Genomic DNA, 72,089 nt, shown 5'->3' on the forward strand with positions numbered 1-72,089 from the left:
TCTACTCCCATACCCTCCTCACTCTTCCTCGTCACACTACTGTCTATTTTATAAATAGAGCTACACTGCATGAAGTAACTAACAGCAGAAAGAGGGGACAAAGAGGATGAGGGTGCTTGGGCCCTAACCGTGTTGTGTAGGGGATAATGTAGGGCAATATGGTGGTTGACATACAACGTTCTCTCTTGATAGTCTTCCCTTCTCCCGCGGTGGTGGTCCCCTCCCATGTGATCCTCCCGCTCAGTACTGTGAGGGTTCAGTAGTGCGAAGCAGACAACTGTTTGTAGGTTTCTCAAAATATGCATTCTATTAAAGAAATTATATAAAGAAAATACCTTGCCTGCCCTTCTCTATAGAGGAATTCCCTGCCTAGTCTAGAGGCTAAGGAAACATTCTCTAGCATGGGAAAACTGGCACTCACACTAAACAAATATACAAATATATAGCAACACAATGTAATAAACAATATCAGCACAATGTCTGCATGGCTTTCTCCTGTCCTGAGTAAGGTCCCTTCCCCAGGATTCAAAGTTAACTCCAAAATGTTCAACAAAAGAAAAGAAAGGTTTTGAACCAGCTCTTGAAGGTTTAGTCAAAGATAAAGTTCTTCAAATAAACCTCCACTGGTTACAACTCTTTGTTCCTAGATGAAAAGATCCCCTTCCAACTTCCAGAAAAAGAAATAGCACCAATGAGTATCCTGGTTATGATAGATTGTCTATTACTTCAGATAAATGGTCACAGTTCAAAAGAAGGTGTAATATTTTCCAATGGCAATAATACACAATTCTTTAGGACTTCTTCAGTTACAACTTTACATTTGGTATATTTGTCAGGATGCTTTCTTTGGGCTGTTGCTTCTATTTTTCACAACAACACTTCTACTGTTGGTACTATGAGAACAGTCACCTTTGTCGCACAGTATGTTACTGCTTTAAACCACTTCAATGTAGCATCTGCTAACAACTTAATATACCACCACAGTTTACTGCTCAGTACTTTTGAATTGTTAGTCGGGCTTTGAAAAGACACTTCGACCTCTTTGTGTAGGCAAGGCACTCTTTGTAATGACTTTCTCAAAAGGGTCAGCTTCTTTGCCTCTTCTGTCTGTCTGACTGCCACAAGAACAACATGCTTCTGCACATAAGACTCCCTTCTTTTTAGCTCCAGCAGCCTTTAGCGGGTTGTATTGTACTTCTGAATATCCTTCATAAGCAATTAGCTCCCAATTCCCAGCTCCACTCACACCTTCCTCTCAGTTAGCAGCCCAAGTAATTACACGAAGCCTTGGTGCCACTCTCTCAGCTTCAGGAAACAATGGTATACTTCTTTCTTAGGCCACTTAATGGTTAAAAACTTCACAGTGCCTTTGGATGTCTCTTTAACTCTTGGCAAGGCTGGATTCACTATGCAAAGGGGATGCCTCTTGGCTTGGGTAATACTTGTTCTTCACTTCAACAATTTAGACTCTTTACTTCTTTGAAATGGAAAGAATGTCACTTCTGGATATAGTATAGAGTCCGTCTTTCACTTGAAAACACAATTAAGCATACACAACCTCTCTTTAAAGTGGATTTCAAGGTTTAAGGTTGAATAAAGAATTGTATTCCCGTATGACGGCAAAGGATGAAGTTCTGCCTTCCTTTGGGAATTACAATTAGGCACACACAACCTCCTTTTAGATAAGTTTTCACTCTTTGTAACCTTTAACTTGTATATTGGCTAATGTTAGAAGGAACCTTCCCTCTAGTTAATCAGGGACATGCGACCACTCCGTTAGGAACGAACAGTCTTTAACTAGTTCAACAATGGTTTTGAATAACTTTAGCTTTAAGCTCTCAAGAAAGAAATTGCAGATGTTATGCACGAGTGCTACAATTCCATTGCCAATACAACTTCAGATATATTGACTTACAAGGCCCTTAACACAGACCTTAAAGACTAGTACCATTACCTGAATAGCGAAAAGGTACTCTTTGTCCTTAGGATTGACCACCTTACAAATGGAATCCCATCTTTAACTCCAGTTTGAATAATCCAAGAGCTACTGTGGGTGAGTTTGGCTTCCAAATGATGTTGTCTTCATATTGCTTTTTCATCCTCTACTTGACATCTATGCCGACACATGCAGGGTTTCACATGTGCATCTATCCCGTCCTCTCTACAGATCTTCTAATTATAAAGACTGCACAAATCCCTCCTGATGAGCCACTCATCCAGAGTGGTGAAACATGTGTAGAGGGCAGGAGATTACCACTTTGAAGAAGAACTAAATGGACATAATACCTTCATCCCTTTTAGGAAATTACTTCAAGAAAGACCTAATGGGACACTCATTTTCTATATGCAAGGACAACCTTATTATCAAACCTAATGGGCCACCAACTACCTATCTATAAGAACAACTTTATCATTTAATAGAGGAAGACCCACCCTCAATTGGACAACCCCAAGCAATAATTTTGAACAAAGCAAAACCATACTTAATCATGATTATGGTTTACCAAATTAACCCACATTAAAAATTGCAGTAGGAATTTTGTCAACAAAGCCACACACCTCATGTCAAGACTTATGTGTGCTGGCGCAGGATTTTAGCCCTATTATCTTCAATTTCGAATTCAGATATAACAAACAGATTTCACTCGTGTTAGGCAATATGCAAGTCACTCAGGAGCTGGTTACAGTTACCGGCAAGGCTCACGCAGTGTATTTGTACACTGTGCTTCACTCACCAGCTTCATAGACACTGGTTTTGTGGGCTGCACTGCTTTCCCAACCTCCTCTACCATTTTCTACGGCTTCTGGCTCGCTAGGGACCCACACCCTTCTCCATCACGGGACTCTTTGGTCCAGCCACTTGATTTGGGAGTTCCTTTTCCTCTCAAGACCCTCAGCTTGCCTTCTGCTTCTGGCCTCACTCTGTGCTCTAGCAACTTGAAGCATCTTTTGTGCTAGGTGGAATTAAAAGTAAAGATCTCAGACCAAATAATCTCAAGGAATATGGCAAAGTACTACTTTATTCTCATCTAATAAAGCATCCAGAACTGATAGGCATCGGTCTGATGCATGCACACTCACAACTAACCTTGATTATGCCAAAGGTTTTATAGCCCAATGTCTGTCATCTATTACATCATTCTACATGGCAAAATACAAAACCTATTGAGGGAAGGAATTGATTAAGGGAACATATCTACTTACAGAACACATAAGGATTATTGCATCATTGGCTACCCCTTACCTGTAGGGCACACCTTGAGCTACCTCTGTATACGTACAGTACTGATTTTAGTAGACAAAATAGCAGTTCATTGGTCTATGCAACATTTTATTTTAGGTTGTCCCTTTAAACACACTGATTGGTTGGCATGCTATTCCAACTATGGACTTTCGGCTCTTTAGCAGCACGTCAGGGGAACAAAACTTAGGTGTTTGAATGCCGTCAGACTACTCCCTGTTTTCCCAATTAGTCTATCATCTCTCATCGGTTGGCCATAACCCAAAGTCTTCCTTATGTAGTTGACCATGCCAGCCTGCTCACTGACTGGTACATTCAAGTGAGTGTGAGCACACTACTATTTTCATCTGAGGCTCTTATGAATAGCCCTTGTTTTCGAGAGACCACCAATTTGTCAATTTCAACCTTCTATTTACTGCTATTTGATTCAATTATGCTGGGTGCTGGTACTCCTCTTGGCCTCTAGAGACTTGCTCACTCTGTCTCATTTGACCTTTGTACACTTTTAATTGACAATAGTTGGCTCTTGCATATGTTTTCTTCTTCTTGAATCTAAGAGGAATGTCACACATTCCGAGCTTATCCATGTAACTCCCTTTGTGATCTGTGCTTATTCCTTAAAATAGCATCCTTAATTCTCGGCCTTGACTTATCGTCGTTTCTGCACAAAGAATTGTTCTCTTGCGTCTCCTGATTCTACAGCCTTGGTCTGTCTCTGAGGTAGCTTAGTTGAATTCAACATGAGCCAGTGTCCATTTTACTATTATGATCGTCCTAGCCACGTTATATAGTCCTCTATAGCAAGCCTCTATATGTTTCCTTTCTACCTTGCGTTACTGCGTATTTACAGTTATTGGCCAGTAGGTTACTTCATCTTCTTTGTTTCCATGATTACTTTAGCTTTAGGTACATGGCTTTATTGGTGCTTCAGTTACATTGTTACTACTTAATTATTTTCATATCGTTTCAGCATAGGTTCATATATTTTCTTTATAACATCACTCTGCCCTCGTCAGATTTCACTTAACTTTGCATGACGTCCATATCCTTCCATGTGGCATCCTTCCACTGGCTCAACGTGAGGGTGCATTCTGTATGGCTGTCTGAGTGCATAGTGTCTCTCATACACTTATTGCTGTATAGGAACAATACAGTGCATTTACTACTCTTCTCTGATTATTTCAGTATGCCGGTGGTGGGGGTGTGGGAACTAGTGAGAAAGCATCTACCTGCTCCTCTACATTCCCCTCTCAGGTCGAATGTTCGACCAAATTCTCTTCTTCCATTGTTTTCATCTCCTCTTCATCATTTATCTGCATCTTCATTCCATCCTGCTTTTTCTTCGGAATCCAAATCTTTGCCACCCTTCCTCCCCAGGGGACCGCATTCTTTATATGTTCATCCACACTCTAAGTCATGTGAGAGCTCCCTCCAGATGGTGAACAGAATATCCAACATCCTACATACTGTTTATAATCCTTGGGGTAGTAGAACTTGGTTCCTGAAGGTGCATGGGAACTTTTCTGTATATTCTCACAGGTACTTCGTTATTCACCAAAGAACATGTCATTGGGCTGTGTTCAGGCTGGTAGAGAGATTCCAAGACCCCTCTTTGTTTTGCATAAATTAACTTTGGGTCTCACCCTAAGTTACCAGGGCGATCCAGACGTGGACCCTTTGCTCACTGTTCTTAGAGAGGCACAGCTTCACCTCACTGATGATGCCCAAAAAGGCTGAAACATGTGTATGGGGTTACTGGTGGTACTCTTGTTCAGAGGAGAATTGCCTAGCATTTCGGTGCTGGACTGCCCCAGGGCAGGACAAAGACTGATATGTGGGGAAATGTCTTCTCTGTGAAAGGGACAGTGAGCTAAAGACTTGATAGAGTCTCTCCCAGGGGTTATTCACCCAAGAACAGGTCATTGGGCTGTGTTCGTGGTGTTCGTGCTGGTAGAGAGATTCCCAGACCCCCCTTTGTTTTGCATAAAAGAATAATTATAAGTCATATCTATATGGTGCACTTTGCGGGCTTTGTTCACAATTTGGAATCAATGAAGGAGCCCTCATTCTGGAGATACTACTATTAGTCTACATTTGGCACTCTATAGAGTCTGGTTAACATTAAAGGCAACATTAGAACACAGCAGTGAATCAGGAGAGGGACTGCTGTAACGACAGCCTGATGGGCTACTGCGACTTTATTGTATATTGATTTATTCAGATGAAATGTTATATTTTATATACGCATTTTAGTGACTTATGTATGTTCGAAAAACATTTTATGAATTGATCTTATGAATGTACATTGATGAAATATGTGTAAAGCTTTTAACTAAAACGCATTAAAGATGAAAGAAAGATAGGCAATTATTAGTATTTGTTAAGGTTTGAAATTATATTTTGATAGCAATGTATTTAATAGTACACAAATTACATAAAAAAAGAAACCTGACAATGAATACATTGTTTAAGAAACATGGCAAGCAGAAATAGAGGTATAGCTTCGTTTTACCCATGCTGACTAGAAGGTCACAGTAAAAGCCAACAAAGGTGCGTATGCTTTTTAAACTGCTTTCAGTGAAATATTTGGTTTTTAAATTGTATTCACAGTGAAAGAGATTGCAACGCAATGTAATGTCATCTGCTAGAGTGTTTATTTCACATAGCGTTCAAGGGTATGATTTGCTCCCATTTATGATCCCCCACAGCATATTTACACCGCCACCCTTCTGGGAGGTGGAATCTTGGGCCTCGTCAATTGAATAAACTGCACTAAGTAAAATAAAGGCAGTGATGGCTATTGGACCGGATCATCACAGATGTAGGATCAGGCAAACATGTCTCCATGGATCTTGGAAATACATTTACCTCCTTCATTTATTTTAGTGAATTTGAACCGAGACACGTATCCACTAGACCACTTCAGCAGCAGATCACGAGCTCTGTGTACTCACTTAAGATTGTATGCCACATGAAATATTTAAGCACAGCTTTTTAGTTTTGAAAGGTGTGCACTTTTTGTACTTTGTTTACAATGTTATGTGAAACGCTCCTCCCGTGGGTTATTGTCTAGGTGTTCACGATTAATTGTCTGAAAGGAAAATGTTTATGTGGGGCTGGCATGAGAATGAGAACAATCCCATAATCTCCCCCCTCCCCACCTTGTTGCTAGTGGAATCCCACAATAATAACGTGAAGTTCCAGCAATGAGTAAAAGAAACACCCAGGACTGGAGTACAGCGTCCCCAGTGAACAATGCAGGAAATAGAAAACATGTACTCTGGGATCCTTCTCCTTCTTGGGGTGCCTTCCTCTCAACTCACGCGCTTTTGGAAACTCTCTAATCTGCCAAATTTTCCACACGCCCATAGGAATCAATGGGCTTTCACCCTCCAAATGCAAAATCGTGTGTTTTCACCATCCCAAGGGCTATGAAAGGTTGAGAGCTATGGCGGTGCGTGGTGGGGAGGTGAGCCTGAGCATGGGCCCCAGGCCAAGTCAAGCAACACAGTATCTCTTCATGCAACCCAAGCCTGGTGATTTGCATGAAAGCAAAAAGCATTTTGGGAACAAAAGACTGCCTAAAAACTTTCATTTGAAACACGTCTGTGATAGTGATTCAGCAAGAAACCCTTTTCATGAGTAATGGCATTTGGGCCCTGGTCACAATACTCGCCCTAAGAAAATAATGTCTATAAATGGCAAGACATACATATACCCAATTGGACAGCTTCTGAGCATGATATGAGGAGTTGTCTGTCTCTGCACCGCGTCTCGTGTGGTGTGTCTTCTGAAGCATGGCCTGTCTGTTTCAGACTCAACTCCTGCAGCCAGTGAGCACAACAGACACCAATGATCATAACTAAGAAATACAAAAGTACATATTTTTAGAAATGTGTAATTTTTAGGAGAGCACGTGGCCCTGAGATGAATTGGTAGATGTGTCCTAATTTATGATTAAATTTGTATGGAATTATTCGAGGAATGTAATCTTTTTTAATGTATTTTAAGGTTGCTTGATATAAACCATCCAGACGTAATAATAAAAGCTATCAGTGGCTTGCTTTGGCCGTCTAGCATGTACTTATTTCGATGTTTTCCCTGCCTTTTGGGGTCCATTCCCCCTTCTACCCCCGCTCAGTATGTGCCAGTGACAGACCTTGTCTGCCTGGGCGTCTCGCCACATCCACCCTCTGCAGACACCAAACAGCCCGCCCCCACCCCAGAGCCCGCGCTTCCGCTTCCGAGTCCCCGCGCCTCTACTTCCGGGTCACGGGAGGCAGCGGCAGCACGGGCCGGAAGCCCTCTCACTCGGCTTTCAGACCGCCGAGGAGCAGCTGGTCCCCCTGAGCAGGTAAACCCCACCTCTGCCCCCCACGCCCCATGCCCCCGCAGGGCTCACGGAAGATCACAACCGCGAGGCTCAGGCCAAAGGAGCCCAATTCATAGACGCGCATAGGCATAGCTCTCAACCATTTGGGTCGCGAAGGCGGGTGAAAACACCCGATTTTAGTTTTGGCGGGTGAGACGCCCATTGAAATGAATGGGCGTGCTGGAGGCTTGGCGGGTGAGTCAGCTGTTTACAAGGCGGGTGACACCCGCCAAAAGCGTGAGAGTTGAGAGCTATGGCATAGGAGGCGCGGAGCTGCCGAAGGGGCGCCTGGAAGACTCACTGAGCCAGAAGCAGGGCTGGGGCTTGCATTGCCCCATTCCCATAGTGAGTAGGGCACTACAAGTCCCAGCATGCACAGTGGCGGAAACTTAAAAAATCAGGACTGCCCCCCAATTATAGATGACATGGCACTTATTAAATGTTAAGTTATGTTGATTTATACCACCCACCGCTACCTCCCACGGGCAGTCTCCAAGCGCTTGTGTGGCTCTGCAAGACAGGAGTGGGTTAGGAAGGATAGGGCCAGAGGATAGGTTCAGAACCAGGAAGAACTGGCCTCTGTGAGTGTTGTTTTGCATGTGCGCTCTTGGGAGTATAGATCAGGGGCAACATGCTTGTCTTGGAAGCAAAACTAAATGGAGTAATACAGGTTTGATCCCCAGGTCCGCGCTTAGAAACCTCTGGGTATGAAGTGCGTTATAAATAACCAATTATTATTACAATGTGGGACTTGGTACGGGAGGCCCTGTGCATTGTAACCATATGGACAAGACTCGTGCCTCGGGTGTGTGCTAGTGTTTGTGCGTCGTGTGATGTTGGGGCGTTTGTGCTTGTGTGCACTGGTTAGATTGTTACCATTAAGGATCCAGAGTCACAGGTGGCTGTTGCTGTATGACTATCTGGTGTCTGTGGCTGACTGAAATGTTCACAATCGGAATTACCCTCTCATACAGGGGAGAGATGTACTGTGCCATCACCATCCACCACAGCGAAGTGTTATTACTTGTCTGCACAGGCATGTTTTGATGCAGCCAGTTAAGCTACCATTTCTTACTGTGATATGGCATTTTGTACTTGGCATCTGTGATAATGCATGCATGGTGTTATTGTGTGCCTATACTGGCATATACTTGGTGCAGCTAGTCCATATAGAATTTCTTACTGTGTGTGACATGTCATTTGTGACTAGGCATTAAGGAAAATGCAATCTTGATGAGTGTTATTGCATTTCTAGAGTAGTCTATGTTGGTGCAGCCAGTTTGAAAATGTTTTCATATTGTAGCTTGGAATTTTTAATGGCAAACCCAAGAGGAGTATCTCCTTACGTCGGGATACTGACATGTATTGGCAAAGCCAGCTTGAATAGCCTTTCTTATAATATCATTACTGCCATTACATGAGTATGTTCTTATATGGAAAAACTGGCATACAGGCAGGATTGAAATGCATGGGTACAGTCAGCATGAACATGTTTTTTATACTGTTGTATATTGAGGGAGAAAGGCATAATGAAAATGCACACATATTGGCTTTTTACCCTACAAAACCGATTGTAAACTGAGGATTTTACCCCATTTTCTCAGAAAGTGTGCTGTATAATACACCATATTAACCCATTAGTGCTAAAAATACCAAAACCCCATTGGTTGGTTTGGGCTCCCCAACCAACCTCGGTTGCCTATTGGTTGGTTTGGGCTCGCATATTTGCAGGAAATGGTTGCACCCACCCCAATTTAAAAAAAACTCGCCATCCACTACTGCTTCGATTACTTACAGTAATCTTCATTACTCCCAGTCCCACTCTTCCTCGTCCCCGTACTCATCAATGATGCGACCCACCTCCCACAGGAACCCCTTTTCTATCTTTATGTTACTTTAGAGTCTTCTCATAACCGCCAGCCGCACCCGAGCCACCAAAGTAAGTAGAAACTGCCTGAGAAGGCCCATTAGACTAGAACTAGGAGTAATGAAGATTTCCGGTAAGTAATCCAAGCATTACCTCCATGTCCCTCTTCCTCATCCAGTACTAATCATTGAAGCATGCCAACTGAAGAGAAAATGGGGCGAAAATAAACCACACCAGATCAGATGGGGATATTGAACCCGATCAATTTTATTGAAGTACACAGTCCAAGACAGCAGCAGCAACAAGCATATCACAGAAGAGCCACACCCAAGAACCCAGTCTCGAAGGCCTCCCTACGATGGAGGTTCAGGCGGTAGTGGAGAACAAACGTGTTGGGGTCAACCCAAGTGGCAGCCCGGCAAATGTCTTGCAGAGCAACACCACACGCCTCCGCCCAAGAAGAAGCTATGCCCCCGGGTAGACCTGCCCTACACCCCAGCCGGGAGGAGGAAACCCACAGAGGAATAAACCAAGAAGATGGCGTCCCTCAGCCACCTATTGTTTGTATGCACCTGCCCCCTTCCCAACATTCCCCCCCTTGTGTTACTTCTACACTAACAAACTCTGTAATACGTCTACGCTCTCTCCTCTCTGCTTCCACATATGGCTGAGTTCCCTTTATTGTCACTCGGGCCCTACACACTGACTGCAAACACTCCCCCCTACGCGTGTACTCTTCAGGTGAATAAATTATATAGATGCATCCCCCGCCAGGTTCACCCAAACCTCTGTGTAATGTTCTAGGTCAGGGGGTGGAGAAATTATAGTGTGGTATAGATGGCCAACTTCATCTCCTAACGGGATGGGCAGCATTCTTTTTGGGGTATCAGTTTGTACTTCAATATTTTTTGTCTTGCGAGGTGCTTTTGGAACCCTGATCGATACCCCCATTCTTGCGCTATTAGGTGCCACATTGACACAACACCGAACATCTTCATGATCGCTCCGAGCAACGACTGGGCCCAACTGAATGCCAAAGTAAACCAATCACTGTCCTGTACTCCTCCCTCCTTCTTCATGTGAACACCCAGACCATGGACAGCTGCAATAAGGATAATGATGCGTTCTCCGCATTCTCTGCAGCAGCAATCGCCAATTATTTTGCAAATGCCTTTGACCATTTTCTGACCCCTTCCATTGCTGTTAACCTGTCCAACACATTGGTTTTGCATTGTCATAAGTCTGAATGCACGCAGCCTTGATCACATTGAAACCGTTCTCTGTATTGTTTATGAGCTGGACCGCCCCCCATCACACGATCTGCAACCATTTGGCGTTTCCCGCGGCTTGCACTCCTGACAAAAGTAAAGATGCAAAAAAGGATTCTGCTGAGCTGAAGGGCCTGTATTCATCTGGTATTTCAACAAGCAATGCAGAAGAGTCTTTAGATATGTAATTCGTTCTTTTTGTCCTCTTTAGTTGTAATTGTCCTTTTCCTGGCTGAATGTGGGCTCTTGTGTGAGCAATAGGCCCTTATCTTCATTTTCGAATGTGGGGAGACTAGTTGGCCCCTCGGCGCGCAATGCTCCCCATTCAGGTGTTCTTCTGGGATTACTAATAGTGCTGAGTGTAATGTGGCCAGCGAACAAAAGCCCCTCCATGATGGTGGGAGGGGCAAGTAAGCTTGTTGGTTATAGATCCAGTAGTAATCCATCATTGCTGCTGTTCTCTTCATGTCTGTGATCAGGAGAGTCTTATTGCAACGTTCCATCGAGCCGACAAACACTGTACCCTTGCTGCTGAAACAGTCTATATTCTTTTTTTTCTTGTGTACTCGCACCGGCTTTTCCATTGTTGCAATCCACGTTGGCTGTGTGATCTGCTCTGTCCAGATTTGTGCACAGAAATTGCCCACTCGTGCTATCCTTTCCTTGCTGTATATTACCAGACTGTCTGCCAAGCAAGGTAGTGTGGTGTCCTGCCAGTTGTTATTGACATATTTATGTCCTTTCACCGTCGGCTAGGGACGCTCCACACCCAATGTTATTTGAATTGCTGCTGCACTGTACAAGATCTGGACCCACCATTTCCAGTTGCACACTATGTGCCTGCAATGTTCCTTTTATTCGGCATAGATGAACTAGGCATTGTACCTCTATAATTGGGACTGCTTGTGGTACTAACACAGTTGGAATCCTGACGCGTGCAGAATAACACACATACCCGCTCCCATTCAGTGTTTCTTCCCACACCACTCATGTCAGAATAATGCTTCCCTATGTGCGTCAGAAGCTCTTCTTACAGGGGATATGGGGGTGTGTATAGGCCGACCAGGGACCACTTTGTGAGGCGACAGATGGTGGGCTGTGTAGGGCAAACAGTGCACCCAGTTCTTCAACGTGGTACACAGTTTGGACATTGATCCTCTCCAATACGCCGTTGGCCTGTGGGTGGTAAATTGAACACATCTGCTGCTTAATGCCAAGTAGTGTTGTGACGTGCTGAAATAGTGCATTGAACAAATGTGTGCCGTTGTCTGACCTTAAAACCTTGCACACACCTCACAGAGGGAAAACCTCACGTACCTAAAATCTAGTAGCACATTTGGCATCTGGATGTGTGAATGGCCCTGCCTCTACCCACCATGAGAGGGGACAAACCACTACTATGAGGTACCGGGAGCCATTACAACCCATATCGGCATAGTCTTATGTGTAATGTATGGAACGGGCCAGTAGGGCGGGGCAAGATGCAGCATAACATCCGTAGTATCATCCCTGTATTGAAAGTTTGACATGTGGTGCAATGTACAACCATTTCTGTGATACTCTCCTGAATATTTGGTATAAACCAATCCTCCTGTATATCTGCTGCTTCCAACTGTGAGATGGGTAGTGTAACTGTTCAAATGCTACTGCTAGCAGCTCCTGGGTCATTACTTTCTTCCCAGAGCTCTCTTGTCTCCATAACAAATCTGTTGGTGATTGCTTGCAACCTCTACACAGCCATAATTCTTTCTCCCTCCCTGATGCCCTTCCTTGTAACTAAATAATCTGGGAGATGGGCAATCCTGTACAAGGTTTCAGATGTTTGCTTACTGTTGGGGTGGTCACAATGTATTCAGCGGACATTTCATTTGGCAGATAAGCCGCCATTTTGGTTGCTGCATGGTCCGCTGTGTTCCCCATTGATATTTCGTCTCTCCGTAAGTATGGGCGGCGCACTTGACGACTGCTACAAAATGGGATAATGCTTCTATCAGTATTCCTAGCAATGCCGCATGCTGCACCAGGGATCCATCCGCCCTCCAAACTCACCCCCCCTCCTCTTCCAGCAGGATAGACCGGCATGTACCGTTGTGACGTACGCTGAATCTGAATGTATTGTGACATGGCAACCTTGGGCTGCTCTCAGAGCTTCAATAAGCTCTCTAAATTCTGCCGCCTGTGCAGAATAACGCATGGGCAATCTTTTCATGACCACCGCCTTCTACTCCTCTTCCTTAAGTCGTACCACGGCTACCCCCATATGTCTTTGCCCATTTTCCTGGTGAATTGCGGGCAACCCATCAACAAAAAGTATCTCACCCTCTGATAACGGGCAGTCCCTTGCTTTGGGAATGTCGTCCTCCTCCCACTCATTTGTGGCACAGTCATGCACCTTTAAGTCCTCCGTAGTAGGCATGTCTGTTAGGAAGGTAGCAGGGTTCACTGTTTTGCATAGAACCTCATGAATATGGGGTTTAGAAATGATAATTTCATATGCAGAAAATCTTTGTTTAGTCAGAGTAGATTTTGACCTCTCTGGAATGGCGAAGAGTGTTCCGCATACAACGTAACTGAGCACCCCATTACAATCTTGGAACTTCTCTCTATTGCAAAAGCAGAAGCTGCTAAAGCTTGTCCGCACACAAACTGCCCTTGCATAACTGCATCCAGAGTGCTGCTATAATAGGCCATGACATATGACCAATCGTGCTCTTCTGTGTCAGTACTGCTGTCATGAGCTGGCCACCTGAATGTGAGAATAAGTAACATTCCTGCGTGTAGTCTGGGGGTGGGGGGGTGCCAGTACGGGTGGCGAACAAATGACTTCTTTTAAATCATCAATCTGTTTGATCATGTCTGTCGTCCACTGTACCTGTGGTTATTCTTACCCATCTGGAACCAATGCACATACCGTGTTCTCCCCACCCCTTATGTATCTGGGGCATCTTTACCCCATTGCCCCAATTTCCATACCTTCTTCACACTTTTTCTTACTAACGCCATCCGGCCCGTCCTACTCCTCAACCAGCCCCTCCACCACTTGCCTGCTACTTGAGGGAGGAGGGTACTCTCAGCCGCCTAATCACCCCTTCTGCCTTCTTCACCATGTTCCTCAGCGAACAAGTCACTATCATCCTCCCTCTCAATATTTCCTACTACTGTATCTTGTCCGAAGAGTGTTCACTTACTCCCGCCTCCTTCCTTTTTGACACATACACTTCTTATTCCTCCCATATCCGTTCTGTGCAAAAAATCTCCCGATCTCCATTCTCCTGATCCATCTTCCGATGCCCCTACATCCTCCACCTCTCTTGAGGATACTTATATCCTGTTCAGTTCTGCCACAACTCTGACAACTTGTCATTGAACTCTCTTGACCTGACACCCTCAGATGCCGATACTTCGTGCGGGTTTGCATATGGGGGTGGGGGAGCAGTAGCCTGCAGTGTTGCTGGTGTTAAAGGGATCCCTTTCACCGCTGAGGGGGGTCCCTATCACAGCCGGTACATACATTGGATTTGTGTACCCTTCTGTTGGGACAAGTTGTCTTCCTAAATATCTTCCTTCCCGAGCCCTTCGCTCATCCGTCTCCAACTCCCTTAGGGTCAGCCGCTTCTCGAAGCAACGAGCTGGGGGTAGATCTCTCTCCGCGGCAGGGGCCTCCCTCTGGAACAGCCTTCCTGCCCCCCTGAAACTTGAGGAGAACCATCTCCGGTTCCGGAAGCACCTCAAAACCTTCCTCTTTGCTTCTGCTTTCTCTCTCCCTCTCCCCTGCTAATTCTTCGCTGAAACTGCACTGAATCTGCAACTGGGCCACTCTCGCTGACCTCGGTCCTGGGCCCAGCCACTCTCCACTTGCACTGCCTCCCTGGCAACCCCTGCACAGCGGGACTGTCTCTGTATCCCTACAGCCCCCCCTTCCCAGCACTTGTTCTGCACTTACCTTGCACTTGCCACCAGCTGGCCCTTTTATTTATTTATTCTACTTACCTTGTACTGCACTTCCCCCCTCCCCTTCCCCATGCACCTCTCCCCTCCCCCTGCACTTGCGCGATCTGAATGACACCTGGCCTAGTAGGATCGTTGTTTGTCTTCCCCTTGTTCCCCCCTCCCTGCCTCGTCGCGCCTTGAAACACCTGTGTATAGGCGCGTTACAAATGCCTTATATCATATCATAAGGGATATAAACCCCATGCTCCGCTGGTGCCCCACCCTCTCTTTCCCCCTTCCTGCACTTTCCATCTCTTTCTTTGGGCCCATCTTCCATCCCGTTGATTATCTGTGTCCTTGAACATATGCCAGAGATCCAAAATGTCTTTTCTCTTCTGTAGCTGTTTCCCCTTATACTTGGCTACTAAAATGTGGACATACGTTCCAGGATGCTCTTATTGTGGGAGCCCTGCTCTGGCCACAGGCAGGGCAATCCCCCTCCCACCTCCTCCTGTTTCCACGATCCACTGCTTATGCTATTTCTCCACTCTGTCACGATAAAGTGGCAGGGCTTATACATACTCTAATAGTGCTCTCCCTCCCATGTTAGTGCTGTCTGTTATCTTACTAATCCTGCAAAGCCCCACTAACGTGCCGCGCACGCTGCTTGTCACAAAAAGGAAAATCAACCTCCACCCTTTTCTGTTCCACTCCCCCAAGCCGCGTCTACAAACAAAACAGAGCGGCAGTTTTTGACATGTTGTGAAGTTATTGGGTCTTTCTGACAATATACCCCTCAAGAGTACGAAAGGCCAGATTGAGGTGAGTCGAAATTGAGTTACGCCCTGGTACACCGCTGACTGCGAAGAAAATAACAAAAGTTAGCCAAGAACACACACCAGAGTATACCAAAATAATAACAGTAGTAATACTCACTAAAAAAGATTTAGAATGTCTGCCAAGGATATTGTCAAGGTATATGGAAGGTGTAACCCTGGAAATATAACCAGAATTGTAAGCTAACGATTCACTATAAGACAATAGAAATACACTAGAGTACCAAGTTTAACAGAGTTATTTCCTGGAGCATGTTCAGGTGTCCTTATTCTGTACCGTGGAGGTGAATCCAAATAGCAAAGTCCTGTAACGGACTATTCCCGACAGAACGAGGAGGCCTTTAAGAGTCCTGAATTCCACCTAACACCGACGAAACGAGGACGACTGTGACCAAGTCCTTAATCCAAGCAGGATTCAAAGAAGTCCGTGAAAAGTTCTGAGATACAAGGTGACAGTTCGAGGATATGACGAAGGCAATCCGATGGGGGAAATCCGAGGTCGTAAGCCGAAAGCAATAATGTCAAAACAGCATGCGAAGAAGTCAGTTGAACGTTCCGTGACGAAGTTTGTCGCTGTAGATGAGCCGAGGATACAGAAGAGAGCAGTCCAGATGCAAAAACAGGGTCGAGGTAAACAAGAGCAAAACTAGTAGCAATGAAAACGAGATTTAGAAGCAGCGTTCGGAATCCTGGGTGGAGTCTTAAAGGCATCAGCTGAGCACTAACCAATGGGAATTTATGGATAGGCTGCCAGCGTTTCCAAGACAACCCCCCAGCGTTCCCGGAACGAAACGCGGCGCCTAGGGGTTTTAACTTTGCGATACAAATTCCCACGCTGTGTGCTTGGAGCTTTATATGATTTACACACAGGATTGGAGGGATTGAGCGAGTACCTGACTTGCAAAGGTGAGCTGTGTGCACGAGAGCGTGAGTGTGGTGCTTTCCTGGCACACGCCCACACACTTCTTCACACAACCATTCAATAACACACCACGCGGCGACACACACAATGCCCCTCCTAGCACCTGCTCTTCATCCAATGAAATAAGAATCCAATAAACTGAAATAACAAACTAAAATAACCACTACTTATTCCAGGCCTAGTATGAGACCACTAGTTTTATTTCTATTGTAAGAACACACTGGTCAGGTTCTGGTTTTATATAAAAGTAGTCTTTATTGACTAAAGAAAATTACTGAGAAAAAAAAAATATCAGGATAACTCTCCTTAAGGCAGCCAAATAAAGCTTTGGTCTAGGGCTCCTCTGTGGGTAAGGACAGAACCTGGTTTTAGTCCTCCTTAGCCCAACGCAGTTCTGAAGCGCCTTCTTCGCCCTTGTCTCTGTTCTGAAACAGAAGGGAGAAACACACATTAGTCCTTCCTTGCTGTCTGGTTTATATAGGGGCTGTAGACTCCTAAACCAATCGGGATCCTTCATACTGTGGAGCTTAGATAAGCCCCCTGGCCCCGCCCCCTTCTTCCCAGAATAAAGGGTGCCATAATGGAGAAGGCACTGCGGCCATGTGCAAACTGCTATTGAAGGTTTTATGCACTGGAGTTTGAGGAGAGAAAACCCAGCGTTCTTGATGTATACTTTGTTGTTTGAACACAGTCTCTGTTCTGATGTGTCGCAGCCCCATCCCCCTTTAATCTGGGCCCCCCGCATACAGGCCTTCCCTGCTTTCCACTGTCTCGGTTTGGTTGGGGAGACACGTGTGTCCAACCCCGGCGTTCTCTCCTGAACCCAATGCCCCCAGGCTTCCTCTTTTCATGCAGTCAGCTGCTGCAAACCCGTCAGCCGCCGCAAGGACACCCAAGTCCCCGATCGTCTGCCTCTCTGCAGTCACCCCGTCGGCCACGGCTCGCTGCCACAAGATACACGGCACTCTCTGTTTACCGCGCCGTTGCTTGCTGGGTGGTCTGGCCCGAGAGCGTCATTTCCCCATCATGCATCATCTGCAGCGTTCTCGACCTCCCGCCTGGTTTCAGTGTTGGAACCGCCATCCTTGGGCACGAGTTCAATCGGGAGTCCTTCAGGCTGAAGAAGGGGCTCACATCTATATTCCTCCTTTAAATAATATACTTTATTGTAGTACCACCTTCCTTTCCCTTCCGATGAGGAGCTCCCTCCCATACCTTTGCCTTACCTTTGCCTTACCTTTGTCTTACCTTATAATGCCTTACTGAAATAATCGCTTCACAGTGCCAACACCAACAAGAAATAACACAAACCTCACCCACGTCACATCAACAACCTTGCTCTCCACATGCTCACACCTTTCACACTTCCCCACGCATCTGTTCCCTACTTGTCTGCTCATATGTGTGTGCTCACCCAAACTCCTGTCACAGAGTTCCAACACCGGCCTGCACTCTCCTCAGAGCTGCACCCTGCTTCAAAGATCAGAGAGGACTTTTCTCAAAATGGCTCCTGCTAAACCACTCGGAACATGTGTTTTTTCAGGCCTGTTTGCTGTAAGTGGGCGCTGCTCCTTCTAGAGAAGCGGCCTGGAAGCCTCCACAAATACAGAGGGGAGCTGGGATCACCATAGGGTCACCAATTGAAAGCAAGCCCCATGAACGCTCAAACCAGAGGTAATAAAACTGCTAGGGTAGAAAGGCCCAAGTCGATCTCGTAAGGATAAGCAGTTTCAATCGCGCACGCAGATGCGAGCAACAGCCAAGAACTCTGCTCCTAAGAACGTTCTGCTGAAAAGTACTAGAAGCAGAACCTTATAAAGGAAAACATAGTCGTAGATGACGCAATACATCCAGTAAAAACCTGCACGGCTTGTTTGTGTGCAACAATACATGATCCGCCTGCTCCATAAGAGATGCCAGGTCATTGGTTCCAGTCCAGTCGTCCGTCTTCCATCACGTGGGTCCTGCAGTGATCATCATCTTCTCATGTCGAAGATCAAAGAACAAAACAATAATTTTTCTTTGGGTCATCAATTCGGCAAGATTAACATTTCTCCTCAGCTAGATTTCTTTTGTTTGTGCACTTCTGCAGACAACGTTTCCAGTGCTTGTGATAAAACTTTACATGGCACCTGGTTGTAAAGACTGGAGGGGGGTGCCTGTACTCCTGCTCTCTATATGGAAGACGAGAGGCACAGAGGACCCCAGCCAAGATTCTCTATTATTGGTAACGTAGTCAAGCAATCAAGGCCTAGCTTCTCAGGAGGTGATGCAGGCTGGTTCTTAAGTACAGTGTAGTCCCCAAGCACCCACAAATGAAGGTCCACACACTGTATTAGTTAAAGCACAGTCTTTATATAGTTAAGGTTCAAGGTTATATACACAATCACAATAACTCACTTTATGCTCAGTTAATCTACAATGGCAAATATATACAGTTCTACGTGGTACCACAATTATCAGATTTCATTAAAGTTCATCAACTGTACTCTGTTCAAATGTCACACAAATCAATTAATAACGGTAACCAGCAATAGACATAGGAGGAAAGCAGTTGGTTAGAACAATTGGCACAATACTGGCCCATACCGCTAGACACAGTTCTGTGTGGAGATCCCCCACCTGGGCAACTAACTACCGGTTTCGGGCAGGGCTGCCTCAGCCATTCTAGTCAAACAGCAGAGACTAGACATCCACAACACAGAATACATATTCGTCACATACTCCGTTCACCCAGGTCCCACCAACAGGCATGCCCACAACATACGGTCGTTGGGAAGGCTCCAGCCAGTCTGGTCGGCACTTCCCCACACTACCATATATGGAACTTCACCCAACAGCCGGTCAGGGGGAAGGGACAGAGTTGGGGCTTCCCGGGACTTCGGGAAATGCAAGGTAACAGGCGATGGAAATGCAAGGTAATAGGTGATGGAAGGCGAGAGGCCACTGGGGCAATCTTGTTTCTATCAGGAATCTACCGATTCCAATGACAGGGCCTCGGCATCCCAAAATGGAGGACACACAGGGCCCCTGTCAATTCAGCACCGAGCTGCCACCAGCCCATACCCTGCTCTGTGGGCCACACACAGGTGCCCAGACACTAGTGGCACAGGGTTGTACCCCACCCATGGGTGCCATAAGGGTATCCCATGGGTCTGTACACCAAACCAAAAACAGGAACAACTGCACTGCCAGGAGTTCCACGTGGACTCGTGGGCTGAAAGCAATACAGAACACAAATGAAAAAGGACTACAGGACAAGGAAAGGCAGGCCCTGTCCCTCTAATGCATTTCCAGCATCACACTGGTGAAAAATGGTTTGGATATGTAACAAAGTTATATGTCCATTTGTCAATACTATTTTATAAAGATTTCCACCTAGAATTATTATTCATAATTAGTATTATCTATTTCTTGTCTGCCAAGGAGTTTTGAACTTTTGTGTGTTAACCTAGGGAAGGGATCCATTCCCCCAGGTAGGAGCCAATACTTGGGAACACACTTCTGCTCTCAGTCCAGAAGAAGGGAGTCCTTCTGGACCAAGAAGACCTACTTCATCTATAAATCCAGAAAAAGGTCTGGGAGCCCCTCTACCAAGAACGAACACAGCCAAATACCCTGTTCTATGGGAAGATGCCTACTTGAGAGGGTCTACAACCACGTTTTAGCTCACTGTACTTTTCACAGAGGAGAAATATCAATTTGCATATCAGTCTTTATCCCACCCACAAGGGCAGCCCAGCACCGAAATGCTAGGCAATTCTCCTCTGAACAAGAGTGCCAGCAGCAACCCCAGATACATGCTTTGGTCTCATCAGTGAGGTGGAGCTGTGCCTCTCTAAGGACCGTGAGCAAGAGGTCCACGTCTGCATTCCCCTGGTAATTTAGGGTGAAACCCAAAGTTTGTAAAAATGCACAAAAGTACACTATACACGAAAAAATATAATTGAAAGTTTTCTTTCTCGTGACCATCAAAATCTCACCCCTCAAACAGGACATAATTTCATAGTCGGCACACAATGCATCATTTTAATTGGTTGGTACTCTTCACGGTGCAATTGATAAAAAAGCTCAACCCTAATTGGTCAGCAACACCCGAGACCGCTCGGGCTGTAGCATCCCACCAAGAAGAATACATCATATAGTGAGTGGAAATCGGCGAGGACAAAACTTAGTTGCAAGCCATGGAACACCTCAATCTCTTCCCCATAATTCGCCCTCTTCGCTTCCCACCCCATGCATCTGCTCACTCTGCAACTCCCATCGCGATACATGTTGCCAACTCTAGAAGCAACCTCCTAGTTATCTTCTCTCAATGAACATGCTACATGAAACAAAACGTGTCTGAGGCCCTGCTCCTCTAAGTTAATTTATTCTATTTTTTCGTTTTACCAACGTAATTTATCACTGCGACAAGTGGCCTACTTTCAGCGGGGGGGCTAAGCTCGCAACCTAGTTCTTCATTTTGTCAATGCTGCTGTCGTCCAGGGCCTTCTCGCGTATCTCACTCAGTCCTTCACAATCATTGTGTATTCATTATGTCATCTGGGAAGAATCTGTGATCACTGCGCCGCCCGTAACTGCGCTGATGAAAATGTCGACACAAATTACGATGGGGCGCAGTGATCAAATAGATCACTTTACCCACCTCCCCCAACCCGCATACCCCTACCCAACCCCCCCCACCTCACTTGCCTTCACAGCGGCACACTTCTATGTGCACTGCCAACTCACTGCTATCCCTGCGGCGTCGGTTCCTCCCACTTGCGTGTGTCGGAGCTGACGCCGCAGGGGGCTTTAAGGGTGCTTACCACAACCCCTGACACCCGTTACTGGACCCAAGGAGAGCGGGAGACACCCCTGCAAACCCCGCTCTGCTTGGGGGCAGTAATGGGAGTCAGTAATTCATACGCCCCCAAAGTCGCAGTGACTGCGGTGGCGCACAAATAAGGGCGACATAATGGTACATTTCCATCTGGGAAGGCACCTGCTGTCTCGAGTCCCATTTCAAGCACTTCCTCTCTCGCAACAATAAGCTGAACACTATTGTGCTTACCTTTCCATCCCACCAACACCTGAAATAAAATTAAATTAAATTACCATAGCTCATAGATGCAGCCTGCAAACTAAAATGGCAAAATCTTAACAATGACCCGTTCTAACCTGGCAGACATCTTGCTCATTACAACTATACTTAATAAAGCTCTATCTTCATATCTAAATATATCCAAGTTACATAACCATATCAAATAATTATATAGGTGTGGTGAAAAGAATAAAAAGAAATACTTTGCTACACATGTTTTACTATGGAATGTCCTAGGAGTGGGGCAAAACTACATCTATACTAAATACAATGTCGCACCACAAGGAGCATGTGACCGCCACGTTAATACCAGGGGTCTAATACCTTGCTGAAAGAGGTATCTGAACGTATACTTGCGCCCACATTTGGGACGTTGAACTTGCATATTTTTATACCGTGAACTGTATACCAAAGACCAGAGAGTCCAAGGGGAGAGCCCTAAGTATTGGATAATGCTACCTTGGGAAAAGAGAAGAACAACGAAGTAAAACAATCAAGAGAAGGAAACCGAATTGTCATAAGAGTGTGAGGACTTGGAAGTTTAAATAACTCTGTAACTGAACTGTAAAAATAGTCACCAGGAACTACTTATAGTTACTGAACTGAGCTTTGTGAAAGACAAGCCTTCGGGAGAAGGGAGTCATTCTCCTATCCTTACTGTTTTATAATGGTGGTAGTGTCAGAACAGGTGGACAGATTCTGTTAAGACTGACGACTGACGATCACCTTAGCTATTCTTGTTAGGTATGAAAAACCCATAGTGTAGGGAAAGATGGGTATGTATTTTTTTGTTTAATAAAACTTTCAGTGAGATGGATAATCGGTCTGTGTCCTCCTTCTGAACTGCCACACCAGTCAACTTGTCTAGCAGTAAACAGTAGACTGCGATTTGAGTTTCATCAGCAACCATTTATCCTCCATCTACTCTACAGCCCAACGTCTACAGCCTCTGCTACTCCATGTATCCCCCCCCCCTTCATCAGTACCCTATCTCTGGCTTCCTATGAGCACTGTGCAGATCTCTATTCCTGGCCCCTTTCCCATGAGCAAGCTTGAAGAATACACTGCTGCCCTGCTTCTGCCTATAACACTACTTGTATCTCTATCTGAGTTCAGCACTGCCCAATTGTTTCTGAAGAATGTTCTCAACATTCGACGCATGAGTACTGTATTCTGTAATGAAATGGATGGGTTCTCGCTTCCATAGGCGGCTTCTTCGCATGATTCAATAACTGGTTACATTCTAAAGACTGAGCTTTCTCAAATGCCTTTGTGATGGTATTCATTGGGTAACCCCTAGTTCTGAAACAGCTACTCAATATTCTTGATAAAAATCTCAATCCCTTGTACAGCTGTGTTTGGCCTTAATGAATTCGCCAAATAGTACGCTTCTAATTAGTGGTCGGGATTGAAACCTTTACCATGGAGTTTGCTATTGACCGCAGTAGGTTTGTGGTACATTTGACTAATTAACTCTGCAGCCACTATTTCAAAGCACACATCTAGGAATTCAACTTTTATAGTGTCACTATTTAATGTTAGATTTATGTTCAAGACATTACTAGTCATTACAATTTAGTAATGTCACATAGTCGACCAATTTATCTATTGGAACTCCCCAAATCAGAAACAGGTTGTCTATATACATACAACAAAATCATCAATGAATCTGTAATATGTGGGAGACCAAGCCACACATTCCGCCCACCATCCAAAATAAAGATTGGCATGAGTTGGGGCTACAAATGAGCCTATTGCAGCCCCTTTTTTCTGCTGATAGATGGTATTATCAAACAGATAATAGTTGTTATTCAGACTAAAAGGTAAATAGATCAATGAACAGCTCCTTTTGATGTCTGAAGCTTACTGATCTCCTATTTTAGAAATAATTCACATGCTTGAATACCAGTCTGATGGTTAATGCTCGTGTATAGAGCAGTTACGTTACACTCAAATTGCACTTGGTTTTAATGTGTTTGGGATAACATTTTGAGATCTGAGATAACTAACTCCTCAAAAATATTAATTGCGCCGTGAGTTAAAAGTAATAAAACTGATAAAATCAGTTGCAATTTTGAACTGTGTCGAAATCTCGATACCACTTAAATCCTCCCTCACTGGGTTATCGGCCAAAGAATCTAAACATAGTAAAAAGGAGATCTCTTCAATGCTCAAAGCACTGATTTCACGTGTGTCTGAAGTGTCAGTGGGTACAGTCGTCACTGGTGGTGTTGTACTTACTGAGTTTAAGCCTGCGGACAAATTTAAATAAATCGAAATGCGTCTCAATGAAGTGTATATATTATACCACAACGAATATCCTTATCTATTAAGCGCCCAACTTTGCTAACCACCCAGAATCCGAAATCCCACTTATCACACCCTACCTCAGGCCTAACACAAAATTAATTATTTTGGGGGCCATCAACTTAGGTTTTAATGACATTCAAGACCACAAAGCCAGCGCACTCCATGCCTCCCTCTCCGACATGAACTTCACCGAACTAGTGACCTCATCTACACATGACAAGGGTAGAACACTAGACTGGGTACTGACATTAAATGTCTGCTTATCTATTGAATCCATCACGGCAGTCAACTGGTCTGACCACCACTTAATCGGCTTCAAAGTATTAACTCCAGAGAAACTCACCCTCCCTGCGAACACACTCTGTCCCATTGAAATAAGAAACGGCCATAATCTCACAGCAGATACCCTCTCCCCTGTTCTGGTGGAGGCTCTCTCCACCTCGACCCACTCCAATTCCAATCCTAGTTGCCTTGCTGACGCCTATCATAATTGCATCAAAATCGCCATGGATGCCCTAGCCCCACTCATAACCAAAACGCCTTGTGCGGCTCATCGCTCAAACTTTTGGTTTAACGAGGAACTTGTAGCTCTTCGGTGCAACAAAAGATCGTTGAAACACATTAAAAAACAATCCCTCTACTCGGACTCGGCCAAATCTCTTTTGGAAGCAAACAAAGTTTACAAATCCACCATCATAGTACACAAACAAAACGCCCTGAACACCCGTATTAACAATGCATCCTCGAACTCTAAAGGACTTTTCACCATTCTTAGAGAATTGGAATACCCCACCCCTTAAAGCTTTGTGCACCATTATACAGAATGCACTTGCCTCTAAATACACAGGCTCAAAGACAAAATACTAGCCAAAAGAAAATGACTAACCAGCAAAAGCCCATTTCTCCCACTCCGGGACACAGACTATGAAAACACAGCAACACAATTTAAATTCTCACAGGTCAGCCAAGACCAGGTCCGGGACACCATAGCCGGCCTAAAACCATCTAACTGCAAAGATTGTTTCCCCGCCCAGCTAGTCAAACTGTGCGCACCTACGCTCACTCCCATCATCACTAATTTTGTCAATGCCTCCTTCTGCACTAATGTTTCCCTGCCAGTATCAAAGCAGCATGGGTCTCACCACTCCTCAAAAAACCATCACTATATCCCACAGTACCCCTCCCCCCACAGTACTCACGAACTACCGCCCCATAACCACAGTTCCTTTCCTGTTGAAAATAATCGATAAAATTGCCTACTCACAAATACAGAACCAACTTCTAGGAGCGAGACAATCCGGCTTCCGGCCCTTCCACAGTACTGAAACAGCTTTATTGGACCTTAAAATCCAGATGGACTCCATAAGAGACTCCGGTAACCTATGTATCCTACTTCTATTAGACTTGTCATCTGCATTTGACTTGGTGGACCATGACAAACTCAGCACCTCTCTGTCAGATAACTTCCATTTCTCACATAAAGCCACCATCTGGGTCAAATCTTTTCTCTCAGAACGTACATCAAGAGTCTCCATAGGAAAGGAAGCCGCAGACCCCATTCCAGTCCCCATAGCTGTACCGCAAGGATCATGCCTCTCACCTACCCTCTAGAATGCCTACACTAAGATGCTATTTGTAGCCGTCAACGCTATATGTGTCATATACACGAACGTTGTGGATGACACCCAGATTCTCATCCCTATCACTGGGAACCATGACCAAGACACACTCACGGTAAACAAGATTTATGCCAAAATCCCAAACTGGATGGCTACCAATAGTCTATGTCTCAACGATGAAAAGACGGAGATACTCATCGTGGTCTCACAGCCAAAATTAAATCTCTCCACCCTGATTACTCATCCATCACTATTGATGTTACACCCATACCAGAAGGGAGAGTGATCTCCTGGCTATCCTGCTTTTAGTGTTTCCAAGAAAGGTTCTAACACAGTGGTTGTTGCGATACAGTTTTCGCTTTTATTTGTGCTAGTAATGGGTTGTTCAAAATTCCGTTGGTATGCATTACATAAGGGGTAAGTATGTCCCCCAGTTGTCAGCCGACACGTGTTTCGACCCGTGGGTCTTTATCAAGGCTATTGAATGCATTTGGATTTGCACAAATAGGAACATTGTAAGCAGTCTACATTTTTTACTTTATTGCTATTAAAAGAAAGTAAACATATTTGTAAAATATTACATATTTATAATTCAGATATCTTTTAGCAACGTACTACAAAGGAAAGCTATCGCAAGTAGTAATAAAATGCATGTGTAGCTTTTTACTGTTTGAAATAATGTACTCCTCGTTATTAACTGTTCTAAATTGCAAATATCAAATATGTAGAAACGTAAGCGTGGTCTAAATATGTGCAAATACGGAGAGTGATCTTATGTCTGAAGCCATTAGTTAAATAATCATTGATGTCATATATTTATTTATTTTGACATTTATATAGGGCACAAAGCCCAGAGGCATCTAGGTGCTTTTAACTTAAGAAATTGGTTACATCTGGTACTTATTACATGAGTCTACAATCATATGCAGTCCAGCGCAGTGGTAGCAAGTTACAAGTTGCATCATTATCATACATAGTTTACAAATCTGTCAGCAGTGTGCTTTGTTACTATTAGCACGAAGTTACAGTCATAAGTAGTCCAGCACCATGGTAGCACGTTACAGGTTGCAGCATTATCATACATTATTTGTAAATCTGTTAGTACCTACAAGTGAGGTGTAGAGTGAAAGGGGAGATTTAGAAGTAGATTCCCTGGGAGAAAAGGTACGTTTTCAGTTGTTTACGAAAGGTCCAAAAAGAGTTCTATGCTCTTAGTTTGGCTGGTAGGACATCCCATTGTTTCACGGCTATTGTGGGAAAGCTGTTACCGCCCCTCCACCCCGCTCTTTGCTATTTGAATCTGGGATTGGTTAGTAGGTTCATGTTGGCCGTCCGAGTAGGCCTGATGGCCTGAGATCTGACCACTTTGTCTGCAATATATCTGGGCGCTGTTTTGGACAAACATTTGCGAGTCGCGTTGAGAGTTTTGAATTCAGTGAGTTCTTGCACTGGTAGTCAATGTACATTCTGTCTAGTAGTGGATATGTGAGTGGCGTTGGGAATGTTGAGCGCCACTCTAAGGCATTATTTTGAAGTGCCTGAGGTTTTTTAATGTATTGGCTGTTAGTGCCGACGTAGAGGGCATTACAGTAATCCAATCTAGTTAAAATGAGGGCTCTGGCTGGAATAATGCAGCTGTCTGATGACAAGAAGGGTCTGCATGCATTAATGAGCTTACAAGTGTAGGCTGTTGCTTACGCAGTTACGTTCACTTGTTTCGCTAGGGTAAATGATCAGTCCAGGTAAAACCCAAAGGTTGTCACTTATTTGGACACTTTTTTATAATGTCACAGTCAATGTTAAAGGTTTTAAAGGCGTTGTTTAGTTTAGTGAGCCGATGTTGTGAGCCTAAGAGGAGCAACCCGCTCTTATCATTAAGTCATAGACCATGATGAGCCATCCAGACTTGTATGCTAAGATGGATGAAGTTGAGTGTGGCAGAGTAGGAGTCATGGTCGCCTGTTATAGGGATAAGGATTTAGGTGTCGTCTGCATAGTTAGTATAGGTGACACGCAAATCATCAGGACGGTCAAAAAGAGGTTTGGTAAAGATATTGTATGGCATTGGTGAGACGCAAGTGACCGGAGTAGGTTGTGCTTCTGCCATAGGGGAGAAGACTCTCGTGGTATCTGACAGGAATGATTTTATCCATTGGGTGGCGTTAGGCGAGAAGTGCGCTGCTGAGGCAAGGTGTCTGCATGAGATATTGTGCTACAAGATGAAATGCTACAGATAGGTCCCGCAGGAGCAGTAGAGCTAGTTTGCCTTTATCTTTTAGTTCATCCATTTGGATCCATTTGTAGGTCCAAGAGAGCTGTTTCTGTCCCATGTGTAGTAGTTGGTTGGTGTATTTGAGACCAAGGATGGGTTTTTTTTTTGTTAAGGAGGGGGAGCACCCAAGCGTTTTAAGGTCGGCGGGGACAGTATTGTTGGCAAATGAGGCGTTAATTAGGTTGGTGATGAAAGGGGTGAGTTCCAGGACGCAGTCCTTAATAACCGCGGCTGGGCATGGTCCCATTGGCACCTTGAGGGTTTAAGGCTAGTGATAACTTTGAGGATTTCCTGGTTCGTGACTGATGAGAATTCGAATTGGGGCAGTTAGCTGGTACCTTGGTCAGGTATGAGGACGGGCTGTGGATGATCCAGTTGGATAGCGGATTCTTTTGATTAATTTTTGGCTTGAAGTATTGTCATTTTATTAGATAGGCCATTCTGTATGTTAGAACACCAATTTGTGTCCTAGGGACAGGGGTCGAGTTCTCTAAGGATGGAGAAGAGCTCTTTGGTTTTTGAGTTGGCCTTGGTAATTCTATTATTGTACGAAGTACTTTTGACCAGGTGGACTGCTTGTTTGTACTCGAGTGAGACGAAGGTGAATTCAGCTTTGTTAGTTTTGTTGGGCTGTTTTTTTCAGTTATTCTCTGCTCGTCTTTTAGAATTTCATAGAGTTTCTAAGACCATGCATTAAGGTGAGCAACTGGTTTGGCTTTGTGCATGGTAAGAGGCGCCAAGTTATCAATAGCTGTGAGCACTGTTTCATTGTAGAGTTTTACCAGTGTTGAGGGGTCAATTGTCCCTTTGTTTAGGTGTATTAGGATAGGTTGTGTTAGGATTGGTTGTAGGAGTGTAAGGATGTTGTTGGCCGTAATGTTTCTTTTGTTCCTGGATAGTGCGGCTGGGGCAGGTGGTGGGAGGTTAGTGGGGCTGCACCTAGCAGTGATATTGAAGGTTATGAGATGGTGGTCGGACATGGGGAAATGGGTGTTTGAGGTGATGTCAGTAGTGCAATTCAAGTCTACTAGCCAGTAAAGGATGCAGCCTTTGGTGTGGGTAGGGTTTTGGATGCGGTTTGTGAAGCCCAAAGCTGAAATGGTCTTGGCTAGTGACAGTACCTTCCTATCTAGAGGGTCATTCAGGCCTAAATTAAAGTCAACCAAGATGGTGGTCTGGGAACCCAGTTTCGTGTTGGTAGAGATGAGTTGGACTGCATCATTCTCAAACGAGAGGGTAGGGCCTGGGGGACTGTTGGAGGTGGATGTTCAAAGTGGCGGTAGGTGATCGTGTCAATTTCAATGAGAGTAATTCTCCAGAGGGTAGAGTGGTGTTTGGTATCACTCTTAAGTTAATGGTATTCGTAGCTATGATAGCTACACCTCCTCCTTTTGATAGTGGGTCTATCCATTCAAAAGATTGTGTAGTTGTCTGGTATGGCTAGTGCCAGTGCCGGGCCAGCAGCTGCGTGAAGCCAGGACTCAGTGATTGCTATGAAGTCTAACTGGTGTGTCACGATAATGTCAGCAATCTCTAAGGCGTGAGCCGGAAGGGATCTGGCATTAATAAAGTCGCCTTGGATAACTTGGTTGGTCTTACTCTTGCTGCTGTGTGGAACTGTCGGAAGTGCAGTACGTAGTGCCAGTTAGGGTGTGGTTCTGTAGGAGAGGTGGGAATTCCTTTGCTCTAATGATGGGGTTAGGAAGGGGGGGTGGTCTCTATTGTCCATAATATTAGTTGTGAGCCTTAAGGTCCTAAGGCTTGAGTGGCAGAGGTGGCTGGGTCTAGACATGGTGGTTAGGGCAGTTGTCGATTTAGCTAGTGGGGTGGTGGATACATGCCTAGTCGGTGGTGAGTTAGCATGTCGGAGGTAGCCTAGGGGGAGGAAGTGGGTAGATGTGATTGCCATAGAGCCAGGGAGGTGACATGGTGCGAATAAGGACACTAAGGGTTTAACCTGTGTCTGGGTGGTAAGAGGAATGAGATGCGAGTTGAGTTTGGCTGCGACGGCAGACATCTTTGGTAGTGTAGTTGGTATACTCATTCAGATTGAGTAACCATTGTATGAAATCAGTGACTCCTGTAAAACCCGGTTCAGTGGAAGTGCGTGAGAGGCAGAGATGATTCTGTATCCATCACTAGTAACCTATCTGCAGGGACAGTAATTGTGGCCTAACTAACATTCAATATTTGTTGGTAAAGCATGTGAGATAAAACGCCTGTATTTTTCAATACCAGCTTAGGACTTGTTAATGCGGTAGGCCTGGCGCTTATAACATTTTGACAACAGACGATGGGTGTTTAGGTATCGTAAGCATCACATATATTGATCTAAAATCTATCATCGTGTTAATCATACCAACGAATGCGGTGCACCAAGGCCATTAGTACAAGCCACAATGCAACTTGTAGAATCAAGTACAGCAATAGTTATCATGTATGCAACATTTCAGACAGAGATGAGAGCATTAGGCATTTAGGAAGCAGCAAATCTGATGAGCGTAAGCAATTTATGGTAACAGTCACAGCAAAAGGTGAGGGGGCATTTAAGGAGTTGCTAGTGCACATCTAATGCATGTTTGCGGTTTCAGATGTGCAATATGCCTCCGGTATAACATTCCAGGCACATATGAGAGGCAATTAGGCAGTGAGAGGCAGCCAGTGCAGTAGTCTTAAACGCTTTACAGTGTCAAACACTTCAAAGAAGAGAGCATTACGACATTAATACAAAGTTTGCCTTTCGAGAGTACAGGTTTGTGATCAGGTGGCAGGGCAATGAGTATTGCTCACGGAAGCGAGCACTTAGTTGAAACTTGGAGATAAGGCGCTTCGTGGTGTTTTGATCCACCGATACAGTCGGTAATACCTAAGGCACTGTACTAGTATATTTGTATTTATTACGTTTATATATCGCTTTACTCCAAAACGCTGCACATTTTAACAACAGGATACATATAACAGTAGAAGCAATTTACAATTATGAATCAGACCAACAAAACAGTAAGTAGAGCAATTAGACAGCAGGGAAGAGGGAGAGTAGTGCAGTAGAACTGGGAGGAAGAGGGAGGGATAGGTAGGAGGAGGAGGGAAACGAAAGGAGTAAAACGGGAGAGAATGGGGTGGAGGGGAAAGTGGAGGGAGATGAACATGCTGAAAGAGGGGAATGGTGGGGGAGGGGGAGCGAGAAGCTGAGGGGTTTCATGGCGGGGAATAGAGAAGGAGAGATTTAAGGGACGTGCAGAATGAGGAAAAGGTAGGAATAGAGCGGATTGAGAGAGGTAAGGAGTTCCAGTGCAGGGGTCTAGGAGTTGGAAGGAGCAGAAATGGGAGGAGGCACAAGGGGAAGGAGGAACAGTGAGAAGGAAGTGGTCAGCTGAGGGAAGGGAGCGAGAGGGAGTGTAGAAAGAGAGGAGGGAAGAGAGATAAGGGGGAGCGAGACCGTGGAGAGATTTGAAGACTAAGCAGAGAAAATGAAATTTAAGTTGGGAGTGAAAGGGAAGCCAGCCAAGTGAGGAAAGGGAATCCGAGATGGAGTCACGAGAGGAGACAGAGGGTACGGATGGCAGAATGGTAGATAGATTTGAGGAGGGCGAGATGAGAAGTAGGTAGACCAAAGACTAAGGAGGAGCAGTAGAAGAGGCGAGAGAAGATAAGGGAGGAGATTAAAAGTTTAGTAGCATGGAAAGTAAGAGAGGGGCCGACTTTGCGAATATTAAAGAGGTATCGACAGACACGAGAGGAGAGCGATATATGATGGGGGGGAAAAGTGAGAGAGGAGTCAAAGTGAATGCCTAAGTTGCGAGCATGGGCGGAGATGGGAGGATTAGAAGGAGAAAGAAGGAGGAGACGGAGGGGGAAGGGAGTTGGAGGGGAAGAAAACTACTTCAGTTTTATCAGTGTTGAGGGAATGAAAGCGAGAAGACATCCAGTTTTTAATGGCAGGAAGAGAGTTTAAGGTGGAGGTCGGGAGAGAAGGAAGAGAATGAAAGGAAGAGCTGCGTATCGTCTGCATAGAAATGGTGAGAGATGCCAAATGAGGAAATAACAGGGTCAAGGAGGGAGGTGTAGAGTGAGAAAAGGAAAGGGCCAAGCACCAAGCCTTGTGGTACTCCGTATTCCAGAGGCTGGGAAGGAGAGGAGCCGCCTCCCCAGGAAACTGTAAAAGAGCGAGAGGTGAGGTAAGAGGATAGCCAGTTAAGTACAGAGCCTTTGAATCCAAAGGAAGAAAGAGTGTTGAGAAGAAGGGGGTGATCAACAGTGTTGAAGGCAGCAGAGGTGTCAAGAAGACTAAGGACAGAGGATTGCTTAGAGTGACAAGCGGAGAGAAGGGAGTTAAGTATGTAAGTGAGGCCTGTTTCAGGAGAGTGTTTAGGATGGAAGCCAGATTGAGAAGGGGGAAGGAGAGAGAGATTAGTGACAAAGGTTGAGAGCTGCGAGTAGGCGAGGCATTCGAGATGTTTAGAGAGGAATGGGAGAAATGAGATAGGACGGAAGTTAGCGGTGAGCAGGGGATCAGCAGAAGGTTTCTTCAGAATCGGAATGATAGTGGCATGCTTGAAAGCAGAGGGGAACGTAGCCGAGGAGAGGCAGGTGTTGAAGATGGAAGTTAGGTTGGGAATAAGAAGAGGGTAGATCTTAGGGATAAGAATGGAGGGCAAAGGGCCAGTTGGAGCAGATGAAGGGTGGGCTTTGCAGAGGAGGATGGAGACATCCAGGGGAGACAGGGGAGAAGTCGGTCATGCAGGTGGAAGGGGAGCAGGGAGCAGGGAGAAGGGGGAGGAGGGGAGTAAGAGGAGCAATTGATTTTTTGACGAAGGGCAAGAATCTTGGAGGAGAAGAAGTTTGCAAAGTCAGAGGGAGAAAGGGTGGAGGAGGAGGTTGAGGGATCAGGGGTAGGAGGAGAGAGAAGACGAGAGAGTTTGGAAGATGCGGCGGGGGTGGGAGGCTTGGGATTGAAGAAGGTTAGAGTAGTAGGAGCGTTTTGCCAAGGAGAGGCAAGAGTCCTAAAGAGAGTGGTAAGAGAAGTAGGAGGTTTGGTATGATAGCGAAGAAGATTTGAGCTCTGAAGACGTCAGAGGAGACGTCGCATGGAGAGAAGTTGAGGAGAGAGCTACGGTTGAGAGGGTTTCCGGGTTGGACGGAAGAAGGAAAGGGGGTGAAGTAGATCAAGAGAGAATGAGATAGAAGAGGACAGAGTAGAAAGTTTGTCATTGGTCGATAGTGAAATCTTGGAGAGAGGGGAGAGAAGAGGAGAAATTGTCGAAAGAGGGAGGGATCAAAGTTACGAAGGTCACGTCGTGAAAAGATGGAAGGGGAAGGCTTAGGAGAAGAAGGAAGGGGAAGGAGTAAGCGAGAAGGAGAGTAATGCATGATCGGAGAGATGGATAGCAAGAGTGGAGACAGTAGAGGGGTAGGAAGAGTTGAATATAAGGTTAAGAGTGGAGCCTGAGGAGTGAGTGGGAGAGGAAGGAAGAGGGGAAAGAAGGTAGGAGTTGAAGATGGAGGAAAGGGGAGAGGATAAGTTTGAGGAAAGGGGAGATTATAAGTTTGGTACTAACCGTTGGAGTTGCACATATGAAGACAAGCAAGTGTCGAGACTTGTCGTGAAGATTAGAGGGGCCTCCGTACCAAGTACCGCACAGGGTATAATATGACTCTCTATGCGATCCTTGAGGCCACAGGTGGGAGATGCTGGAACACCGGAACCACGTAGCACTGGAAACCCCAAGGCCGCTGTAAGGCAAACAATTATTAGTACAAACAATCACAGTTGCAGTATACAGAATGGGCTAGTACTGTCCAGGACGAAGCTTACCTAAGTGTAGTAGTAAGGTCGCTGCTAACCGCACAGGTGCCTGAGATACAGCTACGTGGGGACGCGTGAGCAGCACCTTCAGATGATGGTAATGGTAACTTGGGATGGTGGTCAGAGTAGTCACCAGTTGCTGAGCCCACCTGCAGTTGTTGACGTGGAAGACGTGGTTATACGTAAGTTCGTGAGAAGTGAAAATCAATCCAGGGAAGAACCAAAAGAAGTCCGATATGAAAGTCCTGAGGTCAAAACAGCCAGATATCCACAAGAAAAAGCGCCAAATCCAAAGGGAAAGCCAAAAGGAGTCCGTAGTTCTAGGTCCGAGTTCGAGTAATCCAAGAATCAAGATTGAAGAGCAAACGCCAAACAGAGTCGTGAAGAACAGCTGTGAAGCGATGTGTGGTCGCGTGAACTCTGCTTTTATACCGTTTGGTTCCTAGTCACATGACCCAAAACAGAATCACGTGATCGCGATCTCCTTGTCATGTGATCTGGAAGTGAACGTGACTGCCTAACTCTGCCTGACCCAATGCGCCACAGCAGTTTCCAATGCAGAAATGGATACAACCGGGACCGAATGTGACTTCTGCTGTGACGTAAGGTATGGACCCCAAGCTGCTCATGCGGCCCCCGTCCTACATGTGTACTGGATGTTGGGATTGGACGTACAGTGGGGCGTCTAGTGGGCGTGTGGACATGATGCATGACAGCAAGGCAGTTACTATGGGGAGCTGAAGAGAGAGCTTCACGTTTTCTGTAGTGCCACCCCATGTAAGGAAGGGTTGGGATGGGATCAGCTGTCAAGAAAGGTATTTGTGGCATTGGAATGCCGGGCGTGTCTATTCACCCGAAGTTGGATTAGAGGCAGAATTACTGTTGGGGATTTACCCGACATCATATGTCCTTAGCTGGATATTAGTTTGGAACGAATGGTAGGGATAGTCTGTTCATGCGTTCCACTCAGCTCGGATAGGAGCCTTTGATGCTGGCCTTAGATGGAGGGCCGGCCTTCGTCTACCGGTCCTCCGGATAGGTGGAAAAGGGGATAGGCACCCAATCAACTGCAAGAGGCGGTCTTCTGCGTTTCAAACACACCGGATAACCGCGGCCCATCGTTACACGTGGAACAACAAATGAAATGCTATGCATCTCCATGGGAACCCCGTCTTCCGTAATATGATATTAGTAATGCCAATAGTGGTGCCGTCATTGTGGTCATAGGCTGTGCAACAGGTGGTGGGAAATTAGGTGGTTTAAACTGAATTTCGGGGGGTTTATTTAAGTTTCTCACCCAAATGTCTTTTTCACTGGGGAAAACATTTTTATATTTATTTCTAATGCTTGTATCAGCTTAGATTCACATGCTTTGCATAGTCCGACATTTAGTGGTAGTCGCAGAGTATTACAAGATTTGTTTTCAAAAGTCGAAAATGGACATTGACAGGGCGTGTTAGTAATACTATCCCTAGTATGACATGTACTGTACCCATGGTCCTTCACGCGGCTTGGTCCCTCAGATTGTTTCTTTCCATCATTGTGTTTGGTCGCAAGTTGCAGAGTTCCTTTCCAGGCTGAGCCTTTGACTAGTTACGTTTATTCGTAGACTTCTCTTTTTTACTTTACTGTCCGCTTTTGCCACAGCGTCATCCAACTGCTCGACGGCCCTAGATGGACAACTCCATCGTCAACGACTTCATTGAATCGACAACCAGACGCAGTAGGGAGAGAGGGGGGATGGTTTTCATACAGCTACTCCTTTTAGAGAATGCATATTCTGCCACTACTTTTCCCCTTTTCTCACCCAACTGCCCTTTCCAGTTATGATTTTATTTATTTATGTATTGTTTGCTTGTTAGGGCCTTCTACAGGAAGTAAATACTGTTTCAATGCGTCCACAAGGCAATAGGGAGGGGACCAGGGGATGTGAAACCATTGGAAAAACATAAAATATTAAATAAAGTGGAAGAGGGGACGAACCTACTATGCCTTGTGAGTGTTCAGAACGTGCAATTGCAGAAGGGAGGGGGAATGGAATAGGTACTGTCGTGATCATGGGTGAACAACAAGTGAAGTGGAATGTAAGGGAAGTGCGAGCCTCCAGGGTTTGTGGCAGGTGCCGGCTTGGTCCCGTAAGCGTGCTTTTGTAAATTTGATGTAAATACCTCCAGTACTTTTTTTTTAAAACAACCAAAAAGTAGGCAAAAGAAAATGTGTGATATCTAGGTTTGGTCAGCGGACCCATTTCCCTGTTCGGTCCGTGGATGGGCCTCCGATTGGTCCAGAGGATGGCATGATGTCCGCTGATAGATCAATAAATCATGTGAGGTGCATCAGATTTTTGGAAACGCCCGCAATGTTGGATTCGCAGACAGCGGTCTGTGTCCGCGGACAGTGCGGTAGAAACATATTAAAAACACAACAGTAAACTTGTCAAACTTATCAAACAATCTCTGGGGAGGTGAGGGGGTTGTAGGTCATAGGATCGCCAACAAAAGGATCGACGGGTGAAAGGATCGACACAAAAGGATCGATGGGTCAAAGGATCGAATTTCTTTTTTCTTTTTTTTCAGTTTTTTTGGGAGTGAGGGGGGTTCCCCTCAACCCCTGTTTTTGTGGTAAAAACCACTTTTTTCCCTAAACGAAAACACCCAAAAAAATATATATAATAAAAAAAAACTCGATCCTTTGACCCGTCGATCCTTTTGTGTCGATCCTTTGACCCGTCGATCCTTTGAATTCGATCCTTTGACCGGACACCAGGTGAGGGGTGATGAGGATGGGATATGGCCTTAAAAAGCCAAAAAATTGGCATTTTTTTCCCAGATGTCTGCGAACAGTCCGGGACAGTCCTTTGATGTCCGAGAACATCTTAGATGTTCGGGGGCATCTATGCTTATTTGTGCATTACAGGGTTGGTGAAAAGCTGTTTTTGGATGGCTTATAACGTTGGTGCCACTCAATGAAACTGTATGGAATTCCATTCTAGACCTGATCCTGAATGGGTCTACAAAGTGTGGTGATGTTTTGTCAAGAGGGAACAAAATTAGAGGGGGGGTCCAAAGTATTGTAAAGGCTTATAAATGTGGTGCCATTTGACCAATCTGCACAAAAGCTTGCAAACAGATTTTAGATGTAGATTGTAAGGAAGGCATGGTATCAACATTAAGACAGACACAAGTGACCACAGTTCAAGGGTGTTTATTGAACTTCAAAAAGGGTTTGAAAAACACCTAATCCTAAATCTAACGATGGGCTACGACCATCAAATCATAACACAGTCTTAGTGATGTCTTGTTAAAATGAAAGGGCCTATACTAATAAACCTATTGCGCATCCTTACTTCTAAATACAAATAGTGTGGGAAACAATGTTATGCAAAAGAAACGTTTTCAAGAATATGTCAGGATATTCAGGCCGTTGGCCTCCCTTCCTCACGTTTTCAGCATGGGACAATGTGACCCACTCGAGCGTAGCACAGTATCTGGTTTCTTTGGTCCGAGGGTACAGGTCAGACATTAGCATCAGGGCCCTCCGTGTCAAAGTCTCTTCTTTCAGAGGGCCTGATGATACGAACAAACAATACGTTCTTTTCCTCTCAGGATTTGACACACACTCAATTTCTTAGGGGATTCACTATGCACCTCGGATCCCCCTCAGCTGGGCTCAGATCAATTTCAACACAATGTTCAATCAGTGTCCCTCTGCCAGGCTCAGACCAATTTCTATTTACTTTAACACAACCTTGCTTTACCCAAAAGCTTTCAGCTGATCTCCCTCGTTTCGGGCTCCGACCAACTTTTATCTATTTGACATCAACTTTCTTTACTCTATTAATATCAAAGATTGTCCGCAGGATTTTGCTTGACCCGTTGCAGGATCACTTCGATTCACAATTCTTTGCCATTCTTCCGCTTTTGCCACATCTCAGTTGGACACCTTACAGAGACCTTCGAATGAGCACGCATGCGGTGCCGGGACGGTCCACTCTGAACTTTGAAACCAAGATACGATACCTTATACAATCACTCATCTGTTGTCCAATTTTACTCGCCTTGGTTATCACATGCGCTACATACATTGTTCGCTTCATAGCTCACCATACAATGTTACTGCTTGCAACCTTCCCCTGTGCCTCCTCCCGTTTCCGCTCCTTCCAACTCCTAGCGCCTCTGCACTGGCACTCCCTTCCTCTTGCAATCTGCTCTTCCCCCACCTTCACCTCATTCCGCACTTCCCTTAAATCTCTCCTCCATTCTCCTCCTTGAAACCCCTTCCCCCTTCTGCATCCCCTCCCTCCTTATTCTTTCCCCTTGACTATCTCCCACCCCTCCCCTGCCTCCACACTCTCACCCTTCCGCTTCCCACCGCCTACTCACCGCCCCTCCCCCTACCCAGTCCTACTCCTCTATTCTCCCTATCCCCTTCAGTTAACTGCTCTTCTCACTGTTCTGTTGATTGATTCATATTGTAATTTTGCTTCAACCGTTATATTGTTTATGTTTTTATGTATTAAGTTGTTCCACTGTACAGCGCTTTGGTGTAAGGCGCTCTATAAATCAATAAATACAAACCTTGGCTTCAACACAGACCTGTCTGGTATCAGCCTCCCGAACTCCGGCTGTGATGATTTCACTGGTGCTACTTTGTTGTAGGAGCCAAGGACAGTACCACAGCAGTAGGCGATTCTCCCCGCCTTGATTATCGACGCAGGAGAGCCCGGGGTACCTCTGACACACAATGCAGGATTCTTCAGCCTGGGTTCCCGGTCTTAAGCTTTCTATACTCAAGGTTTCTCATCGAAAAGGTCAAGGGCACTTCCCTCCTTGCGAACCACTTCTGTTTTGCCGTCTTTTGCCTCGTGTTAAACTGCCATTTTGGAACTGCGGCTTCCTCGTGGGCTTTTCCTCGCTCTGAGGGCGCTCTCGTAATCCGCATTTTATCCATATTGGGGAAGTGTAATGGGAGTGAGGTGTGCGTGATGGTCAGGAATTGCCTTACCCTGCCTGACTATTGCATTGGGACATGTCGGGTATATGGCTCTGGTATTAGTCCATTTTCTCTCATAGCAAGCTGTCCGTGAGAAAGTGTTTGTGGTGTTAAAGGGGGGCATGTTGAGTTCCCAAGTAGCACATCTGGTAGGATGCGGTAGAGGTGTTACAGGGAAGGGGATACTGTGTCTCACATCCGGTGTCCCACTCCCCGAAGACCCCTCACCCAGGTAATCCTCCCGCACTGGTCCACACCCAGGAACTGGATCCAAAAGTGATGCCGGTGTCCTGGCCACCTGGATGACAGATCCCCGGGGGCTAGCGGGTGGGACACCTTCGGGTTTCTCACATGATATAAATGTTTTTGCAAAGTTTGCTGGGATTTTGTCAAAGAGGGCAAAATTAGAGGGGGGTCTCAACATTTTTAGATGGCTTAAAACTTTACCGTTTGACGAATGTGGACAAAAGTTTTCAGAAAGATTATAGACCCAACCTTCAATGTTTGTACAAAGTCTGAATGGATTTTGTCAAGTGGACACTGAGTTTTATGATTATTGTATGTATGTACATTTTGACACTTTTGAAAAATAAAACATGGCCGGATTTTCAGCCAACTCGTGTATGGAGCATTGGCAAGGACTGCAAAGCATGTTTATACAAATGTGTCCGTTTTTATTTGTTGACAAGTGTCATAATGTAGGTACAGAAAGTATAGTGATATACCTTTGGTGACTGAGGTATAGCCTGTGGGCATGGGCAGTGGCCAGATCGTCCGGGTCATGACATAAGGTAATGACTCTGACAATCTGGCTTCTGGCCATGACCACGAGGGACGACCAATGTGGTTAAAGTGGCCATGTCCACAAGGGACCTGCTGTGTGGTAGAGTTTTTCTAAATTGGGATAGGTTTGAAAGGGGGAAAAAATGTGCTTGTGGGTACAGGTTGTAGTGCTGGATGGGATTGCAGCAAGTATGCACGAGGAGGGTCAACAAGAACTGGAAAGCATGGTTTTGCAAATATGTCCTGTGTTTTGTATTATTATTTTAAAGTATCAATAGTAAGTACACCACACAGTGATATAACTTTGGTGTCTGGGCAATGGGCCTGGCCGTCCGCAAGGAGAAATGTGTACTGTAATTTGCTTATTGGGGCATGCGGCATGGCTGAAGCTGTAGGTTTGAATGGGAAAACATAGTCTCTTTGCGGTTACAGCCTGAAGTGGTAGACTCGATTGCAACAAACCTGCATGGCGAGCATTAACAAGGACCTGCAGGCATAAGAATGTAAGTAGAACAACTAGTGATAACATTTGGTGTCTGAGTAGTGGGCCTGGCCCTCGGCAAACACAAATGTGTATGATTTGCTTATTGGGGATGGCAGAAGCCTATGCCCCATGTGTTTGGAGACTGGCTATGGCTGCAAGCCATGAGCACTGGCCATTGGTTGGTTCCATGTAATAATGACCCCTCAAATATCGCCATACAACAGACATACATATGTGTTGCAAGAAAAATGTTTCTTAAAGGAGCTTTATAGTTCTTTCATATATGTGAAAATCAGAATTATTAATAACTTGTATACTGTGATGTAACACCATGAAACATTTTCACTTTCAAACATCTATTAAATTGACATCAAAAACATTGTTAAAGGGATGTTACGGTTAAGATCACTTTTCTGAATGCATATGTGCATTTATAGGAGCATTGTGTACATTTCTTTGTTTGGGATAAGTGAAATAAATGTAGATGGAAAAGATTTGTAAAAGATGAAGTGGCAGTTGGTGTGTGGAAGCTTAATATGCTCATAGGGTTCTCTCTTCTCCTTCTGCAGGCTGCCATGGAAAGGGAAGAGGGGCGCTGTATGGAGCCCCGCCTTCCCTTTCCACGGTGGCCATCTTGGAAAAAGATTTTCCTTCCTACTAGCACCCTGCGTTACTGCTTTGGCAACCCAGGGTGCTAATGGCCTTCATTCCCCATTGCAGGAGCTGGCACAGGGGATAACGGTCCGGAGCCCTCGTTATTCACCCTTGCTTTGCTTATAACTTGGGCTACAGGGCCGTTCTCCTCCGTTCCAGTCCCTGGAACAGGAATGAACGCCACATTGGTCCATTAGCATAAGACAAAATGCTAATGGAAATGTTGGAAAATCTTATTGAGTCTGTAAGAAATGTAAAGTAGATGGAGTCTTTAAGATGGTTAATTTTGTTCTGTTTTTAGCTGTGAAAGGTGGTTCCTAAAGTAACCTTTTTTGGTGTTTTTTTTCTAAACTCAATAGAGTTTAATAAGTAAGGTGGGGAGGGAAATGGGGGAAGAGGCACCAAGCACTAATATGGAGGGGCAGGTGGACTGGGGAAGATGTTGCATGTGTGTTACATCTAAGGTAGGGGGTAGTGTTTCTCATGCTCCTTGATTACAGCTTCAAAAGCACTTCGAAAATGCTCCTCCCTGCAGAGTGGTGTGTTGCAGTATATACAGAGGACTGTTGTCTTCGAAGGATATGGATCAACAACCTATTTTATTACTTGCAATGTAGCTGGTGGGATTTTGTGTCCCACGGAAGTATGCTGTATGGTTACAGTATTGGTTGAGGAAGATGAGCTGGAGGAAAACAGCCTACTAATTGCTATGAAAGGAACAACCTTTCTGAGAGCATTGCAGTGGTCGGATTTGGTGTGACGGCGCATGGATGTTGTCCTGTAGAAGTACGGTAATCTCCGGCTGAGTACTCGGGGCATTTCACTTTGGTGGTTATAGCCTTTTGTACATTCCCAACATTGGTAAAGAACTGCCACACCCATGATTCTCTCTGGGTGCTAGAGGTAGGCACTTCTTCTACTGCATCTTCTTGGTCCTCTTCATTGTCTTTGGAAATAATGTTTTTTTTGTGCAGGTCCTCCAGCTGATGGTGGCTCTTGGGGAGGAGGGATGGCTATAGCTGATGATATTTTTAAGATAAATAGCAGTTTTGCTAATATTCTTCCAAGTATGTGCTCTGTACTGGATTGTTAATGGATAATGAGTAACGATAGGTGTAGGAGCTGTGCAAGGGTACATTTTGAGCTTGAAAGTTCCTAGATCAGTAGAAAATGCAGTTCCAAACTGTCCGGCCATGCCGTGCAAGGACTGTCCGGAAAGTCCGCGATGACGTGAGACGTTCGCGGACATCGACCAACGCAAAAACAGTAGGGTTAAGTTGCAAAAAGTGTATAGAAGTGTTAAAAATGATGCTAGAAGGTGGGAAATGGCAGAGGTGTATGGTGAAAGTTTGTAAATTGGACAAAAATGTGGCTATATTCGGGTAAGTATGATATTAGTAAGTTGCACTAATAACCTATGAAATTCACTGAAAAAAACGTTATTAAAGGGAAGTTATGGTTACAAGTAAAACTGAAAACCCTCTGAAATTTGCAAGTTATGGTAAGCTAAGGAACCATAATTCGCGCCACCACTGTGCACTGCTAAGACTAACACCCAGGACATCAAAGATGGCATCACAAATGTCATTGATGACATCACTGATGATATCAAATATAAAATTATTTTTGATGAAAACTCTCTACAAGGGGTTACGTTGGTAACAAGATGTCAGGGGGGGGATCGGGAGACCCATCATGAACTACGTAATCTATTAAAGAATGTACTCATCCAAACAAAACATTATATTGGAGTGTTGTTAATACAGGAACCTTAATCGTACATAAACATAGGCAATGGCTGCAGCATGCATCATAGAAGTAAAACATTTTTAATATTGTAATTTTGGATAGTAAAATAATGAATGCTACCTTTATCAGAGTTTTGAGAAATGATAAACATGCAACAAATAGCTAACAATTCAAGACTTACTACACACTTCTGCTAGTAAAAATAATACATATGAAGAGCCACAATCAGTGCTCCAGATAAGATTTTGAGGTGGGAGTATTTTACTCCCTATTTTTAAACTTTGAGTGTAAATGTGATTTTAAAAGAGTAAAAATGACATTTCTCCTTTGCAAGAGAGTAAAATAATGTGACATCCAGCCAACATGTGCAAAAGCTTTATGGAAATCATTACGATGAGGCAGCTTTCTGCATTGTGGCAGAATACACCTTTCATTATTTCTCTAGCTTCAGAGAAATACATTCTGTTTCAGAGGCGTTTATCCCTGGCTTGCAATTACATCCATGCAGATAAAAATCAAAAGTAGCTTTCTGGTTTCTTTCAAGTAACCTGACCTTTGCACTGCCCTCTGCTCTAAACTTGTGTGTAAATGTACACAAGAAAATAATAATGCTGTCGTATTTACAAGATTTTCATGTGTAAAAAGGCCTGGTACGCACCTTATCTGGAGGGCTGGCTACAATGCATACAAATCAGAGGCACATACAGGGAAACTAAATTAAGGAAGAAAAACAGCATCACCAGAAAATGTTAATAACATTAAAGTTCATCTTCATGTATACAAATGAATTGTGTGTTTGATACCTGCTTATTGCCCCATGTATGTGAGCCATGAGCTGAGAACAAACCCTAAGGAAAGTACTTTAACCACTTAACTGCCATGGGTTAATTTCCCCCCTCCAACCCCCTAGTGCCAAGGCCTTTTTGGTGATTTCGTTACAACAAGGTTAACGTCTAGATATATAGCACCTTTTGAATTTTAATATTCAGACTGTCAGTAAACAAAACCACCTGGCCAATATATGTCAGTGAACAAAAACAAATGGGCCAGATATGTGATGTCATCAATGACATTTGTGATGTCATCTTTGATGTCCTTGCTGTTAGTCTTAGTAGTGGTGCGAGTTATGGTTGCTTAGCTTACGATAACTGGCGAATTCCTGAGGTTTTTCAGTTTACTTTTAACCATAACGTCCCTTCAACAACCTTTTTTTCATTGAATTTCATGGGTTTTTACTAGTGCAACTCAACCACAACGTCCCTTCAGCAACGTTTTTTCAGTGAATATATATATATATATATGTATTGTACAAGTTACCTAATGAATTTAGGTACCTGTGCTATACTTTCTTGCCTGTGTGACTCAAACTATGTATTAACATAAATACTTGCATAGATCCCACGGTTGCCAGGTTTGCAGTGAAATGTTTAGGATCTACCATAAGGCATTTCTTTTACTTCCTTGTTGTATTGTACACTAATATAGGGACATTGTGTATCCTACAGATTACAACAATGAATACAAATGAAGATTGTAGTGAAATGCTGGGATTTGTTGATCGACTATTGAGAAAAGCCAAAGACGAAGCTTGCTGGTGCTTGGAGCAGGAAGAAATTGCAAAGCAACAACCTGAGGTACGATGCGGGCAAAAAACAGGGTCAGGAAATGGGCTGGATCCACCCATTGCCTGTGAAGCATCCCTTCCCCCAATATACAAGAGCTGCGGCTCTGACAGTGACACAGACCAGTGTACCTCATGGGACCAAAGCATTGGTGGCATGGTGCAGTCCCAGACAGCTTCTCCACAGGAGCACCTCTACATTTGTAATGAATGTGGGAAATGTTTTGACAGCAGCACAGCTCTTGTGGCACACAAAGAGAGCCTCGCAGGGAACATCAATCAGTGCTCTGAGTGTGGGACGTTTTTTTGCAACTTCTTCTCGCTGGTGATCCATCAGAGAATGCATACAGGGGAGAAGCCATACAAGTGCCCTGAATGCGGCGAAGCTTTCAGCGACAATGCCTTCTTCTTGGTGCACCAGAGAACCCATGTTGGAGAGGAAATTTGCATATGCAGTGAGTGTGGACAACACTTCAGTGACAGTACCACATTGGCGGTGCACCAGAGAATCCACGCAGGAAATGCCACATTGGTTACAAGCGATGAGTGTAACAGCTTCAGATTGAGTTCCTCACTAGTCGGACATAAGAAAATTCATAATGGAGACAAGCCATGTAAGGAAATGGAGCAGGTGCATAAAGTCATAAAGCAGAAGAGAATCTGGGCCGGACAAAAGCCCTTCATTTGTGCCAAATGCGGCAGACGCTTCAGGGAGAACTCTGTCCTTGTAAGGCATCTGAAAACTCATTCCAGAGCGAGAATTTTCCAGTGTAAGGAGTGCACAAAATCATTCATGAAAAGGTTCTTGCTGGTGAGACACCAGACAACCCACAGGGCAGAGAAGCCTTTTGTGTGCGAGGAATGCGGAAAATCCTTTAGGCAGAGGGACCAATTAAACATCCATCAAAGATTTCACAAAAGGGAGAGACCGTATGCCTGCACTGAGTGTGGGAAGAGTTTCAAAGTCAGCTCAAGCCTCATAAGGCACCAGAGAATTCACACCGGAGAGAAACCCTATGCCTGCACTGAGTGTGGGAAGAGTTTCAACGTCAGCTCAAGCCTCATACGCCACCAGAGAATTCATACTGGAGAGAAACCCTATACCTGCACTGAGTGTGGAAAGAGTTTCAAAGTCAGCTCATGCCTCATGAGGCACCAGAGAATTCACACCAAAAGAAAGAGACCGTTTGCATGCAGTGTTTGTGGGCAATGCTTCAGTATTAAGGGCAACCTGACTGTGCATGAAAAGTGCCACAGTGCAGAAAAGCCCTTCCGCTGCAGTGAATGTGGAAAGGGGTTTGGGGTCAGCTTCTCTCTCCTGCGGCACCAGAAAACCCATATGTTAATTGAACAGAGGATTACTCCGAGGACAGAGGTCACACACTTCTCATCACTAGAGAATGACAAGAGTGATATAAGATAGTAATGATAATGTGTTATTTAAATAGCGCCTAAGCGCTTTACCCAGAACATATTTACAAGCAATGTCAGACAACAGAAGTTGTTACTCGTTTATCGACCTCGGAAGGATGAAAGGCTGAGTTGGCCTTGCCGAGAGTCGAACCTGAGACCTGCAGAACACACACACGTCGCAGCAGTGAGTGCTCAACAGCTGAGCTTTGTGTGGGGTTAGGAATGTGAGGTGGACAACTTGGTAAAGGGTTTTCACAAGTAGCCTTTTTATTAACACATCGGGGTTTGACAAATGCCTCACTAACCCTAACCTAAAGAGGATGTCCCTGCCTATCAAAATAAACTAAAGGAGAACACTGTAATAAAAGGAAACTCTCCCTCACACTTACGCATACATCAAACTCATAGAGGGAATACATGCCTGTTGAAATGTAATAGAAATCAGTTATATTCAACATAAACCTAATAACTGTATATCCTTGTAACCTGGGACGGATCCCTTTCCCCGGATTCAAAGCAGAATTTTCAATCCAAATTCTAATTAAAAAGTTGCTTTTTGTGGCCAAGTTTTGATCATAAAGTTTGTCTTACTTGGACTTTTTACACAAGTTCAATAAGCTGAAAAGTCTTTATCTCTTCAAGAATAGACAGAAGTTCAACACAACTTCTTCAGAGAACACAAATACTTTCACAATTCTTCTTTCTTCATCATCAATTTATTTAGACTGAAAGCCATGAAGGTTTTACAAATGCAACATTCAGCAATGTACAAATATAAAACATCACACATAGATTTCCCATAAGTATATAGACAGGATAAAGGCAGCTTTGAGTTGGAAATGAGCTGAATATCGCATGGTAATAACATAAATAGCTGAGTTTGTGCCAACAGCCTTTGTTACGGCAGAAAAGTAACTGAGCATCATCAATGGACCATGAGCCTTAATGGTCTGAACAAAGGGGCCTTGATTGTAGGCCTATTCCCCAACGGAGAAGCATTTGCTTCTGTGAGCACAGACCAGTGGGGGGATATTATCATAGGACAAATGGTACTATTAGGGAATTTGATTGGGGTCCACATGACTTGTTAAGATTTAATACGCCCGCAACTAAGTAATGGTCTCTAAGACCAATTCTAATGGAGTCGTATGGTTTATAGTCATAATGTCGAAAAAAAAATGTCAACAAACAAAAATGTCGAAAAAAAATGTAGAAAACAATAATGTCGACATCCTATACATATAATGTAAAAAGTCATTTTTTAGAAAAAAAAATGTCAATTAGAACTATCAACACCTCACCCAACTCCCCCCTGCCACCCCCCCACCACCCTCTCAACCCTCATACTGAACACATTCTAATTATATATTTATATATTTTTTCAATAAATAAATAAAAAGAGTATCATTTACTATGGGGGGGTCCCCCCCAACACCCCCTCACCCAACACCCCCCTGCCACCCCCCCACACCCCCCACCACCCTCTCACCCCTCATACTCAACACATTTTAGTTATATATATATTTATTTATACAATAAATAGAAAATTTCGGAAAAATATTGAAAAATGTCGACATTGTTTGTCGACATTATTTTTTTCGACATTTATTTTTCGAAATTTTGACTGTCGACATTTTTACTGTCGAAATTATGACTGACCACCGAGTCGTATGCATTGGCTCCCTGTCAATGAATCCTGGTACAGCGTGTGATTTGCTCCCGATTGACTAACAGCCTCTCACCACCCAGATCCAGTAAAGGGACTTATTTAAAAGGGCTTCTCTGGGCTCATGGTGGTTTGGGGCAAGCTTGGGGACCCTGTGGAGATAGTGAGCCCCCTACCCAGGGTAACATCGGCCTGCTGTTAACAGGTAATCTGTCTGAAGAATGACCGAGCCAAATTGTTGCCCTTCCTGGTATATCAATTACCCTGTGCGCCCTACCTACATGTGGGCCCAGGGGGTGCAGCAATGAGGGATGGAAGGAACGATGGCCAGTTGCACTGGTGGCATAATTATTTATTTAATTTGGACCTATTGGTGAGCCCTCCATCACACCCCACCCACCAAAGCTGTTCTCAAACTAACATGACTCATCAAACTACCCATCATCCTAATAAAATACAGCTAGCTAGCACATACCGGCTAGCTTAGGCGTCTCCCCAGGCATAACGCAGCCAGAACTCAGTCTGGATGTCCACCCTCCAGACTGAACACATTCAACTGATCTCCTCAGCACCACACATACCACTAAGAAGCAGCTATCATGCAACAACCACAACAGCTGCACACAAACCTGGTGTGCCCAGGCGCTTTACGACTCTCTCTCAACTGACTTAAACTGTGGTTCCCGAGGGCGTTCAACCTACCAGCGCCTTGAGATCATATCAACAATACATAATGAGCTATACAAATGCAAAATAACATAACATAACTCAGGTTAGTGCCACTGTCGTCAGGACTAATTTCAGACACACACACACACAGCCGAATCATCATCTGCTTGATTCACTTGGTCCACTCCTTCAGCCCCCTGGGCAGGCGAGATCCCCTCCTTCACATACCACTGCCGACCAATTCAATTAAATGGAGAATTAGTTTCTTAAATTGGGAGATTTCAGCCAAGACTGTGCTGCACTGGCAAACACTGAGCACTGGTCCCCTCACATCTGAATGATTTGAAATACTGTTGACCGCTCTCTCACAGGGAAAGGGAACACCACATTACTGGGGACCCTTGCTAGTGCTGCCTATGTCCCTATTCCTACAGTCCCTCTTTTCGCATACCCAGATGTTTCTTCACCCTCTGGTGGCCCTGCGCCATGTGATTACGTTATAGAGTTTCGCAGTTGTTTAGATGCAGGGAACGGGGGTATGCCTGGGAAGTCGAGGATCTGGGGCACCTCGACCTGCAGGGGTTTCAATCATTATACAGCTGGTAGAGGTGAACAACCCAGGATCCAGAGCAAAGGCAATGGCTCCCCTGCAGCCGTCATGGGGGGGGAACATCCATAGGTGTTGGCAATAATACAGAGCCCATGCCTTCATTTGTGGGGCGTGAGCACGGGCATCCAGTATTTTCAGGTTTACCAAGGTCAGCAGAATCAACGATGTTTTGGACAACATGTCCCCCTCCCCGAAAATCCAGACTGGTCGGGGTGGCCAAACGAGCACTAGAAATTATTAATTTCAGTGATTAGGGAATGGGCTTTACCAAAATGCCTTTTGGCATTTGCCATGCTTGGCTCTTTAGTGCATGCAGTTATCATTTGATCTGACACTGGGAGTTTCCTTATTACTAATAACATTTTCCGTTTTGATATGAGTGCAGACACAAGTGCAGAGTTTGCTTGCACATCAGGGATATCGAGGATTGGTCTATCCATTTGAATTCACTAGGCCTTCTATTTAGGATGGGTTTAAAAAAGATGTGCAAACCGCGGAGCCGCTCTCCTAAGTTCCCACTTGGTTTCCTGCATTAATCGGTTGGGCCAGAGTCTGTTGGGCCAATTTCAAAAGGAATGGCAAGGTAGGTGTATTGACTCTCACCTGTTTACCGTGCAGTCCTGGAGGTCCTCACTCTAGGTCTCCCACCCAGTCCACGTCTGCACTGGAGATCTGCCCCGCTGCACCAGTGCCGACAAGTAGCCCGTGTAGGAGTCAGCTGCTCCAAGAACCTACCGGGGAACAAAAAGCAACCTTCAAGAGATCCTCAGGTGTGAACACCCTCAGGTGCAAACACCCACATCCCCCCCCCCCCTCGGGCTTCACCTTCGCAGGTGGGGGGTATTCAGCAGTTTTAGGTCCAGGAGGAGGAGCTTGGCCTCAGCAGCAAACTGGCGGCAGCAAGGAAAAACATCTTCTTTATCAACAGTACTTGCCACTTATTCTTCTCCACAACTTTCAACCACTAAACAGTACTTCAATGATTTCTTCCTGGTCCACTAATCTGCCAGGGCTACAACTAAAAGGTCCCTTTCCTGGTATACTCGCCTGCCAAGTCAAAAAGCTCCTAACACTACTACAAGTACTCTGTGGTGAGATTTACTTCGAACCTTTTTGGCAAAGTATTTTTACTTTCAACAACAACGAAATTCACAACTTCTTATGGAACAACATGAGACACATTGGTGCTGTCTGTTCCACTGTTGTATTTGCCACATGCAATGCAGGTAATTCTCCTCTCCTCCTTGATATTTTCTACCAGAAGGGCTTTTCTCCTGCCACTCTTGTTTTCCCACTTTTACATCAAACAACTGCTGGCAATGTTTCCTTATTACACTTGCCCCTCTTTGGCTTAGCCAATGCTTGTTGATGTCCTGCTCAACTATTGCCTCCTCACTCTGGCAGTAATGGTTATAGTTAGTTTGCTTCAGTAGTGCCCTTTCTTTGCTTTGACAATGGTGGTTATAATTAGCTTGCTTTAGTATTGCCCTTTCTTTACTTTGCCAATGATGGTTATAGTTAGCTTTCTTTAGCATTGACCCCTCTTTGTCTTGACGATAGCTTTGGCCTTGATAGCAATGCTTATAACATTTCTGGTCTTTGTAAAAAGATCCCATTATGCCTATTTGACTTCTTTAAATTAATTCAGTATTTACAATTGTTACTTGTAGCCAGCGGTCGATTACGGAACGTACCGGGATTACCTGAGAATGGTAAACTCACTGGTGTCTGCGCATGTGTCCGCTCGACCCACTGCCACTGTTTGTTCTGACTCTTCTGCCGCCTCCTGCATGGCAGACCTGCTTCGTTTAGTTGCCCGTGCCTGTCGGGAAAGGATCTTTCCTCGCTCCTGATGCACTCCGGTGATCGCCAGCCACCGGGACACAGAGCGTAATAAGGCAAGCCTTTCTCTCCAGGGGTAAAGCTTTTTACAGCCTCTCTTCCCGCTGTGCAACCTCTGCAACTAAGGCCATTGATGTTGGAGATCCTCTGAGGATCGTCACCTGCGCCAAAGGTAACGGAGGCTCCGGGGTCTCGATTTTTCTTTTCTTCTGCCGCAGCTGCGAATGGCAACCTCTGCAAATCCACCTCCTAGTTCTAATGGCCTGCACCTGAGGGGGCCTCAAATATTCAAAGTTCCCACTAGGGTGTGGGTCATTAGAACCACTAGACTGCATACTGCAGTTTAATGCCTCTAAATGCCTCTCTCGTCCCAGTAATTGGGGCATTGTGGGACATGAAGTGTTCAATGTTCCGATTATCTTCTTCATCAAAGACCACAATTCTACAGTAAGCCATTAAAGCTGTAGGATCTCTAGGGAAGTTATTAGAGGGGTTTAACCAATTTTCCTGACCCACTTCCCCCCCCCTCATGTGATCCTCTCACAGAACACCACCCCCAGGGTCGGGATCAGGAAGCATCTGCCTTTCCTTGGCCACATGAGAAGGGTCCCAGGTCAGAGTTTCTGGGCTAATCGAATCGGATTCATCACAGCTAACTTACCGGCATTGTAAACTGGATAGTTGATGGTTTAAGGGTAGTGTTCTGCTTGCTTTTGTAAGCATGCAATTTTCTTGTTGGGCCCTAAATCAGTACTGCCTCTGTTCTTAACATGGTATGTTTTCAAAAGGCAAGTGTGGAAAGCACACCGAAGTTCTTCCCCTGACTAAATATTTTATAAGTTATAAAGATTGGAGGACAAGGAAATAGAAAACGTTCCTTTGCATTAGGCATCACAGTGACCAGAAGCTACCTCTAAAGAAATAGGAACTAATAAATTGCGGCAAACACCTCTGGAGAACGAGGAGCTCATGAATAGAAGATGCTACCTCTGGCGAACAAGGTGCTAATGAATAGCAGGCGATACCTCTGGAGAACGAGGAGCTAATGAATAGCAGGTGCTACCTCTGGAGACAAAGGCACTAATGAATAGCAAGCGCTACCTCTAGAGAACGATGGGATAATAAAGAGCAGGCACTACCTCTGTAGAACAAGGCGCTAAGTAATAGCGGCCGCTGTCTCTGGAGAGTGATGGGATAATGAGTAGCAGAGCTTAATTGGCCAGTATGCAACTGTTACAGACCTCTGTTGCATAAGGCTTGGATAGAGATGAAACAGACTAAATTATTTCCCATGGGAGAATGTTCTCCTGTATCCCCAGATAGTTCCTCTTGAGTCTTGCAGTCGGCTAGTAAAGCAGGTACCTATATATAATTCACACATTTTCTAAACACCTAATTCACCGAAGGGCTGCTTTGTATCTGGCTTCTTCTGAAAACCACGGGCGAAAGTGATATCTGGCAGTAGATTGTGTTCAGAGTTGGAGCCTGTTGCTGGATAGGCAGCTGTGTCTCATCACTCAGCGAGTAGCTTCGGGATATAGCTAAGCTAGCAGCTGTGGTCCATCTTTCAGCAGTTAGGTTTGACGTATAGCTGAGCTGGCAGCTGTGGCCCCTCGCTCAGTGGGTAGCTTCCCTGTATAGTTGAGCTGGCAGCTGTGGCCCTTCACTCAGTGGGTAGATTCAGGATATAGCTGAGCTAACAGCTGTGGGCGCTCCTTCAGTTGGTAGCATCAGGATATAGCAGAGCTGGCAGCTGTGGCCCCTCACTCAGCAGGTAGCTTCAGCATATGAACAAATGGATTGAAATTTGGGGAGGTAACCAAATTTTCATTGAACAAAACCTAGAACGTGTGCCCAAAATCGAAACAAAATTTGTGCGATCACGGTGTGCATTGGATCATACAAAATCAAATATGCAGAAAGATTTATAACCAACACATTATAACAAACCAACATACTACATTTGAGGTTGGAATCGCGGATTTGCAACGGAATGGTCAAACGTTTGGAGAAAACACAACAGTGAAAAAGATGTATGAGCATAGTATATCAATTTTGTATATTCACACTTAATCATCAAATTCCAATTGTATGTTGTTTCATATCTAAAGTAAAGTGTTTTTGTACAATGGAAATTCACAGCCTTGAGAACGACCAGGTGGTCGAAACACTTGTCGGCTGTTCACCACATGGAATAAATTTGGCTAGAATAGCCTAAATTTAGTTTTTTGTATATCTTATATTCAGTGAAAAAACTTTGTTAAAAGGGACGTTATGGTTAAGTTGCGCTACTAAAAATCTATGAAATTCAGTGAAAAAACTTTTTTAAAGGGACGTTATGGTTCAAAGTAAAACCGAAAAACCCCTGAAATTCGGCAGTTATGGTAAGATAAGCAACCATAACTCGCGCCACCGTGCACTGCTAACACTAACACCCAGGACATCAAAGATGACATCACAAATGTCATTGATGACATCACTGATGACATCACATGTGCATTTACTTTTCATGAAAAGTCTGCATTTACTTTTCATAGGTTTTTAGTAGAGCAACTTAACCATAATGTCCCTTTAACAAAGTTTTTTTACTGAATTTCATAGTTTTTTAGTAGCACAATTTAACAATAATAACTTTGACTTTATGTACATGTAATATGGAACATACTGAACCCTTTCTACTGAATTTGACGGTCCGCGGACCTGTTCGGACAACAGTACCAGCACCTAAAAACTCTGGGGGGGGGTATGTGTAATTGTTATATCATAACATAGGAACATTTAACAAATTCACAAAGCAGCACACATACAAAGTATATGTAGTAACACTAAAGAAATGTAACCCATATATGTAACACACTAACCATTCATTTAAATACTAAAATGGAATATACCAAAAGAAGATAAAGTGGCTTCCAACATAATAACCTCACAGACGCTCCACAACTAAGAGCAAGACCAGACGTATAGACTACTGATTACATATCTTACCAGAAATAGTAAGTGCACTTCATTTTACTCATATATGGTACACACTTTACTATATAAACCAATTAATAAATATTATTTTGTATACATTCAACATATACATTTTCTTTTTTTACAGACCCTACAAAAATTGCAACTTCCAAATAAAAAGAAGCGGTGGATAACACTCTTGAACACATTACCCACAAAATGGACCAACTTATGGCATATTTTACGGATTTAAAGAACTTTGTGGAATATCACCTAAAACCACCAACAACATACCATTGTCCCACCTGTACTTGTCCCCCCTCACCATATCCCATTCATTTAACCCCAAACTCTCTCCATGGACCACAACGTTTTGATGAGATTTCCATCCCTTCTTCACCTGATCCCACTTATATTGAAATCCCTAATTCTCCTGTTTTTGTTTCCGTTTCTGCCCCACCTTCTCAGTCATAAATTGTTTATATATGTTAAATAAAGTTACATTTTTATATTGTGTTGTAATTACTTTCAGTTCTTTGTGGTAAAACCAATTTAGGTGTCCACGGACAGCGCGGTTGTTTGGAAATGTTCGTAAATAAACGAAAATGTAAGTGTCCTGAGGACACTATATCTGTCCGTAATGTTCTCATGCAAGTTGAAAATGTTCTAAGAACACTCGTAGTGTCCTGAAATGTTCATAAATAAACGAAAATGGAGGTGTCATTAAGAACACTATGCCTGTTCGTAGTGTTCGCTAGCAAGTTGAAACTGTTCTAAGAACACTTGTGGTGTCCTGAATTGTTCGTAAATAAACGAAAATGGAGGTGTACTTGAAACGCTATGTCTGTCCGTATTGTGCACAAGTAAATTAAACTGTGCTAAGAACAAACGCCTGTCCGTAACTGTTCATTTTACGTGTGACGCACTTTTAATTAGTTCAGGACCCGAACACTGTCCGTAGAACATCAACACGCATGCGCAAAACAATGTCCCTACATTGCGTGTCCTGCGGATGGCTGCTACCTTAGCGAACATGCTCCTGAAACAATCGTGTGACCGTGCCCACGCTGATCGTGTGTTCTGAATGCGGACACTGTTCGTGTCCCCGAACATTTTAAAAGTACATTTCCAAGTAATCCACATATTTCTCATTAAAAACTCAACATACCACAAATCCCGCATACTAATCCTAAGTTTCCCCATAGTTTCTGTGACTTTTTGAACCTTTTTTGGTGTTCGATCTGTCTTGCGGACGGCACGCATGTCCGCGAACCGCGCAAAAGCACCCCTATAAAAGACCACGCCCTAGAGCTCATTCTCATTGTGTTTCTGGCTATTCTACAGAGCACAGAGATTTTTGCTGCAAGCTGCAGATTTCCATCTTCAACCTGATGGCTTCTGTGGCTCCACTGCTGCCACCTGGTGCTGTATCTGCCTCAGCACCACCACTACCCCCTCCACCACCACCTTCTCAAGGGCCTGAAGAGGGGAACAGGAGTGAGGATACAGAGGAGGAAGAAGAGGATGACGAGAATGAGGTAGAGGAAAACCCTACTACCCGCCCTCGGCGTGACTTGGGTGTGGCAGTTGTTTGCCGTTTATGGGAATGGTCCTAAGGCTCATGCGAACCATGTCGCCTGCAATGAGTGCAAAATGGTACTCAGTGGCGGGAGGCATGGTTCGTATAGCTTTTTGACTACGACCATGAAGCGACACCTGAACTCATTCCACACTCGGGCCATTCGCAAGGTTGTACCTTGCGAAGAGCGTAGTAGGTTGATTGCCTCTACTTCATCCTCCGTTTCTGATCCTGTCACCACAAGGAACACCTCTCTGGGACAGCGTCTTCCTCAAGCTGCCTCATAGGCCATAAAGAATTCTGATGACCCTTACCTTTCGAGGGTCCCAGTTGTATGTATGTACTGTGACACAGTACTCTGCAGGGGGGGCGACTTCGCAGTGCTTTTGAGACTATCGTCTCAGAGCACGAGAAGACCTGCTCACTACCCAAATAAAACCCACTCTACATCTTCCTCTCTCAGCTCGCCCTTTCTCATCCCTGTGGTTGGTGTACCCTCCTTTCCCCTCCGCTCCTAGTGTGTCGTGTGTAAAAAAATAAAATTAAAAAAAAAAAAAAAAAAAAATACAATATAACAATCAAAAAAAATAAATAAGGCTCTTTTCAGAGCCACCTTTCACAGTTAAAAAACAGAAGTAAAGAGGGGGCGCTGTTGCGCACTACAAAGATGGCCGCCTGATTGTGAGCTCCCGCTCCTATTGAAAATCCTGGCATTAAATATCCTCTAGGGAGCCGCCCGGAGAGCTGAAAAATGAGGCACGAGCGCCCAAAACACCCGTGCACGCCTTGTGAAAATTCTGGATGGCGGCGCTGGGGCTACCCGAAGTTATGCCCGCTTAATCCTGTCCCGGACCTGGCCGAGGGCGAGATCCGCCTGAGGGCTCTGTGGCAAGCTACAAGCGGCCGCGGATGTGAAGAGGAGTGAGGCCGCGGTGGGCGGAGCTTACGCTTACGGAACGCGCAGAGCCTTCGTACGCGGCAAAGGACGGTGCCGCTGCCCGAGGGAGAGCGGGGCACCGGCACTGAACTGGGCACCCGCCTTCAGCCGCCTGCGACCGACCGGGGCTGCGCGGTGCCATCGAGGATCCTGGATGTGCGAGTGCCCCGCGGCAACACGAAGAAACACAAGTAAGAGGGCGGCTGGGGGGAAGGAGCCCATCCACCCAGGCTCATACATTGTGGGTAACATTGACCCCCCACTCCCTCTGTGGCCAGATGAAGGGCCGCGGCTGGAGGGCTCCAGTTGGCGAATTTCGGACCTGCCCGGACAAGCTGGGTTGGGCCCTTCTTAAACCACCTAATTGAAGACCCTGCACACTGGGCCCTCTGGTCTGGCCTTCGGAGTGGCAACATCCATTAAACTCTACCCGGGGGGGCTCTGGGCGTGTGAGCCCACCTGGATTCATTGGCTCCGGTGGGTACGGCCGCGCCCCCCCTTACTATCCTAATAGTGGCCATGAAGGAGCTTCCGACTTGACGAGCCTGCGGTGCACACGCGCCCTGCCGGGCAATTGATGATACATAAACCCCAAACTCAACCAGCGAGGAGCCTGGGTTGGTCCTCCTTTATGAGCACAGCGCAGGAGACACCCCGGCGACTCCTACTTGTCGACGACGTGGGAGTGCTACATACTTGTACCCTTTGGTGAACTTATGTGGGAGGACACAGTCCATTGGCAGCAGACACCTTTTGCCCCCCTGGATCCCTCCCTTGCTCTTCGCTGGGCTCCCTCTGCCTGTATTCGTATCCACGCACGACGTGATTCGGGGATAGGAGAGGGGGAAAACATCGAGCAGCACACATCTGAATACACAATGAGCGAAGCACAGAAATCCGTAAAAGGGAACAAGACCCCCGGCAACAAGAAAAAGGGTCCGATGGACGCCTACACGGGTGGCCAGACCCAGACTACAGTTGCAGAGGTATGCACCAACGCTAAGGAGACCCTGCACGTCGAGGGTGAGGAACAAGAGGACAGACTAACAACAATAGTTCAGAACGGGTTCCGTGCAGTGAACATTAAGTTAGACGACATAGTATCCACTATAGGCTCTCTTAAAGCAAGGGTCGAAAAGGAGAGTGCACGGGTCAAGGAAACGGAGAACAGAATAAGTACTAACGAGGATACCCTAGCACACCACAGCAGAGACCTCAACCAACTCAAGGAGGCCATGTCAAAAATGCAGAACAAGTGCGAGGTCCTGGAATCGCGATCTAGTCGCAACAATATCCGTGTGGTGGGAGTGGCAGAATCATTCGGCAAAGGCCAGATGGAGAAGCAGCTGGAAGCTCTCCTTAAATACTTGTTCGGGCCAGAGGCATTCTCAAATCATTTCCTAGTGGAAAGGGCGCTTCGCACTTCAGCCCCGGCCCCTAAACCAGGTGCACCACCGCGCACGGTAATTGCGAGGCTCCTCAACTACAGGGATAGGGACACAATCCTATGGATGGCGAGAGAGGCTGGAACACTGCATCATGACGGGAATCGTATCCACATATACCCTGATTTTTCTGCGGGTGTTCAGGCCAGCAGGAGATCCTATGAACCGGTTAAAAGATTCCTCGGGGACCGCCAAGTTTCATATGTTTTGATGTTCCCGGCCAAGATGAGGATACAGCATGTGGGAAGGGCACACTTCTTCGAGACTCCAGCTGAGGCCACACAATACATTGAGACTTCTATACCTCTTCGTCCTAGAGGGGGCAGACTGGCACAAAACAATAGGCCGAGGCCGGAAGAATAGAACACACAAGCTGTTGCATATTAATGAGGTTGCAGTGCCGTTTGAGGTTTGGATCAGTGGATAAATGGTCCGGGCGGCTCCATCTAAGTTTATTACAGGAGCGCAGGGGCCAAATCGGCGGCCATGTGTGGCGACATGCCCACCCTTGGAAAGCTCCACCAGTTAATTGGGATGTATCATCAAGTTGGGGGCGATGATGTGGGAGGAAGGGAGGGGGGAAGGGACAGGAGGGGTTTTGTTGACGGGATAAGTTCTGGTCACCGGGAGAAGAGTGACCCAGGTTATAGCTGGGCTATGGTTAGCTGTTTGTTTCAAGTTAAAAAAGTGGTTGCACTGGGAGTGGCGCTTTTCGGCTGGTACATATGGCACAGTTCTATTGTCATGGCTCTGGGACGATTGGTTACTGCATAGTGCTGGTGAGGCGATGAAAATAAAAGTGCTAACGTGGAACGTAAGGGGTCTGAATAAACCAGGTGAAAGTCAAGAAAATTGCTAATTATGTTGCCAGACATGGCCCCCAGATATTGATGTTGCAGGAGACACATGCAATGGGAAACAGTAATTTACACATGCCCTAAGTGGGCAACCCAGCGTTACTATACAGACTATTCTACACAGGCCAGGGGGGTAATTACCCTTATCCACCCCAGCTTGGGGTTCGGGCCTGAGGGCCATAAGGTGGATCAGCAGGGAAGGTATGTGGTTGTCTGGGGCAGGCTCGCTGGGCAGCAACTACTTCTGGTAAATACTTATGGGCCCAATATAGACGACCCTGACTTCTATGTAAACATGTATCAGATGATTACTACGTATGGTTTGTCTAGTGTGATATGGGGAGGGGACTTCAACGTGGCGTTAGACCCGGTGCTGGATAGGTCCTCCAGTATCATTAGAACCCCTAGTAAAACAGCCTCCACCCTGAGCAGTATCCGTGTTCAATTGTCAATGGTAGATGCCTGGCGCATGTTACACCCCGTGGACAGAAAATACACGTATTACTCCTCTGTGCTCGACTCGAGTCCAGGATAGATTACTGGTTTGTTACAGCGACTATGTCCTCTATGTTACACAAATGTGAAATTTACATTACATTCTCTGACCACTCCCCAGTACAGGTGGAATTGAAGATTCACAATGCCCCTTGTCCCGCCATGAGGTGGAGAATGCCGAGTGGTATGTTGGGAGACCCGGGTGTGGTGGAAACACTACATGAGGAGATAGCAGAGTTTTTCACTAATAATGTTGGAACGGTAAACAAATACTGTACGGTGTGGGAAACCTTTAAAGTGTGGGTCAGAGGAGTGCTACTGTCTAAATCCGTTGGTATGTTGAAGGCCGTGTGTGCTGAACTGGCGGACGTTGAAAGTAATCTGGGTGCACTGGAGGGGTACTACACACGGACACAAAATAGGGACCTGCTGGCTGACATACACACATATTTGCAGGAATTTGACAAGCTGGCCGCTAGGGAGGTGCATTATGCTGCGGCCCCCATCCGGGCACGCAGATACGGTGAAGGTAACAAGGCTGGTAGGACGCTCTCTAACCTGCTTAAGGGTAATAAACAATCCAACCAAATTACTAGTATATGAACCGAACGGGGGGAGGTGCTTTTGAGGGAAGATGAGATAAATAAGGAATTTGTTCACTTTTATACCAAATTATATTCTAACTAGGATAAGAAATCACCCGTAGACATTAAAAACTATCTTGCGACTCTCAACCTCCCCCAACTCTCAGAAACTGAACGCGCAGCGTTGGATCAACCGATATCGGCAGAAGAAATCACTGAGGCTATCAAAATGTTGACATCGGGTAAGGCGCCGGGGTCTGATGGGATAGGGGCAGAATTCTATAAAGAATTCCGGGAGGAGCTTGTCCCGGTGCTTCTCCAGGTCTGGGAAGAATCCCTGGACTGCAATATACTACCACCATCCCTGAGAGAGGCGGTGATCACGGTGCTCCCCAAACCACGGAAGGCCACCACAGGATGTGTCGTCGTACCGGCCCCTGTCACTTATTAACACAGATGCTAAAATATTCGCAAAAGTGATGGCCAACAGACTCTTACCGGCAGTTCCCGGACTGGTCCACCCTGATCAGAATGGGTTTATTCCAGCCAGGTCCACGACCCTAAATCTCTGTAGGCTCTTCGGTCTGATGGCACAAATCGACCCCAAGAGAAAAGCGGCTGCAATATCCTTAGATGCCGAGAAGGCCTTTGATTCGGTGTCCTGGGCCTACCTTCTTGCAGTACTCGAAGCATTTGCGATGGGCCCTAACTTTATTAGGTATGTAAAGCTACTATACACCAAACCCGGGGCACGAGTTCTGACTAATAGGTCCATTTCAGACCTGTTCTTGTTGGGCAGAGGCACCAGACAGGGCTGTCCTTTTTCACCCCTGTTGTTTGCACTTACCATAGAACCTATGGCAGCCACAGTACGGCTTAGACACGCTGACAAGGGCATAAATATAAGGGGATCTATCCAGTTAGTCTCACTCTACGCCGATGACACACTATTATGCATCCGTGAACCCCAAATAAATATAGCACCCATAATGGCGGAAATAGCTTTGCGGACTACTCTGGGTTCACAGTGAATAGAGCCAAGTCCGAAATATTCCCGCTCACGCCGTCCACGGAGTGCCCCGGTGCCCTAAATGGGCTCAAATGGTCAGATAGAGACATTAGGTATCTGGGGATCCTGGTGTCTCGGGACAGGAGCATGTTATACCAGGATAATTATGAAACTGCACTACAGACCATAACTCTGAAACTCCAGATATGGGAGCGTTTGCCGATATCCCTACACGGCAGGGTGGCGGTCCTTAAAATGATAATCCTTCCTAAACTTCTCTGTTTGTCAACATTCCCATATGGCCGGGCAGACCCTTCTTTGCTAAGCTCCGTTCCATAGTGGTGACGTTCCTCTGGAATGGGAAAACTGCCAGAATTCGGTGGGAGAAGATGGCTGAGTCATACTCCACGGGGTGGGGGGATTGCGGCTCCCGACTTTGAACTATATTACTATTTGGCCCAAGCACAATTTGCAAAGCATTGGTATGATACTACTCCGGAGACACCCCATGCATTAATAGAGGAATACACCACGCACCCCACAAATATACAATCGGTCCTCTTTGATACACAATACAGAGACACGTGTGAATACAATCCAGTTAGCTGCACGGTTAAAGCATGGGAGGCCATATACAGAAGATTGCGAGTAGAAACACCCTACAATCCAGAGATACCTCTCTGGAACTATCCAGGTAAACCCCCCACACATGACAGCGCAATTCAGGAAGCCTGGGACCCCAATATGGAAATGGAAATTGGTGATATGTTTATAAATGGCAAATTTGTATCCCTGGAGGAAATATTGAGAGCGTTTGGAGGTGGCTAACTCAGGACACTTCAATATTACCGCATGCAGTCTGCATTTCAAAAGAAATGGCTACTGTTCCCAGACGAATCCCAGCCGCACCCATGCTTGCAATTGGTGACAGCTGTGGGTGGCCTGGGAATTTCTTAACTGTATGCGGCAGTGCAGGCACAAACCCCTACTATTAACAATATAAAAGAAAAGTGGGAAAGGGACCTATAGGGGCCCATCAAAGATGAAAAATGGAATAGATATTGCTCACTGACTAAGAAGGTCTCCCTGAACGCAGGCTTGCTTTTGATTCAATTCAAGATTCTGAATAGATTACATTATACCCCAATTAAGATAGCAAAATTTATCCCAGGTGCCTCTGATGCATGCCCCAAATGTAATATGCCAGAGGCAGGAGACTATCATATGTATTAGGAATGCCGGGTGGTGAGGAATTTCTGGAGGGAGGTGGCTGACATGTTGGAAGAAGTCACACAGATCCCTCCCCCCCAGACCTGAAGCCTCAAAAGTACCTCTTTGGAGACATAGGCAAATGCTCTGAGAAAATTAGAACACTGTTTAATGTTGCCTGTGCAATTGCTAAGAAGTGTATTCTGTTGAATTGGAAAAACGCAAACCCACCCAGCATGAACCAATTCCTACGAAAACTAACGTATATAAATGAGTCAGAGGAGCAATATGTTATGACCAGACCCGCAGCATGCAGGCCTAAGGATATATGGGGCCCATTCAGAATTTACTTATGTAACTTGGTTTCTGATGACGATGAATCTGTATGATGGTATATTAATGTCATGATCGTGAAGTCAACAATTTGTTTTTGTACACGTATGTTGAAGGTAGAGGAGTGTCATGCATCTCTGTGTTGCCACTAATAAAAAGAGTTTAAAAAAAAAAAACAGAAGTAAAGATAAATAACCCAGGGCCCTTTCTATTTCTTGAAAGTCTGCGGACAGTTCGCGAACATAAAATAAATTGGGATGCTACCCTATTGTAACCATTGCATTTTTCTCTGGGAGGAAGTGGTGGCTCTGAAAAGAGCCTTTGGGAGGTGTTTGTATGTCAAAAATTATAAATACTTAACACCTACTTCGAAATGCATGCTGCATTTCTAAAAAAAGGTCACAATGCATTTTGTACATTTCTCAGAAAAATCTGATTGCCAGCATAGGTAAAATGGACTCCATCTCTGCGAAAAATGTATGTACTATGAAACATAATATTTTCATTGTGAAAAGAGGACATGCCAAAATCTCTTAGGAAGGAACAAACAGCCTTATTGACATTACGCCTTGCTTTCTCCATTTGTGCACCACATGAGAAAGAACGAAGCCACATTTGTCTCTGCGCAATCCATGAAAAATGTACTTTGGAGTTTGGAAACATGTCCATGATCTTCTGAAGTCCTTCTTTCATTGCAAATTGCAAAGAAATTCCAGACACATGTCCTAAACTGTTCCCTCCACAATGAATTACAATTATGTCTGGATGTTCCTCTATCTTCAAAGTTGCACAGAGAGGTAGCAAGTCCAGCCACTTCATTCCACGCACTCCAGGCCAGTGCACTTCCACATGTGGGAATCAAAGATCTATAGATACTCCACAGCTTTCTGCATGCACCTTCAACCAATGTATCCACGAGTCTCCCAAAATCCACACAATCTGTTTTTTAAAACACTCAGCCATAGCTATCTGTTCTTCTCTCAGCAAAAAGAATATCTGAGAAAACCTCTCCTAGCACAACACACTCCCTAACCTTTACTGACCAATCCCTTGCTACATTCAATCTCATTTGCATGCCTCCCACCCCAAATTCCCCAGATGTAATACGCGGTGTCCTAGAACTACCGCCATGTCCGCGAACATATCGTAACATGGACAGCCCTTCTACCATTTCCACTTCACTCTCTGTGCCATTCCCTCATTGGATGTAGCTAAGAAATCACATGACCATCCACCAATCAAATCCAAGACCTCTACATGTAACTGCATCATCATAGATCAGCACGGCAAATGTACGGTGAATCTCTCGGACTACAAGTCTCATACCATTGGCAAGCACAATTTATGATAAATACTAGACAAGTCTCCAAGATTTCTACTTGCAGCTTCGTCCATATCCATGAACACAAACTACAGGTATGCATATTTTCTGTACAGTAGATGAACACATGTTCTAACTGACTTTTACCTTGTATAATCTGTAAAATGAATCTACGATCATTTTTTCATTGTCCTAAAATGAACTGTGACTTACAAACCTTTATACCGTTTAATTTCTTCGTACACACACACACACACACACACAAATAATGTTAAACTAACATTTTTTAAATAAAATATATAGACTACATATGATCAAACAAAATTTCATGCACACTCTATCATCAAATCTCAAAGAATAATATTTGTACAAAACACATACTTGGTTTTAATTTTTTTAGTTTATATAATTACTTACATTTATATAGGACAAGCAGGCTATGACATTGACTCCCTCTTACGTGGAAAAGCAGGCTATCACATGGACTCACTATTACGTGGAAAAGCTTAGTTACAGGAATAGTGGTATACAGTGGTACATTATGATTTTGACAAGCCATAGTAAAGATATTTTCTTTCCTACAGTTAGTCATAAGATAGTTTCAATGGTTTTGAGGAAGGCGCTGAGCATTTCAATTTAAGAAATCTATGTCTAAATTAAAAACAGTGCTATATACAAACCGAATTACTAATTTCTTTCTTTAACAATTGCAGTGAAGACCATTCTCCTGAAAATAAGCAGCCAAATTTGAATTACAAAGGACAACTAAGAAGCAAACTGCTCATTTTAGAAAAAAAGTAAGTAGATTGTTACCATAATATTTGAATTATTACTCAAACACACTCTAAGGTTAATTCATGCTACTTCTGTGCCTAAAAATAGAGATTCTGCACCATTCTGACCAAAAATCCTCCCGTCTTAAACAGTGATTTACTAGCAGAATGGCCCACAAATTCCTATTTTTCATCACACAAATTACCCAACTCAGCCGCTAGAATTTAGATGTTGTAGAAGAAAGAACTGTTTTAATTGTATAGCTTTTGATATACTATGTATACTTCTCCACACCACTGGCTTACTTTATTCTGTCATCTGAACCCCAGTTTATTAACACATTAATTCAAGAATACCCATCCCTAGTAGTTGTACTTCCCAATGCACAATCACACACCATTACATACATCTTTATCATCTCACTCAAACACTCATGCGCACACCACATATGCATTGCAGAACACCCCAACCCATACCTTCTGTATTTTTTTCAACAGACCCTAAAGCATGCCTACCAAAAAGCAACTCCGTAGAAAGGAACGCAGAAGTAGAGCAAATGAAAAGAAAAGTCTCCAACATAAACATCCATCTATAGCAGAATTAGTAAAAAAAAGTTGAAACACAACAGCTAATAGTCATATAGTGAAACAGAAGTTTCTAGTACAAAAACCTTGCCTCCTCTATCGAAAAGTAAAACAACCCAAAAAACAATTAACAGAAAATCACTATCACTACAAATAAAACGTCTTCTATAAATCTTGATATAGTACAAAGTAAGCATACCAAGAGAAGTATTTTAGCCAAAATGTTCCGTCACAAAGTCCTTCAAAATCTTATAAAAACAGGAGCGAAACCAGGTTCAACACTTCAAACCTATCGTAGGAAAGTAATCTTAGAAGCATTGATAGACAGTGCACTTCTTCTCAAAAGAAATGTTATTTATTTTAGTGTTAAACAGAATGAAACCACTAACAAAACTAATAACTAAATTACAATAAAGACTTCTCAATAAACGAAATGTCAACAGAAATAACTTCTTAAATATCTGTGGAGGTGAATGGAGTCACACTACAAGCACAGAACCATACTTTAATGAAGAAGCCTACAAACAAAAGCAAACAAATACAATTGCCATACATACCAGTGGTCAAGGTTATGAAAAAGTTAATACCATAATGGAACAAGAAGTACTCCTTACAAAAATATGCCCTGAAAACGTAGATTTACCCCTCCATTCAAGTGAATCTAGTGTACAAATGGCCATGCACGTCAGTGTGTTACATTCCCAAAAAAATTTTCAAGTCTTTACGCCAATTCCTCAATCAATATGTGAAAAGCAAAGACAAAATCAAAATTAAACTACTGCAAAATATGGATGCTTGTCCAGTACGCAAGTACACAGGACTACAAGGACATTCATTGGCCTGCATTACAGGACCTACTTGCAAAACACCCTTCCATGATATCAAAAGGATATCAACACATCATGCAAGTATAAGAAATCTAGTTTATAAACTGTACTATGCTAAAAGTCCTGCTTTAGCACTAGCCAATTTAAATAACATTCTTCTACATGGTACAGCAAAAGACCTACTAGAAGAAATCGACTATATCCAGACAAAATATTTTGGAAGTGAAACCCACTTACAAGATGAATTAGCTGTAAACCAACTTCGAAACAAATCTGCACATGGCAAACTTTCACTACACACATACAAAAAAGTAATACTAAAATTTGAAAGTACTTCAGCTGAAGTACCAAACCACGTGTGTGTATGTTGCCACAGAACTTTTTATAAAAGTAACACAAAAACTGTAGACCTATCATACAAAATAGAAGACAATGAAGATTCTAAATGGTTTGAATTAGCTATCTACCTTATAGCAGAAAACAAATACGAAATAACTGACCCCATAATACTTTGCAGTTACTGCACTACACAACTTGACAACAACCAAACTCCTTCACGTGCTATCACAAATAACTTGGAATTTATATGAGAGCATCATAATTCAAACAGTGCACCCATTTCAAGCAATAATACGCCTTCGATCAAAAACTGCAAAATTACCTCCCTCTGAATTAGTAACAGGTATTTGTGGAAAAGTAGTGTATTTACCATTAGATCTAAAAGAAAATGTGCACACTCTAGGAGCAGCAATCTTTAATTATCTTGGTAAATGGAGTACCTATAAAAGACAAAAAAATTTGGCAACAACTGGTAGATTTACATAAAGTTAGAGAAGCCCTGCAATATCTTAAAGAGAATAATGAAAGAAATTAATATTGAAGAAAACTTGAAAGATACAACCGAAATATTTCAAGAGACACAAGAAGCTGGTCAATTTGAGCTCCTAGATCCTGCAACAATATCAAACACTTCAGACCATTATACAATTCATCCATTGCACTCTAATGACACCATAGAAGATGCACTGGAAACGTACCAAATGCGTCAAACAAAAGGATCACCAATCAGCATATGGGAAAAAAGTATAGAAGCATGTGCTTCTCCTCTACTCTTTCCTACTGGCAAAGGAGGAAGATACGATGATAGACCTATTCAAATATCAGCATCAGAATATTGCTCATTACGAATGTATTCTGAAGATCCCAGATTTCGACAAAATGTGGAATACATATTCCACCTACTCTTTGAAAGTGAACTAGCAACTTTATGTTAAGGAGTTGTACACATATTAAAATCAGGATCTCACTTTCAAAATATGACAGCTACACAATTATTACAAAAAGTTCAACAAAAAGATGAGGTTTTACAAGCAAATCTTACAAATCTATTAGCAAATATGCGTGGTACTAAAGAGTACTGGTTTCGACGTCATGGAGATGGACGTTGTATGATCAGAAACCTTGGCCCACCCACTTGGTTTGTTACATTCAGTTGTGCAGAATATGCATGGAAAGATTTACATGCTTTCCTACGCATATCAAACGAAAACAAAACAGATATACTAACACCTGGAGAACTTTGTTCACAGGATCCTGTTAATGTTTCATGATATTTTCACCATCACTTCATTGCTTTGCTACATTTTATTTGTAACAAAATTGTTCCTCCCCTTGGAGAAGTGCATCACTTCTTTTGGAGAAAAGAATACCAAGCCAGAGGAGCACCACATGTCCACATGCTTTTATGGATTAAAGATGCTCCTAAATTTGGTCAAGACAGTGATGCCACTGTTTTACAGTTTATTGAAAAATATGTCACTTGTGAAATTCCATCAGAATCTGCAAATAGTGATCTTCATGCAAAATGTTTACAATTCCAAAGACACAAATGTGGCAAATATTGTCGTCTCAAATACAAAAACAAAGGGAAATACTACACCAAATGCCGATTTGGTTTCCCTAGACCAGTTACAAATACAGGTCAAGTGAACAACCTCATGTCTTCAGTTAGACATAGTGTTAAAGGTAAGTCACCTAAAAATACATATTGCATAAAAAGAAAAGAAGAAGAAAAATATATCAATGATTACAATGCAATCATTGCCCACTTATGGAATGCAAACATAGACGTGCAGTACATTGCAGACAATTCTACTGCAGTTGCAAGATATGGCACAGCATATTTAACCAAATCAGAAAAGACAGAGCTCCAAGACCTCTGGAATGACCTGTCATCAGATAAAACAGTGTCTCAGAAATTATACAGCTTGGGCATAAACATGCTGTCCCATAGAGAATGTGGATCCTATGAAGCAGCTGATCGATTAACTGGTACTGCATTGTATGGTAAATCTGCAAATATAGTATGGCTAAGTCTTGGTCCAGCTAAATCTAGAAAAAGAGTTCTAAAATCATACGAAGGTTTAGAAACAATGGCCAAACATGATCCCAACAGCCAAGACATTTAAAAAAACAATTTATTGGACACATACTACCCAAACAGGAGTACCACTTTGGAAACCATGTGTCTATACCACATATCCCAAAACTACACATACAAAAATAATCTAAAACCTGATGAACAAAACCGTAAATACAAAGTGACAAACTGTGAAGGCAGCTTAGTAAAACTCACCAAACCAAATTTAATTAATCATATCAAATTGTCATTAAAGATTCCTCAACATAAAGAAGTATATTACATGTCCCTGCTACAACTCTTTAAACCATGGAGAAAAGAAGAAGAAATACTAGATAACTATGGCTCATATGAAGACGCTTTCAAAGTAAATGAAAGCAGTATAACTGATGTAAACTTTGCACAGTACAAAACAATGTTGCACAATGAACAGCAACACAAAGAAGAACTCCAGGCCCAACTAGATAAGGACACTCCTGACAGTCAACCTTCTGTCACAGGAAGCCAAGAACCACTGGGAGACCCACTAATAACAAATGAGGCAGAATTAGCTATGATAGAAGTAGAAAACACCATGTGTCAGTATGAAGAAAAAGAAGACTTCACTATACTACAATCAAAGCTAAACAATGAGCAACGTAGCATTTTTCAAGAAGTAACAAAATAAATTGCACATGGTGTACAACATAAAAACAAAGAATGCACCTGTCAAAATTACAAACCTATACTATTGTACGTCAGTGGTAAAGCTGGTTCTGGCAAAACATTCCTAATCAAAATCATCAGTAAGTTCCTTCAACAATTGACAAACAACAAACTGTCAGCTGTTGTCACTGCCCCCACAGGTTTAGCTGCCTACAACATAGATGGTGTCACTTTACACCGATTACTACTCCTACCAGTAGAACACCAAAACAAATTAGATTATTACAAACTTTCTGCAGAAGCTGCAAAGGAACTACGCAGAGTATTGAAACAAATGAAAATTCTACTAATAGATGAAGTGAACATGGTGTCCAACCTAATGTTGGCTTTAATTCACCTCAGATTACAAGAAGTACTCAAAACAAACTATGAAGAGCTCTTTGCAGGAAAAAACATTGTTTTCGGAGATCTTCAATTGACACCAGTAAAAGGTGAGCCTATTTTTAAAACATTAGGACACAAACTCTGCCGTAAAACTGTTGGCAGCATTGGAAATGTCAACCTTTGGCAACATTTCCAATACAGAGAATTAACAGAAAACATGTGCCAATCTGCAGATCTCACTTCTGCCAACATCTTAAAAAGTATCAGAGTTGGTATGCTTTCCAAAGGCGCAGAAGCAATATTGAAAACCTGGCACATTCATGCACTTTATGGTGATAATGCTGATGTTATGGAACAATTAGCCCACAAAAATGTGAATTGTATGGCCTTAATGCCAACTCTTTCAAGCTGTTTCAAATTAAATGAAATAATGTTAAGTAAAGAAATGCAACCAATAATGGAAATTAGCACCACAGACAAACTAGATGTACATGGAATGACTCTACCCATGTGTGACCAAGCCACAACAAGACTAAATAGTTTAGAAAAATCAATCTCAAACACAGCATGCTTGGAAAAGATATTAAAATTATCCTTAAATTGCAGAGTAATGCTGAAACGTAACCTTGACGTGGACCAAGTACTAGTTAATGGAGCACTGGGTACAGTTGTTGGCTTTCAAACATACCCATGTGACAACAAAATTCAGTTTGTCAATATTCTCTTTGACAAACTTTCAGAAGTAAAAAGAATAGGACGCTCAACAGATCAATTTCTTCTCTTCAAAGACATGTATGTACGCAGAGAACAATTTTCTCTAACTCTTGCATACGCAGTCACCATTCATAAATCACAAGGTCTTACCCTACACAAAGCAATGATAGACATTGGTAACACAGTCTTTAAAGAAGGCATGAGCTACGTAGCACTATCACGCTTATGTACACTTGACGGTCTATTTCTAATCAACTTTGATGCAAGTAAAATAAACGCTGATATTTCTTTCATTTTAGAATACAATAGACTTCGTTCACTATACACTCCCCATCTAAACACATATTCTGTTCCACAAAAAGTAAAACATTCTAAAAGAAAAATAAATCAAACAGAAAAGCAACAGGATGTCACTGCAAATCCTCCAAAGAGAGTAAAAGAAAGTAATACTTCATCAAGTGCCACAATTAGGGAAAGTAAACCAGGTACTTCTTCAAAGAAGGAAGACAAACTCCAAAAAAAGCAGTCAGATACAGAACTACCTGGTCCATTTAAACTCTCAAATATAGTTGGTGTAAGTTGCTACGCAAATGTAGCAATGAATATTCTATTTCAATTACCACCAATTGTTGAGAACATTTACTTACACAGTACAGACCCATTGTGTTTGCAAATGTTAGTACTTCACAGAAATGCAGCAAACAATCCTGACAACACGTATAGTGTTTATGGGATAAGACAACAATTGGACTACTGTGCTGGAATGGTAAAATTCACTATAAACTCACAGGAAGATCCACAAGAATTTCTAATGTACTCACTATTAGTACTGGAAAACAAAAACATACCTATAAATCTTCCAGATTTCATACATGTGGAAACATACATGCACTCTCTGCAACAATGTGACACAAGAACAAATCCCCAATGAGCGCTTTGTGTATATATAAATACCTAATTGTGAATCCGTTCCATTTCAGCAACTTGTACAAAATGCAAACCACGGTAGATTATGTTCGACCTGCAATTCAGATAATTGCTCCACGTTAGTAATACAAACACATAGTAAATACGTAATACTAATGCTTCTACGTTACAATGCAGATGGTACCAAAAAGAACTACAAACTGACTGGATTCACACATGGTCAAATATCACTTGGTAGGAAAACCTTCACAACAATAGGTATAATATACCACGCAGGAGCCACAACCAACTCGGGGCACTACACTGCATATATAAAAAAGAAATGTGGATGGTTTGAATGTAATGATAGTACCGTTACTCTAAAGCAGAGATTACCAGCAAATCTTACAAACGCTTATTTAATGTTCTTAAAACCAAAATTTGATAACTAAACTGTACTTAAACCTTAAGTACACTTGTAGTAAAAAAATACAAACTGTCACAATATTCCAAAAGCTGACTAACTGCCCAAAGATGCTACAACAACACTAATCAGATAAATTAATACCACTCAAATAGAGCAAAAAATAGACAGTTAGAATACGCCAATTGGTATCTAACTGTCCCAAAATTTAGAAATATCCAAATAGATAAAGCAATACCACGAAATTATATCAACCAATAAACAGTTAGAATACGCCTACTGGTATCTAACTGCTCCAAAATTTTACAATATCCAAACAAATACCTAATATCTTACTGCTCCCAAAAACTGGAACAATCCAATGTATAAAGCATTGGCCAGAAACAACAAGTAAACACTGAAAACAAACAAACAAATGAACTGTAGCATAACAGAAAAAGTTTTTTTTTAATCCAATATGGATTTTTTTTCTCCCACAGACCCAATGATTTTAGCAACAAACACAGAAACTGAGCAAATTGCACAGCACTCTGGTTTGTCATCTACTAAATATGAGGGTCAAAAAAAAGAAAAAATTGTGATTGTACAATGTAATAAGTATTTATAAAATACTAATATGCTATTTTCTTTTATCACAGAAATGAACAAGAAAAACATGGACTCCCGTTACTAAACCAAATAGTAAGTATAACATGATAAATACAACCATCGCAGCATATCACACCCATACTGGCTTATAACATTGTTCCTAATAAAATTTGTTTTTGACCAAAAGTTATAAGCCACTATGAGTGTGATATGCTGCGGTGCTTGTGGCCAGGGCATAGACTCTTGGGTGCATGGCATATGAGTGTGATATGCTGTGGTGGTTGTGGCCAGGGCATAAAGTCTTGGCCATGCACCCAACATTCTATACCCTGGCCACAACCACCTCAGCATATCACACCCATAGATTCAAGCATTTCAACCATTTTAATGTCCGCGGACACAAGGAAGTTCCTAGAACACATTCAACTTGCCAGAGGACGATACGGACAGCGTCATCGGGACACCCCCATTTTCTTTATGTACGAACATTTCAGGACACCGCAAGTGTTCTTAGAACACTTTCAGCTTGACAACGAACAATACAGACAACGTCTTCAGGACACCCCCTGCGAACATTCCAGGACCCCACGCGTCTTCTTAGAACACTTTCAACTTGACACCGAATACATTCTGTTTATTTACGAACATTTCAGAACAGCCGTGTTGTCCGCAGACAAATCGAACACAACAAAAGCGTCTAGCACATAAAAAAAAAATACAACATTGCACCTATCTCATACTCCCCCACCCTCCCCAAACACTCTTACACACCAACACACTCCACTAAATACAATTTTTAAACCAAGTTTCACCTCGCTGTCCGCGGTCGTCCGCGAATGCAAGATGGCGGGCGCCACCAAAAATCTGACAAGCTCCACGCCGTCCAATCAGCGAACACATCGGATGTCCGTGGACATCACGCAAGCCGCTCGGCCAATCAGGGCACTGTCCGTGGAGCGAACAGGGAAGTCCGTCCGCGAAGCGAACGGAGATATCACTAATTTTTTTGCCTTACATTTTGGTCATTTAAAAAAAAAAACTACTGGATGGATTTACACCAAATTTGCTAAAGCACGCTTTCAGGAACA

The 72,089-nt window shown here is 43.9% G+C and overlaps 1 protein-coding gene across 1 annotated transcript; it reads left to right on the forward strand.

The window, feature by feature from the left end:
- Nucleotides 1-7,520: 7,520 nt before the first annotated feature.
- On the forward strand, nt 7,521-53,478 carry LOC138517019 (zinc finger protein ZFP2-like). The gene is made up of 2 exons (XM_069632526.1): nt 7,521-7,595; nt 43,697-53,478. The coding sequence occupies exon 2, from the start codon at nt 43,706-43,708 to the stop codon at nt 45,233-45,235; it is 1,530 nt and encodes a 509-aa protein (XP_069488627.1). The 5' UTR covers nt 7,521-7,595; nt 43,697-43,705; the 3' UTR covers nt 45,236-53,478.
- Nucleotides 53,479-72,089: the final 18,611 nt, after the last annotated feature.

The sequence above is a fragment of the Ambystoma mexicanum genome, chromosome 6q (genome assembly GCF_040938575.1).
Source record: "Ambystoma mexicanum isolate Mex_15411 chromosome 6q, UKY_AmexF1_1, whole genome shotgun sequence".
Taxonomy (NCBI): domain Eukaryota; kingdom Metazoa; phylum Chordata; class Amphibia; order Caudata; family Ambystomatidae; genus Ambystoma; species Ambystoma mexicanum.

Bases quoted from the DNA above. Each gene is read 5' to 3' on its own strand.
- LOC138517019 (XM_069632526.1), top strand. From the start codon at position 43,706: ATGAATACAAATGAAGATTGTAGTGAAATGCTGGGATTTGTTGATCGA.